This window comes from Pinus tabuliformis, chromosome 2_2 (genome assembly GCF_031772625.1).
Source record: "Pinus tabuliformis cultivar Carrire ecotype Pingquan chromosome 2_2, CPIR1, whole genome shotgun sequence".
NCBI lineage: Eukaryota > Viridiplantae > Streptophyta > Pinopsida > Pinales > Pinaceae > Pinus > Pinus tabuliformis.
Genome location: NC_142300.1, coordinates 485,186,060 through 485,258,148, shown reverse-complemented (window position 1 = coordinate 485,258,148; position 72,089 = coordinate 485,186,060). Strand labels below are relative to the sequence as shown.

At 35.2% G+C, this 72,089-nt stretch overlaps 1 pseudogene; it reads left to right on the top strand.

Moving 5' to 3' along the window:
- The first annotated feature begins 31,585 nt into the window (after nt 1-31,585).
- LOC149193465 (DNA replication licensing factor MCM7-like) lies at nt 31,586-47,265 on the top strand (annotated as a pseudogene).
- The last annotated feature ends 24,824 nt before the right edge of the window (nt 47,266-72,089 follow it).

The window sequence follows — 72,089 nt, the reverse complement described above, 5'->3', positions numbered from 1 at the left end:
CCACGTAAAAGTATTTAGTAAGGGAAGTGACAAGTTTGTATATACATTAGCCGTCTCCAATTGGACAGATTTAGATTCCGGGAATGTTAATTTATGATGAATGAAATAAATAGCTTATAATGTATAGGTAAAGTTAATAAATACAAAATGAGATTTGAATGTAAATTATGATAATTAAATTTCGTTTTACATTTAAAAAAAATAGTTACCAATTGAAAATAAATATAACAAGAATAAATGATTTGAAAATAATTTCAGAAGAAATCACATTTGTAGATTTAGGTTGACCTGTTTTAAACTAATCAGTATGGTTTATCATCAGAACCATCTGAAAAATCAAATTACAGCAATAAGTTAAAAGCTATGATATGATGAATCACATTGGTCGCTCTAAATCTACCAATATAATTTCTTCCAAAATTGTTTTCAAATCAAAATATAAATCAGAAAAGCTTGAATTTGAATAAGAATAAATTAATTAAAAATAAGTTAACTAGAAACACATTTGTATAGCTTGAGTTGTAGATCAGAGTAAGCTTTGAAAAATGGCAACAACAAACAAAACATAGTAGAGCATGGAATAGAACAAAGCAGAGCTCGCATCAATGACGGTAGGAAAAAAGCAAAAGTTTGAAAACTTCAACTGATACATTGGTGAATGAGAAAGATGAATTGGAGGGATTGGATTGCAATGACAATAACCTGGTATGTTATTTGCCAAGGAATTGTAAGTGCAATTGGAATTGTGACAATATGGAATACTCGTTCCTGTTGGGTCATGGTTTCAACTCTAAGTTCGTTGATTTGGTTATAGGAATGGTTTGTTTGGTCACATGACAGGCCCATCAAGATAGTGCTGACATTTATTTTCAAGAATTACATAAAAATAGAGGACCAAGACCACGAAGAAGAAGGAAGTGAAAGTGACGATGAGATTGAGATTGATCTGTTATATGGAAATTTAAGCACATTTGATAAGTGGAGAAAGAGAGATCCAAGCGAACAAGAAGAGCGAAAAATGGTGTGAAATCCATGTTAATGAGGAAAATGAGGGCATAACAATGTTCGTTATATTTTTTGTGGAGTAAACACTATATAGAGTGCACTGTTTCATGTGGAGTGTTGAGGATCTGGTGACTTCAAGATTCAAAAGGATGGTTCCCAATTTCCAAAATGCATCAAGGAGTTTGAATCTAAGGAAATTAATAAGAAGTAGTTTGAATCTAAGGAAATTAGTAGAGATGTTTGTCTTTATGATGATGAGATGAGATAAAAGTAACAGTGCAACAAATTTTTCCAATCTTATTGGGAAAAGCATAATACAGTAGAGTAGAACACGTGGTTAAACTTATGGAGGAAATATAAGAGACATGGGGTAAACATGTCACTTAAATTAGTTAAGAAACATGTTGACCAAAATTTGGGTTAATCTAATGGGAGAGTGTGGGATCGTGGGATCATTCCCAGGGAAGACAAGTTATACTAATATAATTGGGTTAATTAAAAATTTTACCTTAATTTTTTGGTTAAATAACCATAATGCACCAAGGTTAATGAAAACTAAATATGATAAACATGTAAAACCGGGTAAAACTATATTGAGTAGATGTTAAGAAGAAGAGAGTCACAACCATCTTTGCATACATGGAATATGGGAATAGAATTTGAACTACAACAATAAATAAAAACAAAGTTCAAATGGTTTCTCTTATCTTTACTTGCAATTTTTCAATAAAACACAATGAAAATAAGCAATATATAAATTGCTTCTCATTGGGGAGAGAAAAACTAATATAACATGTACCTAAAACCAAAATCCCATGGCCAACTCTAAGAGATACTAACAAAATCCAATTTGTTTCTCTCCGAAGAAATAACTATTGAAATAGAGTAGCCTCTTCCTCTACCCATGACCCACATAATTCAAACACAGACATACAGTTGCCTCTTCCTCTACCCATAACCCACATGATACAAAGACAGACTCAGGTAGGAGACCACACACGGACTCAGTGAGTCAACCCTGAGTCAACCCTACATGCACACTAGGGAATGGATAAAAGAGGAAAAAATAGTGAAATTTTGTATGATGTGATATATATACACTTCTTTGGGATAGATACTTCCGAAACAAAATATCAACGGTTTACCTCATCCATATTTTCAATACTAGACTCGTAATTTTGTTTAAATTCATGTTTTTTCCACTACTTTTTATTGAGTTTTTGAATTTATCATTTATGGGTTAGTGATGAAGATATCACTGGGTGGTTAAAAAGTTTGATTGGTTTATATATGAGCTTTATTATATCTAAAAACACTAATTATAATAATTAAATTTTATTATTATCATAATAACATAAGAATTATATAAAATTATATTTAATTAAAAATAAAATTAAATAAATTATAAATAAATATAATAATAAAATTTATAAATAAATATAATAATAAAATTAGTTAATTTCAATTTGGGTCATTAAAAAAGTTACTCAAATAAATACAATTTATCGAAATTTTAAAATATTAATAATAATAATAAAATAAACATTCAACTAAAAACATTTTCAAAACACATAATACACTCATGTTTAATTAATTAAAAAAAAAAAAAACAGAGGAGAGACGTCTCCAAAAGAAACAAAGCCCTCATTTCCAAAACATCGTAACAGTATAATTACGAAATTATGCTACTTAATATAAATGCATTAAAAAATAAATGAAATAGGTTTCTGATTTAATTTAAAAATTTAATTACTAAATTCCTAAAATGGTAAAACTAATGAAGAACCGGTTAAGCGTGCATAGTAAACCACAGATGCATTAAAGAAAAAACATGTTCAATAGATTAATGTCATGGTAGATAACCGATTGGAGTTAAACTAACACAGGTAGGTTTAAAGAAAAGATAATTAATTATGCAGGATGCAGAAGGGTTAATCAAAGGAGAAATTAGTATAACATGGTTAAATTGCGTTAATGAAAAGTAAACTAAAAATACCGAGAGTAGTAGATTGGAGTAGGGTTTGAAAAGCGGCAACAATAGCCAGAACAGAGCAAAGCCGACGCCCGCAGGTGAAGGTGAAAGAGCAGGACCAAAGTTCCTACTGATATAACAGTAGGGACGAAAGTGGATAACCAGGAATTGGAGTAATTTAATATATGGCCTGCCAATGAATTCTAACAACAGTTGGCAGTGTGTAGATCCGGAATCGTTTGTGTTGGGTCTTAGAATCAAGAAACCCTTTGATTCGGCTCTGAGAAATGTTTGTTTGGTCACATATTGGGCCACTATAAAACCCATGAAGGTAGTGGTGATGCTCATATGGGGAAGAATATTACAGACAAGAAGCTCGATAAGAAGACAAAAAAAGAAGTGAGAGCGATGCTGAGATTGAGATTAATAAGCCAACTGGAGAATGACAAAGAGATTCGAGGGACCAAGGAAATTCAAGCAGATTTGATAAATAAAGACAAAGAGACCAAGAAAAGGGAAAAGTGATATGCAATCCAAGTTAATGAAAAAGAGGGCATGGCAATGTGCCTTGTAATACTTACAGGGGGTGTAAACACCGCTCAGAACCCACCATTCGAAGTTGGGGGCTGAGGATCTTGTATCAGGTAACGAGACACTCTGGGGTTAAACGAGACACTTGATTTAATTATCAGGATGCAATTAAATATTTTAAACATATAAAAACGGAGTCGGCGAAAGGCTATATTTAGTATCTCTGTATACCTAGAGTTGTACATTAAAGCAGGGTTTGAACATTATCAACGAGAAATAGAAGAGATCTCAAATGGCAATTGCGATCTTCATCACTCTAAAGAAATTTCAATATAACAAGAAAGAAAGAAAATGCTTCTCATACCAGAAATCAGATGAAGTAAGAATATCATGTACCTCAAATTCAGGGAAGGAACCAAATTCAGTTACCCTTCCTTTGAAGTTGTTTTTGAAATCTGGTTAAACTACTGATAAGAAGAGAACCAGAGCCATCTCTGCATACCTGGAGTTCGAAATTATAGCAAGATTCGGACATTATGAACAAGAAGAAATAGAAGAGATCTCAAATGGCAGTTGCTATCCTAGAAGAGATCTCGAATGGAAGTTGCTATCCTCATCACTCTTGAAAAACAATTCAATATAACAAAAAATGAAACAAAGAAATTAGGTAATAAAGAAATTGCTTTTCATACCAGAGATCAGATGAAATAATAATATCATGTTCCTGGAGTCAGAAATCCTCACATAAGTGCAGAGGATGAACCAAATCCAGCTACTCTTCCCTTGAAATTGTTTTTTGAGAGAATGGTACCAATCCAACTGCCTCCTCTTCCTCTATCGCATAGCCCAGCGACTCAAACACACACAGACACACAAACCCCAAACCACCAAACACACAGACTGAGCCTCGAACACCAAACCACACACGGACTCAGACAGCCAACCTAACAGACATACGAGGCCATGGATAGAGGAGGGAGGAGCAGCAATATGTTGAAATTGTGTGAGATTTGAGGTATATATACACTCCCTTTCAACGGATAGTTGAACCACCATTACCAACGGATAGTTCATCATTTTTCAGTTTAAATTCGTGCTTTTAGCTTTTTCAATACTTTCCTTTTATTGGCTTTTTAATTTAACTGTGATTTTAACAATAAATCATTTATTCTGTTCTCTGCATTGTGGGTCGAGACTCGAGAGTCTGGCAGAGAGCTCGCCGAAGTGGAAATCAGTTGAAACAGGTTCAATTGAAACTGCTTGAATATAAAATTCGAATTAGCTTTTTGTTTTACGCTTTCACAATGATTGATGGATAGCTCACGTTAGAAAATTTTCAAAATGGATTCCGAGAATAATAAGAAGTTAATAATAAAATAAAATTGAAATGGATAAATCATAAAGGTTAATAAATTTACAAAATATTTTTTAATAGAATGGAAATGAATTTCCAGGTTAATTTCAAACATAAATTTCGTAAAATTAAAATTAATTAAAGTAGGTTATTACTTGTTTTCGGCGGTTATGTAAAATTCTATATATTCTTTTCAATGGAAAATCATATGTATATATAAAAATTATTTGTATATATTAATAAAATAATAATATAAAATATTAAGTTGAGGAAAAATACTTATTCTAAAGATTAATTATATCAATGCTAATGATCCGACTTTTTTCTCTAATGTTTTTGTTTTCTTAAATGCATCTTTAAAGCTTACCAGCACCATTTACCATAAATTTCAACTATGTAACTCTATGTTCCATGTTTTTCAAATATGTAATTTTTTTTCCATAATAGTGTGATATGGCTTTTGGGAAATTTTGAATTTAACATAATTGTTGCTCAAATTTACATAAATTTCAGTTTCATGTTATTTCAACAACGTAATAATGTATATTAATTAATCTTATAAGATAATTTTTTTCACTATTATTTCTAGGAAAATTCACAAATTATTTCTTTGTATTTTTTTTTTAAACATCTTTAAAAAAAACATAATTTTTATAATTTTAACTCATCTTTTATTAAGCCATTATTATTTTAATTATTTTTTAAATATTTATTTTTTAAATATATAAGTTATTTTTCAACTACACCATATTGGTCACAAAATTTTAAATATCTCATTGCCATTATATATATGTATATACACTTTTTTTTTCAATTAGATTTTAATAAAAGATAAAATTTATTTTTGTTAAATTTCTTTTCAGAATAATGATAATTGAAACATTGAAGAGTCTCTCCATCATCACATTTAATGTTTATTTTTGTTTAATATGACCATTGGATTGAAGTCTCACTTTTAGTTTATAAAAATGTTTTGATTTCTTTGTTTTTATGACTATTGAATTGAATTCTTACTTTTAGCTTATAAAAATGTTTTGATTTATGTGTTTTTCAATTTATGAGCAAAGTGAGCAAACTTTTGGTAAAAGAAGTTTCATATGGGTAACTTAATTTTAATAATTCTATGTCAACTCTTGTTGCATTATTATTTTTTTACTAATTATTTTTAAGCAATATATTGTTTATCTCTTGTTCTCCTATTGTATTATTATTTTCTTCATAATTATTTTTCGTTATTGTATTTGCAAGTCATTCATAGGATATATATTCATTTTGATTCCACATATATTTTTTTCTTCGGGACGCTTTATGGTTCCTCACATTTATAATGATGATCGCATTTGCAACTAAACCCTAGTGGGAAAGATAAAAACCATTCCTCCCAAGCAACATGTGAGCATTTTCATAAGGAATATGGTGAGATAGGAAATTAGATGTGCATTAAAAGACAAATGGTAGCCCACATTAAAAGAGAAAAGGCAGCCCCCTCTAGCTCGAAGAAGCATGATATACATCCCCATGCACTCATTGCAGTTAATGGCCTAACAATCAATGAAGTTCGTGAGTTTCATTGGTCTGATGTGACAATTGTACTTCATTCTAGTGAGCATTACTACACCCAAATAAGAATGGAAAGAATAATAGTCATGAATGATATAGAGCACATCATTCTGGATAATGGCTTGCAGGCAAGTTGGAAGATAGAAACATGGGCCTTGCTCAAGAATCATATTGTTCTTCATGTTTGCACACCTCAACTTTTATGAGCTAGTTTTTGTTGGTATTGTCTGTCAATCATTCTTAACCAATTGTATTTTAAACATCATTGTAAGTTCAAGGATGTGGATTTTAAATTGATAAGGGACTCTAGTTTTTTCCAGTCTCTTTTAGTTCCCTACCTTCTCTAGATCACATTTTCATCCATTCCTAGTTATATTTGGCTCACTTTAGTTCATTCCAGGCACACATGAAGCTGAAAGATTTGAGTGAATTTCTCCTTGGTTTAGTGGTTTTTCTGAATAGTTATCATCCCACCCTCCATACTAACAAAGCTTAGTAGGAGTGACCATAATTGTGGCATATATCCCAAGAAATCATTGGATAGAAAAATATTAGATGTGACTAGGCATAAGGGGATACATCACACAAAATATTCTTTGAGTTTTTTCTTTGTATCTCTAGCAAGGTAAATCTTGTTAGAGAAGTACTGCTTTAATCCCTATTTTCTTATTTTCCTAATTCTCGTTGTATGTTCTCTCTATGATTTTGTAGACCTAAATTGAAATCTAAAGAAAATTCTAACTCTATCATGGATTGTCTAATGATCTAGGACTAAACATAGCTTATGGAATTTCTCTTGTTGGTCATGTAATTTAATTGTCATTAGCCAACAATTTTTTAAATATAACTACAAATTCAAAGTAGAGTGATATTAATTGGACTAGGGATTTTGAGCTTCTTTCTAAATTTCTCAGGTCCCTTTTAGGATTTTCTGAGTTTTTTTTCAACCTTTTTGTACATATGATTGGTTAACCTTGGTTCAATTCAGGAACTCTTTTTGTCCTGGCCTCTTGGTTAATTTTCTCTCTTTGGCATCTAGAATTCTTTGGTTCGCTCGAGAATAAAAATATTATCAACTCTTTCTCAGTATCAACCAAGCCCAGCTTAAAATTTCCTAGTTGATTTTCCATGTAAATAAAAAACATCATAAAAGGAAAAAATCAAACCAAGGTCATGGGATATGTATGCCAAGATGAATGGACAAAAAACATCAAAGTGGGTATCACTTGTGGTTAATTAATGGCTATCGAAATTGGCATTGACAAAGGAAAAAATGGCAAAAAGGGCAGTTAATATAAGGAATAAAGGAAAATAGGAGAAAAGGAATATGAAGGGATGAGAATATGCATGCAAAGGAAATTAGAGAGAAAATGGAGGAAAATGAAAGAAAAAGGAAAAGGAAAGGAAGAGACATGAGTCATTGATGATAAAAAGGCACCTGAGAATTAGTTGATAGTTTTTGGCACAACTTTTGATCAGGTTGAGAAAAAGGAGAGAGAACAAGCAAGGGAGCAAGTAAGAAAGGAAGTTTGGACAACAACAAGTAAGCGTAGAAAAGAGTTGTGGATTTGTAGGTAACAGTGTGCTTGTGCAATTTAGCATATTGGGATTTGACGCATGGTGTGTCCATTGGTTTATTATTCATGTTTGTTGTTATTGGCATGGGATTTTCCTAGATTGGCAATGTTTTACAACTTTTCCTTGCCATTTCCTGGATAGCCATGGTGTTGTGGGTTTTTGGTTTTGGTTAAGATTTGGATGGCTAGTACACTTTTGATCTTCGTAAGGTGGTCTTAGGAAAATTCTCAAGGGTTGAGGGTGGAGATGGAATTTCCCTTCGAACTCTTGATGGATGGGTGGAGATAGGAAAATTCCTTTGGGTATGGTGAAGAAAGTCACAGGCATCCTCTGAGTATGAATTTCATTATCTAACAAGGTCGTTAAGGATCATTCTTGTGGAAGAATAATTTATTTATAAAGGTGAATGGCATGTAAAGGTTCATGGTCTTATCAGGAATCAAGTGGGCAGAGTATCCCTGTAAGATCTATGAGGTTAGTATCACGTGGATATGCTTTTGATATTATGTGCTTATAACTATGACTATGTTTATGTTATGCCAAACAACCTTGAAGGATACATCTGCAGAATGAAAGAAGTGTCATATGTGGCATGCTGGGACAAGAATGGATAGTTGAAAGAGCCACAAAACCACGACTTAGGTTGTGGATGCACGCAGTAAGGAGTGGGAAAGACACTAGAGGCAAGAATGCTTGGTAGAGACGATGTGATCTGTGGATGTGTAGTGTTTACGTTGTGTGCATGTCGTACATGTTGTGTTGTGTATATGCTGTACCGTTTCATGTGTATTTTTTAGTGGTATTGTCACATGTGTATTTTTTGTGTTGTACTATGTGTATGTGTATGTGTTGTATTATACACTCTATGTATATGTATATTTTGTGGAGGGGATTGGTTCTCTGGATCCCTAGAGGTTGTAGGTTAGGACATGATCTTTGGAGCCTTGTAACAACTTGGGTTCCCTTGAGGTTGTGGGTTGGAGCCATGTGATAGCTTGGGTTCCTTGGAGGTTGTGGATTGAGATAATAGTCCCTAGAGCCCTAGACATCTTGGGAAGAGAATAGTCTTGAGTTGTTGATATTAAGGGTAGAGGTGGTATAGTCTCTCGATACCCTTATTGGTGATATTGAGGGTAGAGGTGGTATAATCTGTGGATGACCTTGTTGTTGATACTACATTTGGAAGAGAAGGCATTGGGTGCTTGCCAAGTTTGGCAACTCATCTAGCGTGTGTATGTGGTCAAAGAGAAGAGAAGGAGATAGGTGCTTATTGGGCTTGGAAACTGATTCAGTGTGTGTACTACACAAAGAAAGAACAATGGAATAAGCAAAGAAAAGCTCGAAGATAAGTATTAATATTTTATTTCAATTTTTAATTATGCACATAGTTTATGATTATGATTTATGATGGTTGAGTTTTGAGCTAATCTAATGTGATATGTTTATTCACAATGATTTGATCAAGATGCTAATTTGATTTGTTGTGGCAAGAATCAAATAGAATTGTAAATGTGACCTTATTGATAAGATTCGAATGAGGTATGATTTTAATTTATTACAATTCCTTTCGTGTCTAATGGAAATTATGTGCTTGGTACAAGAAAGCATGGAAAATGCCCAATTTGGTTGGTTGGAACTGACCGCAAGATAGTTAGCAACAACAGTAAAAGGAATTGGAGCATGTAACAATATGTTGGCAAGGGATTTTAGGAGGAGGGCCATTATCGGGCACTAATACCCAATAATATCCATTGATTGAAATAAGCATGCTATGATGAGTATGATGGTTTTCAGGCAGGGGTATGTGTTGGTTTTTGGTACTTCCAATGTGAGGAAAACTTACTAAGGGATGGATCACGTGAGGAACTAGAAAGCAAAGAAGGGGGTGTCGAGGAACTTGGAAGGTGAGTGAATGCACTAAAGGGGTGACCATATTTCCCAAGGGACTAGGAAGCAAAGAAGGGAAGGTTGGGGAATATATTTTTTTTGTCAATAGCATTTGTGATTAGAATCAAAAGCACATCGGGAGTGTGCCCATAAACAATAAGTTGATAATTATTCACTGAGAGAACAAGGAGTGTAATGACTATATCGTTGGACATTGGAGGAAGACTTTGATCTTAGCAATAGATTATATGCTTCCTTGGAAGGAGTTGAATTCCTGGTACTACTTTTGAGGGTGGAGGTGTGAGCCTCTAGATTCCCCTGTTGCTGATGTAGGCATTGTGTCCTTTTATTTACTGGTTAAAAGGAATGTGCATATGTATATATGTGTATATCATAGTATATACTATATTGACATATGTATATAAAGCTCCATAAACAATTTGTTTATTTGTTGATTGAAGAAAATATGTATAATTATATGCGTGTTTTCATTGTAAATACTGCATTGAGTTTTTTTATAAAGCTCTATAATCCCTATGTTTTGTTGGCCATAAGCATCATAGAACATTGAGGACGATGTACAACTAATGGGGAGGGGTTTGTAACAACGCCAAGTTGATTTTCCATGTACATAAAGGAACAAGATAAAAGAAAAAAATAAACCAAGGTCATAGAACACATATTCCAAGCTGAATGGAGGGAAAAGCATTACAATCGGTATTAATTATGGTTAATTAATGACTATGGAAATGAGCATTGGTAATGGAAAAAGGGAAATAAGTGGTAATTAATATAAGGAATAAAGGAAAAACGGAGATTAGGAAGATGAAGGGACAAGAATAAGGGAAATTAGAGAGAAAATAAAGGAAATGAAGAGGCATGAGACATCAATGATAGACACCTAAGAATCAATTGATAGTTTTTGGCACAATTTTGATCAAGTTCAGAAAAAGGAGAGACAACAAGCAAGGGAGCAAGAAAGCAAGGAAGTTTTGACAACAAGTAAGGGTGAAAAATAGTTGTGGATTTAGAGGTAAAAATGTACTTTTATGATTTATCATGTTGGTATTTGATGCATGGTGCATGGATTGGTTTATTTTTTATGTTTGTTGTCATTAGCATGGTATTTTCCTGGATTGACAGTGGTTTTCATCCTTTCCTTTCCATTTCCTGGATAGCCATGGTGTTTTGGGTTCTCTGTTTTGGTTAAGCTTTGGATGGTCGATAGAATTTGGATCCCAGTGAGGTGTTCTCAGTAAAATTCCCAAGGGTCAAGGGTAGAGATGGGATTTATCCTAGAACTCTTGATGGATGGGTGGAGACAGGAAAATTCCTCTGAGTATGGTGAAGAAATTCGAAGGCAACCATGTTTGCTTGGTTTTAGTGATTTCTGAACTAGTTTAGGTGAAATTAACGTTGTTGAGAGTTCAGGTGGTTTGGCCTCTTGAATCCTTGGTTGGCTCTATTTTGTTTTATTCCATGTGATCCAATATTCTTACTTGGAATATGGCACAAGGGTGATTGGCTGAAAGAGAGCTTTGGTTCGACCAATCTATGGTCGGGTGGTACATGGAAGTCGCTAACTTGGTTGGCTTATGCATATGTTATTATGTGTTACTTCTTATTAAGATCTATGAGAAAATGTACTTGTTACTATGTTGATTTCATGGTCTATTTATCATGGCTTTATTTTGGTTAAAAGTTGGTTATAGGCATGGATAAATGATGTTCTCTTGTTATGGATCTTGTTCATGATTCGATAAGTTATTGAGTGGTACATTAATGTATAAGCTAACAAGTGTTTGATGTAGCTATCTTGAGAAGGGAAGTGAGCCTTCTTGATGATACTCTAGTTAAATGAATGAGACCATGATCAAATATGCATTCATGACTTCTACCTACTATGTTAACCATATGTTTATCGAAATCTTTATCATGATTTGGCCATGTTTGTGAAAGATCTAAGCCTAAGTATTAGTCATGCATACTTTTTTTGTTTTAGAATTGGCTCTATAAAGTTTTAGGAAACTCTTAGCAGTGGCCTATAGGCTAGCCTTGAAAAAAGTGGCACTGATTTTGCAACCACACCCTCTGAACTAATAGATCTCAGTTGCAACAACATAGAGGAAGGCTTGTGCATGTGGCTGAATTTTTCCAACTACATGGATAACATGGCATGCATGCAATTAGGATGTTAGATCAAGGAAAAATAAAATTTCAGCGTAGGGAAAGCTCATCAATAGAAGTTGTCTAGTATTTGGGTGATGTGATGCTCCTAGGAAGTGTTAGTATGTTTTTTTTAATAGAACCCACTTCCATCACTTGACTTGAATGTTGGGTCATGTCATAGTAACTCTAAACTCATTTTTTCCTTGGAGAGCTTCTAAAAGCGAATAAATGTGGGATGGGGTGGTTACACCCAACAATGGTTTTGGCAATGTCTCCTTTTATGTTATTCAATTGAGCATTTTAATTAGGATCTTAGGAGATAAGTTGTTATTTATGATCCTATAATGTGAAGCTTATGAGTCTAATAATAAAATCATTTTCTAGGCTCTCAATTCTCATGATACCCCATGGTAATCCCTTCTAAGTATGGTCCTATGAAGAAATATATAGAATTTTATTTTTTTCTTCATTGATCCCTTCAATCTTTTTTGGAAGTTAATCATGCCTCAAGGAAGAGGCTCTAATGGGAGAAGAGGACTCCAATGTAGAAATAGCTCGAATTTGCAGTTGCTAGTGAATTCATACTAAAAACAATAGACACAAATTTATTCTACTCAATCTGTGGAAAGGAAAACATATAATAGAAAAACATGCAATCATTCAATCAAATGAACACCATATTTTTACTGGGGAACCCAACTGGAAGAAACCCCTCCTCTTTTTGTATTGAATCAAATGAGAATATAGATTTATTACAATGACAACCTAAATCCTTTAATATCAACTTGCACTCCAATATTGATTGACCGACACTTATGCAAAATAGCCCTTAGCCTTCCTCTTGTTTCCTTGCACAATTTCTAAGGAAATTAGCTCCTAAAAAATAGGAAAATCTCTTATTTCCTTGTGCAAATTCTAGAGGAATTTCTCACCTTCTCCAATGAATTTTTTTTACTCTCAATAATATACATTGATAATTACAATGATGCCTTTTTCCTCCACTCAACTAGACAATTTAGATTCCATGCATGACTAGGCCTATTTTTAGTAAATTGACTGGTTAATTGAGAGAATAGTGAGTTAACAATAGTCACAACTACTCAAATGAACTCCTACTGAATTTATTCATGACTAGAGCTCAGATAATTGAGTTTCATTAATTATAAATCCACTATATTGCTAGATATTAGCAGTCAAATCATGCACAACTATAATTTTTACCCATGAACTCGAATTGACTAACTTCACTAACTGACTTGGCCATGGCACTCTTGCTAACTGCAACTCAAGACACCCTGCTAATGCCGAAATTTAAATTTATCCATTTGACTAAGGCACAAGTCAAATGAAGCCTTTTCTTGCTATAATTTAACAACCAGAGTAGCAGTGGTTCACCATTCTTCTAAGAAAATCAACAACATAGCATTCAACATAGATTTATGACAACAATAGGCATCCATGGATCCAAAGGGGAATTGAGGATACACAGAGGGAATCTAGATTTGAACATAAATTCACTACAAATGAGGAGGTCTTGGAGAATATTGGAAACTGGACACCAGATAAATGTAGTACAAGATCAAGGGATGAAAAATACATGAAAACAGTGGATGCCTACTAGAAACCAAAAATTATAATTGACAAGGCATTGGTGGAACAATCAGAGGATAAAATAGAGATTTTGCTATGCATGGATTAGATGTAGAAGAAAATTAGAAAGATGGACATCAAACTGACAATAATGAAAATGAATCTTTCCAATCTGATATTCACATATTTTGAAGAGGATACGGGCCAAAATGTCATAATCTATGTGGATCCCACCACTGGATAACTATGGTCGATGACAATCTATAATATGTATAGTAGTTTCTCTATAGTGGACTTCTTTATCAATTTTAGACCTTTCATTTGGACAAAAGATATAATATTATGCTTTTGGTCTAGTTTCCCTTCATGTTACCCATTAATACAAATTTATTGACTAGCTTAAAAAATGAACAATAATTCCTCCCAACGAACTTAGTTAAACCCAATTCTCCTTTAAATTACATAAATACAAACATAGAATTATAATTATATTTCTAACATAATTATTAAATCCATAATAACTAAATTTTACAAATAAAAAAATACAATAATCCATTGTACCTCCAAATAAATAATTTTAATATATATTTTAATTATTGTAGGCTTTGACATATTTTTCTGTTAAATAATCTGTCAACTAATTTTTTTATTTTATTTCTTTTGTAGAGTAAACACCCACAGGGGATATGAATCATGAATTTTTCTCATGGAGTACTTCAACATAACACCCATTCACTATAAATCTAAAGCCCAATGGACCTTATCTCAATTATATTAATTTTATATACTATTGAAATTAAATAAACAAATTTCTTTTAATTAAATTTTATAATTGTAATACCAAATAGTAAGTGTATATAAACCTTATACATCAAAAAATTCTAATATGAATAAATGAACAAACAACTTATAACAATTCTAATATTAAACATTAAATACATAAACAAAAAACTTATGCTAAAAATATATAGAAAATTAATTTTAAGGCAAAATATTCAAATGATAATTAATCAATTTAATTCATCATAAAAGAAAAATAAATAATTTTAATAATGATGATGATTATTAACATTCACTAAAGCCAAAAATGGTTTATGCATTAAGGTTGTAGGACATTACCTGGAATTCTTTAGAATTTTGTTTATATCCTTGAAAAGAATTAAGAGTTATTTAAGCATTCTAAGATCACCATAATTTCGTTGATTTAAAAGGCCAAGAAGGTCAGAAGTGAAATAAGTGTTTTGAAAACATCAATCTAATCTCAGTATATATTGGATAATCTAAGAGAGAGTGCATTTCATTTTCAAACCTCTAAGTGTCATAGTAGTGAGAGACATCTTTTTTCTTTTTTTGTAAAGCAAATATTTCTATTCGATATTTGAAAGAAAAATATTAAAGGAATTGGATATTTTTCTTGGTCTACAACATACGAAACTAGAAAAGTGAAATAACCGCAGTTTACAAAATATATACACATAGGGTTTGATAATGTTCAACAAAACAATCGAAAAACTAAATTGGACAAATGAGCCACCCCAGCTATAATTTAAATAGAAAAACGTAATTTGACATAAACAACTAAAAGCACTAGATCGATAAGAAACCATCATTTAGAGTTGGAGTAATTAGAGGTATCCACATCTATAGGTTCGATGTTGTTGCCAAGGAGCAACCTGAGACTAAGGGAAATCCCAAATGAACATCAATTTGACCAATCCATTGATCTAGGTTCCTCATTGTTAGTTGAAACACATCGAACATTAAAAGGATATCCTCCTTGGCCTCATTTCAAGAAGGATATACTAGCTAACAATGATATTTAAGTGCCAGTAGATATCAATAGTGTACATGTATTGATTTTAGCACCGTTAAGTGTGCCCTGTGTCAGGGACCTAGTTAGAAATATGATCGAGCACCTCCAAATCCATTAAACTTCATCTTCTTCCAATGATTTACCATTCATCCCATGTAATTTATTCTTGGATAGCCTAAGGAGTATTTTCCCTATAAGTTGTGTAGAACTCTCCATCCTTTGTTGGGTATGAGAGCCCCCTTCTTCCTTGAAATAAGATGCCTCCCTTCTACTGCAAGCATGCTAGAATGAAAAGATGAGTAGGGACCAAAAACCTATCTCATAATCCAAGTGAGAGAACACTGCCAAATGGAAGGGATAAGCATTTGAAGGATGAAATATGGACATGAATTTGGAAACTAGAGTAGGAGACCAAGAATGATCTAAGACTAGAAGATTTATATTTCACATAATGGATAGGGAAGAGGGAATTTGAATGGAAATAAATTTGTTTAGGGCCTAGTGGTCTAAATATAGAACTAGAGCCAAAGCAAAGAACTAGTATGAAGGAGGTGAACCAAAAGTAGCAGGTGTTTGGGACATGTAGAATAAAGAGGTAGAAAACAAATAAAAAATCTAATAACATAGAGATTTGAATAAGAATCCAAGAAGAGCACTTGTACGAGAGAGAAGCGGATAGAGAAAAACTTAAATCCATACTAAAACTAAGTTGATACTAAAACTAGTGTGGACTCACATTATGGAAACGCTGAATATTAAAATCCTTTGTATTGAGGCATTAAAAACATGATAATTGCCTTGGGGGTGGGTTATGGACCCATCCTCATCCAAGCATACATAGTGGTATGCCGAACATATGCCCCGATCTTATCTTGTCATGGACACTCCATCTAAGGAAAGGTGAGAGGCTCCTTCATCCCAAGGGGTTTTAGGAATTGATAAACTCCTAATTTTACTATTGAGTTCATGATAATTTTTAGTTATTTTAGTAACACTTTTTTTCTTTATACTACTTCATATAAAGAGATACTTTTTATTTTCCAAATTTTCGCTGATCACCTCCTTATAGTATCACAATTTCCTTTCTCCCCATAAATCCTTATCATAATACAATTTATCCTTAAACTTTGAGGTAATAATATTTTTAGTTTTATCATTATTATTCATAATTATCTCTTCCTTACTTTTGAATGGTCTAGCCAAGGTTCGGAATCCTTATGCCATCCTTTCTTGAGCGAAAGGTCGTTTTGACTAGACTTTGAAGAAATTTTAAGAAGCCTCTTGCCTTCCATGTTTATTTAACATCTTCTTATATATTATATATCTTGTTATAACCATTTTCTAAATGGGAAATAAACTTGCTTATATGACGAGGATGGGATAGGGTGCATTTCCTTAAAATTTAAAATTGTAGGTTATAAATTTCTTTTGGACCTATTCCATCCTTCTCCAAAATGCTCTAGATATGCCACATTTTCAACATCCATATACTAGCAATTGTCCCAAAAGGTACAAAGAGAGGCTGATAGGATAATTAAATTGGAATTGTTAAATTTTTTTAGAAGAGTTAATTGGTTTGTGGAAAACCTTGTTTTCTTGGACTGGATCATTGTGCAATTACTTTTCAGGAACACATTGAATGTCTTATTTCATTTTAGAGTAAGTTAATTACCCAAAATCAAGAGTTTAAGTTAATTACCCAAAATCAAGAAACCTCTATAGATGGCCAAGCATATATGAAGAATACATCTCATTCATATGCAATACCAAATCCATCTTTTCTTTTCTCTGAGTAAAATTTCAAAAGCATGAACACATGTCATTTCATATGCACAATAAACCCAACTTCTGAAATTTCAATGCTTGGATGCATCCCATTCAAAAAATATATCAAAAAAAGAGAAGACAAAAACATAGAACATTTAACAACTCCTACATTCAAATGCTCATGTTGCTTTGATGAAGAACTTTACTCACCTGCACATGCATGTTTCTCATGATATCATTTGTAGTAGTGCTTCTGCTTAAAATCTCTTTAACCTCCACATGCTTGTTTCTCATGATATCATTTGCACTAGTGCTTCTACTTCAAATATATCTTTAACAAGATAAAGTGTTATTTCCCTAGTTCAAGCATTTCACATTAGAAAATGTTTGTCCATTATTAATATTCACATTGAAGATGTTTGTTTATGATTATTAATACAAAACATGCGGGTCCACACCAAGAACCTAAGACTATTACATCATTTCACATTAGAAGATGTTTGTCGATGCTTAATAGTACAGAGCATGCAGATCCATACCAAGAACCTAAGACTATTACATCCTTCATTGAAAAGGGTAGATCTTTTTAAAATCAACAAAATTTGGTAACAATTTCCCCAGGTAAGGCGGAAATGATCCAAATTTGTAATTAGCTTTTGTCTGTTTAACTTTTTGTTCTTTTAGTCTAATGCTTTGTGCTTCTTTGATAAGCATCGTGTTACTGATACAAAATTAGAAAGCAGATGATGTTCAGGTGCATTACAAAAATTAAAAGAGCCTTAGAATTTCGCAAGGTTTCCTTTCTGTCAGAGCCTTTACCCTTCACCAAACAAATATTTATGGGAATTGGGGAGGGAGTAGCCTTCTAATGCCTTTAAAAAATTATCTTCAGCTGTCTCTTGATGATAGAAACTGTGGGTATTGCAACAAAGACGACTGATCTGCCACTATTGTTGAGCAGTGACAGCTATAACTGGGGCATAAAGAATTCTGATGTCATCCAGCTCAGCCTTGTTATTGCATTGTGGACACTACTAGAAACTGTGGGTATTGCAACAAAGACGACTGATCTGCCACTATTGTTGAGCAGTGACAACTATAACTGGGGCATAAAGAATTTTGATGTCATCCAGCTCAACTTTGTTATTGCATTGCGGACACTACACATTTACAGAAATAGAAAATTACAATCCCCAAGATTTGGTTGCAACAAAAACATAGAAACTTAATCTTTTTGAAAAAGTTCATAGCCTTACCAACTCACTTAACATCAAGACCATGGAAATCAACAATTGCGAGGTTGAATAATCTTACCTTGCCAATGTTATTCACATGTCGCTGAAGCCACTTTCTAATATAAGACATGCCAAACATATGTCCACAAGCAAGAGAGCTGCATTTTCAGTTTTCAATTGTCAGTCTTTGGACATTTGAAAGCTCTTATAAAATGAATAAAACATTTTGATGCAAGGAAAAAAGATAATTTATATGATTTCTGATAACAAGACATAAACATCAAACTAACAAAAGACTACTCGTCTTGACAGAAGCTGGTCGCTTCACTCTTGAAGAAACAACTGAGGAAAGAGAGAATACAGTTTTCTTCTCGTTTCAGTTCAGTGATAGTTGTCAAAGTAGATTGAACTTGAGCCGTTTCTTTCTCAGCTTCCATCTTGACAAATATTTTTCTCTCTCTCTTTCTTCTCAAAGCTTCCTAACTTTTCTTGCAGAACTTAGACAGTTCCTCGCAAAGAACAAATAATGTTTTCTCTCTGTTTTATTGCTAAGTTCTTCTCCAGTTTCACCTGTTTCAAAGCCCTACCCCTTTCTACAAATGTTTTTGATATGTCAGCGTTTTTCTCTTCTACCTTTTTCTTTTCTTCAGTTACTTTCTTTAAGGCATCTACCGCTTTTTGTAGACAATCCTCCCTTTCTTGCAGCGTCTTTTCCAATTTTTCCTTCTCACAGGCCACGTTATGCAAATCAACGTTCCCCCGATTTAGTTACCTCGCATATTTCATATTGTCATCACTCAGCTTAATAAGTTCCCTCGTATAATTAATGTTGCTATAAGTCTGTATATGATCATTGAAACCCAAGAATACGCTTGACGAGAGTCCGTGATACATTTCAAAAATACCGAAGTTAGCAGCAAGTGGAACTGACTGCGAGAATGAGATGTTTGTTCTTGTAATGGGAAAATGTTGGGCAGTATTACTAATCCCAAGGCATTGAGTATTAAATTAATGCAACTGAGAATTAGAAGTATCAGTTACACTGCTCGGAAACATATTCCAGTTGTTTACAATTCCATGACTCTATGGTGGAATAACCTTGCCCTCTTCGAATTGAGACCGTTGCCAACTGAGTTCCGTTTCCAGGCGAAACAGGAAAATTATTTACAAATTTACGAATACGTGGCACTGATTCCAAACATTCCAAATAAGGCAAGAGATAGGTCTCTAGTTGCCCATGAGAAGCCTGCACATGATATTGGTAGGGAATGGGGCAAATGACATTTCCATCTTGATTTCTAACCCTGGCCACATTTGAAGTATCAATTAAAAGCGTATTTGCACTACCATGTCTCCCAGATCTTCCCACACTCTATTCAAATTCTTATAACATCCATGAACTGCATTGCCCTGTCGGTTGATTCTCATTATGATACAGTCCTCAATGGAATAAGAAAGAATCCTACCAGAACTACTACCTCCTAAAATGTTCTGCAGCACAAAATCATGGACCTCTCTAGGTTTCCTGACCACAGAACCACCTTGAATGCAGAAAAACAAGCCCACAGAAATCTGCAAGCGTGAGGGTGCACAAACACAATATAGGGGTCCACAACCAAATTACCATGGGCAAAAGTACCCTTACTTTTGTGAACAAAATGTGCCAGGAGATACTCTCTACTGATTACCAGCAACTTGTCATATTTCTCCACTCTTATTTCTTTCACCATCTTTCTCTGCTCCGACTCTGCCCGTCCAGAGAATCCCCTTGATAGGCCCTTTGGAATGCCTTGCATCTGCTAAAAATTCTTGGGGATGATGAAGCAGCCAGTGTTGACATGGGAAGGCAACATAAAATCGGATCATCCTTTGTGATTGCAAATTGGAATTATTTATCTGCTCTTTTGAAGGTGGCCACTGCAGTGAATAAAATACTTTTGTTTGGAAAAATAATCAAACATCCATTTGGAAGATGGAACTTTGCAATGCCTGCACATCATTTGTACCAATTGAATATCTTTGTTTATGATCTGTAATTTGTTATGGATCATTGGAAACAAGAGTAGCGGTTTGACACAAGCTACGCCAGAGGTATTATGATTAATACAAATATAAACTAAAATGGTTCAACATAAAAGTAGGGTATAGTTCTCAAGTAAGTTTATTCTAAAAACTATGTATACATATTCCTTTCACAGACAAGAATTCAACATCACATTGTGATGCATTTCCAATCTCCTAAAAAATTTTGGGGCCCAACTCTAGACTATACCTAACTACCCAATACTAAATAGTGGTTGGTTTTCTCTGAGAATGGTCAATTAACTTGCACGAGATGATTGGGAGCACGAAGAAGTATTTACAGATGATGATCATGCAAAGCAAAATATATTCTCTTTAATTTTGATCTGTCATGGCCATAAGCTAGATACATTTGAAGAAACATCTTTGTTAAGCCATGGACAATTAGTATGTAGCTTTGCTTTTCAACTAAAAATACTTAGGCATCCATATGCACACAGTATAGATATCATAACCTACAGCTATCATTAGACAATCTAATTTTCAGACTTGGAACCAGTTATGTTTATCAAAGATGAATGGGGTATTATCAAAAATAATATTCAACAAAATGCATTTTACCAATTTACTGACCTGCAAATCATGTGACAGCATCCAGATGTTTTTTCAACAATTTGTCCACATTTTCCATTCAATTCATCTAATTCCATGGACATTGTCAATTAAAGCTTTTTTGTGATAGCAGGTGCTGGATTAAAGGCTTTTTGATCAGGTGTACTAGTTTATGTTGATGGGTTTATCAATAATGCCATCCAAAATGTGACAAAGCTTTCCTCAAGTTCATATTAGGTTTTGCTTGGAAAAATATATAGATAAATACCTCAGGCTACCAAAACAGTGCCAGAACAAGAAAAATATAACTAATCACATAGTCTAGATATCATTATGTTATTAGAGAACATATCAGGGGAGATGATTGTTGGACCTACCAAGACTCTCTTCATGGACGAGATCTCGACAGGACTTGACAGCTCGACCACGTATCAGATAGTTAAATGCCTACAATAGTTTACCCATCTCATGGATGCAACAATTCTCATGTCTCTGCTGCAGCCAGCGCCAAAAACATTTGATCTCTTTGATGACATAATACTCTTATTAGAGGGCAGATTGTCTACCATGGACCTAGGGAGAATGTGATGGAATTTTTTGAAAGCTGTGGTTTCAAATGTCCTGAAAGAAAAGGCAGGCACCGCAGACTTCCTACAAGAGGTATTCAGGTTATAAAATTTCAAAATATTTGTTTCTTTCATCAAATCGGTGCTTTCTAATTCTAATCGTACATTAGACTTACATTACCTCGCCAATATCCCATGGTTACAGGTTACATCTAAGAAGGATCAAGAGCAATACTGGGCAGCCAAAAGGCAGACTTATCGCTATGTCCCTGTCAAGGAATTTGCATTCAGATTCAAGTAGTTTAATGTAGGTTTGGATTCGCAAAACGAGTTATCAGTCTCGTATGCTAAGAACAGAGGTCACAGAGAAGCGTTGGTGTTCAATAGGAATCCTGTCCCAAAAATAGAGATCTTCAAGGCCTGTTTTGCAAAAGAATGGCTTCTTGTCAAGCGGAATTCCTTTGTTTATATCTTTAAAACTGTACAGGTGAGATGCTTCAGACTATAATTTTGTCTAATTTGAGATAACTGATGTGTTATTTCAAAATGTTAATCTTAGATAAGAATCATCAGCACAAGGTTAGAGGATATCTTACTGGAACCATTTCTCTTTGCAGATTATGATTGTTGCCTTCATTGGAGCCACTGTATTCTTGAGGACTGAAATGCACCATAAAACCTTAAGTGATGCTAATCTGTACCTTGGAGCGCTCTTTTTCAGCCTACCCATTTTCGAGAGCACTAACCTGCAATTTAAACAGAAAAGAGGAATTCTGAGAACATGGGAAACAGAGAGCTATACCTGCATTAAAATTCACATCGAGTCCTGTGTTGGTTATTTGTGGTCTCATTGCCACTGTCAGTTGAAGGAGCCACTACAAAGTTTGTAAATGTTGCGAGATTGTCGTAATGGAAGCCTCCAACAGTTGGAGGAGGCGGTGAATCTAACGGTTTGGTCTATCTGGATTGGAGGTCAAAGGCGGTGTAGAGATGTGAGCTCGGAGTCAGAGAAAGCAGGAAGTTCTCGGCGCGAATAAACAGAAATCACGACAGATGCTACCAAACGGACGGAAACCAGGAAGTTCTCGGCACTGAGAATAAACAGAAGCCCGCCGAATATGGATGCCAGGTGTCAACCTGAGATTGAAAAGGACGACGAAAGTCTATTTCATAGGAAGGCCTATCGGCCTAAAAATAATAAGACATGATTTATTTATTTTTTTAAACATCATTGTCAAATATCAACTCCATAATAAGCATTCCACCATCCATTAATCATTTTCTCAATGATATAATTCTATTTGAGTTTGTGATGGACATCGATTTAGAGATATTTGTGGGAAAGAACTTCTTCCGAGTTGTTGTTGTCAATGTATAAAAAGGTATCATATGTGATCTTTTTGAATTTAATTATCATTACTTCCATTTTGTTAGTATTAACAATCATACCCATATTATAACAAAAGTCTTGGAGGTTTCTTAGTTTCTTTCCAAGATCGTAAGGTCTCGCTACCATGAAAGTCATACCCATCTTGGAAGAAAAAACTTGGAGGACTATTATCTTCTTGCCAAGGCTGTAAGGACCCTTCACCAAAAGAGAAATATGATCAGCATACAAGAAGAAGAGTGATGATTGTACCAACTAGAGTTTGGCTAACACAACTTGCTTTACCTAAACACTCTTCTACCTTATCAATGTATATGTCAAAAAGGGTAAAGTATTAGGGACACTACTTCACTCCCATATCACAATTAATATTGACCATTATGTTTATACATTATTAAAATTATATGTATTTAGATATATAATTTAATATCAAACATTAAATCTACACATTATTTAAGGTGGTGAAATAAAAACAATATTAACCAACCATTTTAATTTTAATTTCAATTTCGAATATAAATATATCGTTTAAGTCACACAAATAAAGTAGATAAAAATATAATTTTATGTTGAAAACATAAAATTCCATTGAAATACAAAACAAAATCTATATTTTTACAACACGATATAAGATAATTTTGCCTAAGAATAAAAATTCTTTGGAAAAAAAAAAGAAAAAGGAAAAAACATGTTAGATGTGAGACCAAATGAAGTTAAAATAAATATGATATTTACCTAACTTCTTCAATCTTTTGGAATGTCATGGAAGGACTCAAGCGAGTCATGCTTTGTTATGAAACCAGCTCAAGAAAAGATAGAAAAGATAGACGAACATCTTAGAATTCAGCCTCTTCGAGGGGGCAACCTCCTTTACATTACATAAATGAACAATTCTTCGATGATACAAATGACAAAACCTCCTTTCTATATATAGGAGTCTAAGGAATCACAATATAATCCAGCCGACCTAACAATAATAATATAAAGCCACAAAAATAACAATAGAGGGATTCTATGGGGCACACAAATAACAACATGGGGGTAATAGGGGCACAACAATATAAATAAGGGGTATAACTACAATAGTAATGGGGTAATCACTAGTATTATAGGGACCCAACATGCCCCTCTCCTTCAAAAAAGTGTTGTCCTCAACGCTTGAGTAGTTCCAGATACTTCTGCATAAAATTCTCATCCTCCCATGTGGAATCTTCAGCTGATAAGTTCTTCCACTTGATAAGATACTCCGAAATTGATCGATTTCTTAGTTGTCGAGTTCTTGTTTCTGTGACTGCTTCCGGTTCCAATATAATTTTTCCTTCCTCGTCAAGTTCTGGCAATATTGTTTGAACTAGGAGCTTGTCGCCTATAACCTTCTTTAAACATGAAACATGGAAAACTGGGTGCAATCGAGAAGCTGCAGGAAGCTCCAATTTGTATGCCATAGTACCAATCTTTTGCAACACCTTGTACAGACCATAATACTTTGGTGATAATTTATTATCCTTCTTAGCTTGCTTTAGGGACATTTTCTTATATGGTTGTAGCCGTAGGAATACCCAATCACCTACATCAAAACTTCTTTCACTGCGATGTTGATCTGCCTGTTGTTTCATTCTATTTTGTGCCAACACGAGGTTATCCTTTAAGAGTTGGAGGACTTGTTGTTGATGTTGGATGTGATGTTCCATTGCCTGAACCTTAGAATTTTATCTTAAATATGATGTGATGGATGGTGGTTGATACTCATAAAGTGCGATAAATGGGGTCATTTTTGTTGCTGTAAGGAAGGAAGTGTTATACCACCATTCAGCCTGAGGCAACCATTTGACCCATTGTGTCTGTTTGTCATATACAAAGCAACGAAGATATCCTTCCAAACATTTGTTTACTATCTCAGTTTACCCATCAGATTGAGGATGATAAGATGAGCTATGAGCTAACTGAGTACCAAGACAAGAAAATAATTTTGTCCAAAAATTTCCAGTGAAAATGGGATCTCTGTCACTTACAATAATCTTTGGGTTTCCATGTAGCTTTTGAATTGTTTCCATAAATGCAGTAGAAACTGTACTGGCTTTAAATGGATGTGATAATGCACAAAAGTGTGCATACTTGGTAAGTCTGTCAACTACCACCATGATGACACTCTTTCCCTCAGACTTGGGTAAACCTGTGATAAAATCCATTGAAAACTCCTCCCAACGTTGGCTTGGAATGGATAAAGGTTGTAATAGACCCGGTGTCTTAATTGTTTCAACTTTATTTTGTTGGCAAACCAAACATTCCGCCACAAACTTTTGAATATCTGATTTAAGGCCATCCCAAAAAATTCCTTCTTAACCCTGTGGTAAGTTTTTAAAAATCCTGAGTGCCCTCCTAAGGGAGAAGTGTGCAATTCCATAAGAATCTTTTGTTTTAGCTGGGAATTCTTACAGAGGTATAAGCGATCTTTGTACCATAATGAATCATTTTGCCAGCTAAATGTATCAGATGTACTGGAATCTTGTTGTAGCTTTCGAATAAGTGCCCACACTTCTTCATCATTCTTCCATTCCTCCCTTGCTTCGTTTATCCAATCTGGTTGGATAATAGAAATGGCGCACAACAATGCTTCCACATCCTCATCCTTTCTTGAGAGTGCATCTGCCACCACATTTTCTTCCCCTTTTTGTAGATGATTTCAAAGTCATAACCCAACATCTTTGTGACCCACTTTTGTTGCTCTTCAGAGGATAATCTTTGTTCTAAAAAGTATTTAAGGCTATCATGATCCGTTTTTACCTTGAAGTGTCTTCCCATTAGGTAGGGTCGCCATTTCTTAAGTGCATGGAGTATTGCCAACATTTCCTTCTCATAAATAGCTTTGCTTAAAAACTTTCCCTTGATTGGACGACTTTCAAAAGCAATGGGTCTTTCATCTTGCATTAGAACAGCACCAATTCCATTTCCTGAAGCATCACATTCCACAATAAAGGTTTTTGTGAAGTCTGGTGTAGCTAAGACCGGTGCTTGGCACATTGCCTCTTTAAGATGTTCAAAGGCCTTTGTTGCTTCCGGAGTCCATGAAAATGCATCTTTCTTCAATAATGTTGTTAGAGGTGCTGCTATTCTCCCATAATTCTTAACAAACTTGTGATAATACCCTGTCAACCCAAGAAATCCTCGCAGATGCTTTATGGATGTGGGGATTTTCCATTCCTTAATGGCTTTAATTTTGCTAGGGTCTACCTTAACTCCTTCATGAGATACAATATGACCCAAATATTCCACCTCCTGGACTCAAAAGAAACATTTGGATCTTTTTGCATATAATTGTTTCTCCTCCAATAGTTGTAGCACCCTGTCAACATGTTCAACATGATCCTTCCAAGACTTGTTGTAGATTAGTATATCATCAAAAAATACTAACACAAATTTTCTAAGGAATGGTTTGAAAATGGAATTCATCAAACCTTGAAATGTTGAAGGTGCATTGGTAAGGCCAAAAGGCATGACCAAAAATTCATAATGACCCTCATGAGTTCTAAATGCCGTTTTCGGAATGTCTTCAATCTTCATTCTGATTTGATGATATCCCGAACGAAGATCCAACTTGGTGAAGTAAATTGATCCATGCAATTCATCCAGTAATTCATCAATGACAGGAATGGGGAACTTATCTTTAATAGTGAGCTTGTTGAGCTCCCTATAATCCGGACACATGCGCCATGATCCATCCTTCTTGTGCACCAATACTACTGGAGCAGAGAAAGAACTTTGACTTGGTTGAATTATACTAGCCTCTAGCATTTCTGCAACCATACGTTCAATTTCACTTTTTTGGACATAGGGATATCTGTACGGCCTGATGTTTGGAGGAACACTTCCTGGAATCAAATGAATAGCATGATCATGATCACGCATAGGTGGGAGACCTTTGGGAGTCTCAAATACCTTGGAATGATTGTCCAGGACTTTTTGGAGATCTGGAGAAATAGATGATTCCGATGTGGAAACATCTAGCGAACATAATTGTGCAATTACACCTCTTTGCTCCTTTTTTAGAAGCTTTGTCATACCATTAGAGCTGATTATCTTTCCTGGTTTCCCTGCAATACCCCTTAATTCAACTTCCTTTCCTTCCATAGAAAATTTGATGAAAAGTTCTTGAAAATTAAAAGCTATTGTACCCAAGGATTGTAGCCATTGGACTCCTAGTACAACATCAGCACCTCCCATTGGAATGGAAAGCATTGGGCTAGTCAATACATATTCTCCCATGGATAGCTTGATATTATGGCACCTTCCAGAGTAATTTATTGTTCCTCCATTTGCAATCATCACTTGACACTCTGGTGCTGGATATAGGAAGCAATTCAATTCTTTTGCTACCCTACAATGAATAAAATTGTGGGTGCTTCCTGAATCAATCAACACTATTACCTTTTTCTTCTTGATTTGTCCTTCTATCTTGATGGTTTGAGGAGTGGTAATTCCCGCCAATGCATTACAAGATATGGTCAGATTTATTTGTTCTTCATCTAGGCTTTGTTCCTGGAGTATATCCTCTTCTTTTGACCTTTCTTGCTCCTTTTCTTCTTCCTCTTCACAATCTATGTAGAATAATTTCTTCTCAGCACACTTATGACCTTTTGTGTATTTGCTATCACAATTGTAACAAAGCCCTTTTGCTCTTTTTTCTTCCAATTGTTGTGGTGTCAACCTTGTAGGTTGTGGAAGACTAGGGGCAACAACACTTCCGTCTTTATAGTTGTGAATGGTATGCTTCCTAGTTGCCATAATTTTGCTTTCCATTTTTCTTGCTAACCTGAATGCCTTCTCTAATGAATCAGGTTCCCAAAGGCGAACATCATGTTGGATATTATCCTTTAAAGACCCTATGAACACATCAATCCTATGCTCCTCTGGAATATCTTTTACCCTTATGTTCAATTTTTGGAACTCCTCAATGTGCTCCATTATTGAACCCTTTTGTTTGAGACTTATCAATTGGCTAAAAAAAGTGTTGCTTTTTGTATCCTCATAATGTGCTATCAATTCTTCCGTAAAAATTGCCCAAGTGATAAATTGTTTACGAGAACAAAGCCATTGATACCATACAAAATGATTTGGTTCCAAATATACAGTTGCCATACGTACCTTTTGTGCGTTTTGCACATTATTGAGATCGAAGAATTGCTCCATCTGTAATATCCATGTGGCAGGATCCTTGCCATCAAACTTCCTCATATCGATTTTTGGAATATGGTAATTCTTCGATCCAACATTAGCGTCTATGGAATCATGATTAACATTTCTTTTGTTCTCATCATGAGTTTCCTTTAGTACCCTTTCACCCTTAGGAACCATTTCTTGTAGCAACTTATTCATATTTATCTTCAATTCATCCATGTCTGTCTTCAAATCTATCTTCAAATCATCCATCTTAGCTTCCACGTCAATCATCTTAGCTTCTACACCTTTATTTAAACAGTCCATCTTAGCTTCTACACCTTTCTTTAAACCATCCATCTTAGATTATGTTCCCTTTTGTGCAAGGGACAGTTGTTGCACTTGGTCTTGTAATTTTGATATATCATGTTGCATTTCTTCCTCTTCTTCATGAGTCATGCTAGAGCTTTCAGGTTCCTTACTAGGTGTTTGCATTTTCTTTCCTCGGGGCATCATTTACTGATAATAATGCTCTACTATGCCCTTTGAATTCCTTCAAAATAAATTTTCAAACCAAGCATAAGCAAAAATTTAAGAAAATCTACACACCTTTTTTCACTTTGTAGAAGCTCGATATTGCCTCTGATTTATTTCTGTACTTTCCAATCATCTAGTTCTGAATTTGTGAGCTGTAGTAGCCCTCTGTGTCCTCTTTCCAATGCCACAAGTCTGACCCAAATTGGATTCTCCAAGAAAGAGTTATGTGAAATCTCCCACAGTGACTTTCTTATAGACTAATTCAGTAGAGCGAACTTGTACGACGTGCCACGAGTCACTGTTTCGACCTTTGGATCTGAAACATGCATACAAGAAACTACAACCCGTCCTCTTTCTGTACCTTCTTAAAAAATTTCAATCCGATCCCCAGAGAGAAAGTTATGAAGATTTTCCCCAGGTCACCTATTTTGAATGTAATTCAGGAGTCTGCAAAAAGACCAACTTCCTTAGATCATATCTCTGCAAATATCGCGCGAAAAGCTCTGAAATTCAGACCCAAGATTCAGTGCGATTTCTTCTCAAATGGGTTTTTTTTGTGACTTCTGAAATGTCACAGAAAAAAGTTATAGCGAAAATGCCACGATGACCTGTTTGGAGCAGCGAAACCCTAGAAGCCAAAGCTCTGATACCAAATGTTATGAAACCAGCTCAAGAAAAGATAGAAAAGATAGATGAATGCCTTAGAATTCAGCCTCTTCAAGGGGGCAACCTCCTTTACATTACATAAATGAACAATTCTTCGATGATACAAATGACAAAACCTCCTTTCTATATATAGGAGTCTAAGGAGTCACAATATAATCCAGCCGACCTAACAATAATAATATAAAGCCACAAAAATAACAATAGAGGGATTCTATGGGGCACAGAAATAACAACATGGGGGTTAATAGGGGCACATCAATATAAATAAGGGGTATAACTACAATAGTAATGGGGTAATCACTAGTATTATAGGGACCCAACATGCTTTTGTACATGTGGCATTATCCCATGGTATCACATGGGATAAAGTCTATAAATATGCTAGATTCCCTCATGTGTAATGGGAAAAAAGGTGAACTCATGTTAAATGAATGGGAGAAGATGAAAGTTTATGTATTTAGCTTTGATAAGGTGAAAATGTGAATGTTAGGTGAATATTGTGTATTTAATTTTGCTAATAAATAAATATACTAACCTTGTTCGAACTATTTTTTTCATTGTTAGGTGTACTATTCTTAACTTTTATCATTTACTCTATTTTATTTTAAGTTTAGTTTTCCCTCTATTTTAACTTTTGACAATTGGTATCAAAGCCATACGTATTGAAACAATTGCAATAATTTATATGTAGAAGTTGAAATAGGTATGTTTTTTTCTATGGAAATTAGAGGTGAAGGATATACTAGGTTTAAAGGATTGATTTTTGTCGATTGATCGAGTGGAAAAATAACCCTTTTCGATGAAAAATGAACCCTAGAAATTGCTAGATAGGAAGGACATTACTACATTCCTATAGTATATAGCAAGGAATGTCTACTTCAATGTGGCTTGTGAGGAGAAAACATAAAGAATATGAATAAGGTTGCATGATTTGTATGAGAAAAACAAAACATCAAACAAAATTGTCTTGATAAAGAAGTTGTAGTGCCTATGGTCTTTTAGCATTGCGATCCTTTTGTTTCTTTCTTCTCGTAATCTGACTGTGTATTAATGCTCATTTAGGAATTTTGTTTTCCTTATTCTAGTGTTGTGTGCATTTGTTACCACTATTCAACAAATTTTCTGGATTTCTTGTGCCCTTGGTCAATATTTATCATGTGTTACCTTGTGAGTTCATCATACACACATATTGTTTGTATATTAGTGGAAGATTCCTTCCAAAAAATATTTTAGAGTAAGAATTTGCAGTGGTTGTGATGTACTACTTGTGTATTATTTTAGTTGAAAATATGCAATGATAATACATATCCCAGTAGGAAATGTTAGGTGCATTAAATTTAAAGACTTCATTTTTATAGATAGATTTGAGTGTAGAAATTATACTAACATTGTCTAATTTCATTGTACATTGCAAGTAATGGCATTCATGATGTTGAAACATCATAATAAAAATAAATGTGACTAGTGAAGTTGTGAGGTGTCATTACCTCTAAAAGAGATTATCAAGTGTATATAATCACCAAGTACCATGTACTTTGAAGTCCTTGAAATGGCTAAAAGGTTTGTCTTCAAGTCATGATATTCAAGAAGCAAATTAAAATATCACAAATGATTTAAAATTGATATTTTGTAATTGGTGAACTATTGACACTTTTGTAATAGTTCTGCTTAGTATTTATGAAATTTATGCATAGTTAATTGTGATTTGAAGCATTGACATCATAGATACATTCATACTGTAATAGAACCTTATGAAAATGTCTGAATAGGTGAATCTTTGTAGGAAATTCATGAAGGGGTGGATTTCTCTATTTATGAAGAACAAATGCTCATTGGGCTTTTTTGCATTAAGTTTTCAACACATGGATGAGAACTTGTTGCTGGTGGCAATAACAAATCTATATATGTTTATGATCTAGAAATGAGCATGTGTTCTTTAAAGATAATTGCTCATGAGGTGTTGTAAACATTTTCTTGATCATACATCAACAAGCCTAGTAATTTCTAATTTTGTCAAAGTTGTTCTTATGTTGGATATCCATTATGGCTTTTGCCAATAACCTTAGAAATGCCACTTTCAAAAATTTTAACAAATGCATCTGGTTTATATATTTAGGGGATTGTAATAATAGAGGGTTTTGTATAGCAAGGGTTTAGTTGATTTGTAGGTCCACTGGCTAATGGAATGTTTCAGTGGCGAGCCACAATTATGGGACCTCCTGATAGTCTATGCAGGGGGTGTATTTGTGGTTACTATTCATTTTCCTCCTGATTATCCATTCAAGCCTCCAAAGGTATGCTAATCAGCCATGAAGTCTCTAGATTTGTGCATTTTTTATTTTGGATTTGACAGGTGATATGTTTATTTTTCCATTACTTATATGTCTGCAAGCTTTCTTTCTGATGTTTCTTGGATTGAAGAGTTCATAAATGAGTTTGAATTTTATAGTAGCCTTAAAATTTATCCTTTCTAATGGGAGCATGTGACAACAAAGTTGGGTATTTTAAAGCATATTGAGGCTCTCCTTTTGACAACAAAGTGTAACATCCCTAGTTCAATGACTTGTCCAGTTTTTGATGGATTTCATTGTTGAGATGACCGATGGTAGAACCTTTTTATTGAACCTAGGAAATAGCAATCATATTAATTACAAAATGGTTCAAAATTATCATGTAATTTTTTACATGAAATAGAACTGATTGTTGCAGTTTGTGTTTCCTAGGTTCTCTAAGAGCTTGTTAGAGAATTAAACACAGTCAAAAGTACCATGCTCTCTTAAAAATCCTGCTAAAATTGTGTGAAAGGAGTAACCTTGATATATTTAAAGTTCATAACTCGGATTTGAACTTCTATTCCTAAATTCTTTTCAAGATCTATCTGGATAGCACGTAATTAATTTATCATTCAATATCATTTCCTTATTTGAGCTAATTTTGAAACCCAAGGAATTATCTTCATGATGGAACACCTTTGCGCTCATGGATTACTATTATTCTTATTGCTAAGCACCCTCTCCCCACTGTTATAGATCATCATGGCTGAATCTCTTAGTTCGAAATTGGAAGTGCATCAAAGATCCAACTCTCTTCCTGGGATAAAAATAGTTCATGCTATAAAAATAATCAATCACTCTCAATTCGCAGATAATACCAATTTATTTGGGGGAGTCTCTCGAATCATTGCCGGCAGGTTTAATTTTATCTTGGATCTTTTCCTCCAAGCTTCTAGAGGGAAAATAAATGAGCAATTGCATGTTGAAAAATGTTCCTCAATCTTCGCTAAATCGTATTGCTTGTGCACTATCATTTCCTTACAAACCCATTTGGAAATATTTCTCCTATCTTGATATGCCTATATGCCTTTCTTCTCTCTCATCTACTTTGTGGTAGAGCATTATAGATAAGTTCAAATTGAAATTAGCTCAATGGGGTGCCCACTAGATAAACGTGGCTGGTAAAATGATTCTTCTCAAGTCTGTCCTCTCAACTTTACCAAAATTTCAATTTATTGGCCTTCTAGCTCCTTTGGGGGTCAAACAACAAATCTCTCATCTCCTCTGCAAGTTTTTATGGAAAGCAGGTACACCACTAGGAAATATCGTCTGGCTAAGTGGGGTACTATTTGTCCCTATAGAAAGAATGGAGATTTAGGAATCAAAGACCTTAGGAGTGGGGTACTATTTGTCCCTTAATGAATCTAGCATTAGGGCCAAAGCTCTTGTTTGGGTGTGAAACAACAAATCTCTCATCTCCTCTGCAAGTAGGTACACCAACAGGAAATATTGTCTGGCTAAGTGGGGTACTATTTGTCCCTATAATAAGAATGGAGATTTAGGAATCAAAGACCCCTCCTTATTGAATCTAGCATTAGGGCCAAAGCCCTTTTGGGAATTGGTCACACAAAGAAAGTTATTCAACATAAATACTTCAGCGTGTCCTCTTCATTCTCAAAATGGATCCCAAATATTGAGATTACTCAAGATAACTCACCCCCTTCTCCTTGAGAAGCTCACTTGGTTACCTAGAAATAGAAGACAAATCTTCTTTGCCATTGATAGTATTTTGGGTAATCCACCTATGCAATTTGATCAGGTTGATTCATGAATTTTGTGATTGGCTATCTCGACACTCTTTGATTACCCTCTATGATATTTCTTCATAGAATGAAGCAGGGTAATGGGTTGAATAGACCTTCATTCTAGTCCTAGTCCACTCTTTTCAGGGATTGACCCTTTTCGGATGTGTTGCTATCTCCAGATCCAAGAGAAACTGTAGGGGCTAGTGGGCACCTTCTTACTCTTTTAAGCAGGGGTATCTCCATCATATTTCCTCCCTTCCTTTCCAGAGGCACCGTTTCCTAAGGTAAATTCATTCTGCTAGCTATTAGTGCATAACAAGCTCCTGAGTCCCTACTGCAAATAATTTAAATATGGGACCACTAGCCCCACTGATTGTGCGTTATGCCAAAAAGCAGAAGAAACAGAGCAACATCTCTTTCTATAATGTGACTTCACAAGGCAAGTTTCGCAGTTCCTTCTACAGAGCATTAGTCATCGATACATTTAGGCCACATCATGCATATAATTGTTTAATAAGTGGGTTTACCAATATGATGGATCCTTCCACCAAAATATAGTCTTTAAAGTTAATATACCATTAGGTATGCATTCTATAGATATGTAAAGTTCAATAAGTAAAGTTCCACATCTGATGCAGGTAGGTTAGAAACTTTTTTTTGGTTGCATATGTCTAGAATATGTAGTTTTTTGAAACATTCCATTTAGTGAATTTTTTATTTGATCTATGTTTTCTCTATATTGATTATTTTATTCATTAATTTCAAACACATGTAGGTACGTTTTACAAGGTGATGAAAAAGAATAAATAGAAGTGTTATGAAACCATCTCACAAAAAGATAGAAAAGATACTAGATGGATGCCTTATAATTCAGCCTCTTCGAGGAGGCAACATCCTTTACATTACACAAATGAAAAATTCTTGGATGATACAAATGAAAAAACCTCCTTTCTATATGTAGGAGTCCAAGGGGTCAGAATATAACCAATCCGACCTAACAATAATAATATAAAGGCACAAAAATAACAATAGAAGGATTCTATGGGGCACAATAATAACAATATGGGGACAATGTGGGCACAACAATATTAATAAGGGATACAACTACAATAGTAACGGGGGAATCACTAGTATTATAGGGACCTAACATGCCCCTCTCCTTCAAAAAAGTGTTGTCCTCAACGCTTGAGTAGTTTTGGATGCTTCTGTATAAAATTATCATCCTCCCATGTGGAATCTTCAGCGGATAAGTTCTTCCACTTGATAAGGTACTCCGAAATTGATCGATTTTGTAGCTATCGAGTTCTTGTTTCTGTGACTGCTTATGGTTCTAATATAATTTTTCCTTCCTCTTCAAGTTCTGGAAATATTGTTTGAACTGGGAGCTTGTTGCCTATAACCTTATTTAAACATGAAACATGGAAAACTGGGTGCACTCGGGAAGCTACAGGAAGCTCTAATTTGTATGCCATAGTACCAATCTTTTGCAACACCTTGTACGGACCATAATACTTTGGTGATAATTTATTATCCTTCTTAGCTTGCTTGAGGGACATTTGTTTATATGGTTGTAGCCGTAGGAATACCCAGTCACCTACATCAAAACTTCTTTCGCTGCAATGTTGATCTACCTATTGTTTCATTCTATTCCGTGCCAACACAAGGTTATCCTTTAAGAGTTGGAGAACTTGTTGTTGATGATCGATTTGATGTTCCACTGCTTGAACCTTATAATTTTCTCTTAAATATGATGTGATGGATGGTGGTTGATATCCATAAAGTACCATAAATGGGGTCACTTTTTTTGCAGTATGGAAGGAAGTGTTATACCACCATTCAACTAGAGGCAACCATTTGACCCATTGTGTCTATTTATCAGATACAAAGCAACGAATATATCCTTCCAAACATTTATTTACTATCTCAGTTTTCCCATCAGATTGAGGATGATAAGATGAGTTATGAGCTAACTGAGTACCACGACAAGAAAATAATTCTATCAAAAAATTTCCATTGAAAATGGGATCTCTGTCACTTACAATAATCTTTGGGTTTCCATGTAGCTTTTGAATTGTTTCCATAAATGCAGTAGAAACTGTACTGGCTTTCAATGGATGTGATAATGCACAAAAGTGTGCATACTTGGTAAGTCTGTCAACTACCACCATGATGACACTCTTTCCCTCAGACTTGGGTAAACCTGTGATAAAATCCATTGAAACCTCGTCCCAACATTGGCTTGGAATGGATAAAGGTTGTAATAGACCTGGGGTCTTAATTGTTTCAACTTTATTTTGTTGGAAAACCAAACATTCTGCCACAAAATTTTGAATATCCGATTTAAGGCCATCCCAAAAAAATTCCTTTTTAACCCTGTGGTAAGTTTTTAAAAATCCTGAGTGCCCTCCTAAGGGAGAAGTGTGCAATTCCATAAGAATCTTTTGTTTGAGTTGGGAATTTTTATAGAGGTATAAGTGATCTTTGTACCATAACGAATCATTTTTCCAACTAAATGTATCAGATGTATTGGAATCTTGTTGTAACTTTCGAATAAGTGCCCACACTTCTTCATCATTCTTCCATTCCTCCCTTGCTTCGTTTATCCAATTTGGTTGGATAATAGAAATGGTGAACAACAATGCTTCCACATCCTCATTCTTTCTTGAGAGTGCATCTGCCACAACATTTTTCTTCCCTTTTTTGTAGATGACTTCAAAGTCATAACCCAACATCTTTGTGACCCATTTTTGTTTCTCTTTAGAGGATAATCTTTGTTCTAAAAAGTATTTAAGGCTATCATGATCCGTTTTTACCTTGAAGTGTCTTCCCATTAGGTAGGGTCGCCATTTCTTAAGTGCATGTAGTATTTCCAACATTTCCTTCTCATAAATAGCTTTGTGTAAATACTTTCCCTTGATTGGACGACTTTTGAAAACAATGGGCCTTTCATCTTGCACTAAAATAACACCAATTCCACTTCCTGAAGCATAACATTCCACAACAAAGGTTTTTGTGAAGTCTGGTGTAGCTAAGACCGGTGCTTGGAACATTGCCTCTTTAAGATGTTCGAAGGCCTTTGTTGCTTCTGGAGTCCATGCAAATGCATCTTTCTTCAATAATGTTGTTAGAGGTGCTGCTATTCTCCCATAATTCTTAACAAACTTGTGATAATACCTTGTCAACCCGAGAAATCCTCACAGATGCTTTATGGATGTGGGGATTTTCCATTCCTTAATGGCTTTAATTTTGCTAGGGTCTACCTTAACTCCTTCATGAGATACAATATGACCCAGATATTCCACCTCTTGTACTCCAAAGAAACATTTGGATCTCTTTCCATATAATTGTTTCTCCTCCAATAGTTGTAGCACCCTGTCAACATTTTCAACATGATCCTTCCAAGGCTTTTTGTAGATTAGTATATCATCAAAAAATACTAACACAAATTTTCTAAGGAAGGGTTTGAAAATGGAATTCATCAAACCTTGAAATGTAGAAGGTGCATTGGTAAGGCCAAAAGGCATGACCAAAAATTTGTAATGACCCTCATGAGTTCTAAATGTTTTTTTTGGAATGTCTTTAGTCTTCATTCTGATTTGATGATATCCTGAATGAAGATCCAACTTGCTGAAGTAAATTGATCCATGCAATTCATCCAATAATTCATCAATGACAGGAATGGGAAACTTGTCTTTGATAGTGAGCTTGTTGAGCTCCCTATAATCCAGAAACACGCACCATGATCCATCCTTCTTGTGCACCAATACTACTGGAGTAGAGAAAGAACTTTGACTAGGCTGAATTATACAAACCTCTAGCATTTCTGCAACCATACGTTCAATTTCACTCTTTTGGAAATAGGGATATCCGTATGGCTTGATGTTCAGAGGAACACTTCCTGGAATCAAATGAATAGCATGATCATGATCACGAATAGGTGGGAGACCTTTGGGAGTCTCAAATACCTTGGTGTTGGAAATAATACTGAGAGGGGGGGTGAATCAGTATTATCACATTAATAAAACTTTTTCATTTCCATAATCAGATTCATATATGCTACTTCCACAACTTCTTATGATTAAGTTAATTGATCTTCAATGAGTGCATTAGAACATTATCAACCATATTATCAGATAACAGATGCAGTAATAGAGAATAGATCATCACACATAAGGCACACACATGAACACCATGATATAAGGTGGAAACCCAATGCGGGAGAAAAACCACCTGCTGCAAGTCATCTCAATCTTCTTCTTAATAAGAAAATCCTTTTACAATATTTGTACTGGTGCAGTCTTATACTAGTACAGGAGCTACAACCCCCTTTGCTCTTGTACTAGCCGATCCATTTACTAGTACTTAGGCTGCTACCTGCTACATTGCTCCAAAGATCTCCCTTAGCTTTTGTACTAGCTTAGATACTAGTACATAGGCGCTGGCCTACAATCTTCTCTCCTCCAGGTACCACGTTTCATCAATTTTCAGACTGGATACACTGAAGCACAACACATAATCTGAAAGGCCACTTTTCATCCAATTTTCATACTGGACCCAACAACAACATTGAAGCTCATAATCAAACAACCTTCTGAATCACCCAATCACCAGATCCACACATATACAATGATATTATGAGAGTTATCAACCAGATCTAGTACATAAAGATAAGTCATTAATCATGCTGTTGTCTGAACTCAATACCAATAACCAAACATCAGTTATGCACCCAAAACCCTGCAGAATAGTCAAAGGCAGTTAAAACAAATTTTAAGCAGGGATTGCAACTTCACTGGTATAGATCTGCGGATATCTGTACTACCTCCGCACCTGCGCCTTCTGTGGCGCCTCCGCACTGCGCCTTCTGTGGCGCCTCTGTGGCGTCTCCGCACTGCGCCTTCTGTGGCGCCTCCGCACTGCGCCTTCTGTGGCGTCTCCGCACTGCGCCTTCTATGGCGCCTCCGCACTACACCCTCTGTGGCATCTCTGCACTGCGCCTTCTGTGGCGCCTCTGCACTGCGCCTTCTGTGGCGCCTCCGCACTGCGCCTTCTGTGGCGCCTCCGCACTGCGCCTTCTGTGGTGCCTCTGTGGCGTCTCCGCACTGCGCCTTCTGTGGCGCCTCCGCACTGCGCCTTCTATGGCGCCTCTGTGGTGTCTCCGCACTGCGCCTTCTGTGACGCCTCTGCACTGCGCCTTCTGTGGCGCCTCTGCACTGTGCCTTCTGTGGCGCCTCCACATTGCGCCTTCTCTGGCGCCTCTGCACTGCGCCTTCTGTGGCGCCTCTTGTGGCGTCTCCGCACTGCGCCTTCTGTGGCGCCTCTGCACTGCGCCTTCTGTGGCGCCTCTGCACTGCGCCTTCTGTGGCGCCTCTGTACTGCACCTTCTGTGGTGCCTCCGCACTTCCGCAGCTGCAGCGCTCGAGAGATCACCCTTCACAGATTCACTTTCAACTTCACTTTCATAGATCAAACTTTCAAAACAATAACCCAATATTTCAGATCTTAAGATATTCAATTGCAAGGATGAATTAGGCAAGTGATCTCCTTTGCTTTATATAGGCTTAGGCCTTTCACAATACCACGGGCCAAAATCATAGGATCAAAAAACTGTTGGACTAATACCATGAACCAACCATGAAAGTACGTGAGATCAACACTTTTGACGAAGTACCATGGTCCAAAACCATAGGTTCAAATACCAAGGACTAACTACCATGGACCAAAGGTAAGTTCTCCAACATATGCGCGCTTTTCCTCATAGGTTCAAATACCAAGGACTAACTACCATGGACCAAAGGTAAGTTCTCCCAACATATACGCGCTTTTCCTCATAGGTTCAAATACCAAGGACTAACTACCATGGACCAAAGGTAAGTTCTCCAACATATACGCGCTTTTCCTTGCATGAAAGTGCGTGAACTTTTTCTCTACGTGAAATAAACTTTTCTCTGCATAAAAGTGCGTGAAATTTTCTCTACATGAAATAAACTTTTCTCTGCATAAAAGTGCGTGAACTTTTCTCTACATGAAATAAACTTTTCTCTGCATAAAAGTGCGTGAACTTTTCTCTACATGAAATAAACTTTTCTCTGCATATAAGTGCGTGAACTTTTCTCTACACTATAATTTATTATCTGAGATGAGTGGGTTGCCATCAAGTACAACATATGTATCATAATGCCAACACTTGGAATGATTTTCCATGAATTTTTGGAGATATGGAGAAATAGTTGATTTCGATGTGGAAACATCTAGCGAACATAATTGTGCAATTACACCTCGTTGTTCCTTTTTTAGAAGCTTTGTCATACCGTTAGAGCTGATTATATTTCTCAATTTTCCCTACAATACCTCTTAATTCAACTTCCTTTCCTTCTACAAAAAATTTCATGAAAATTTCTTGAAAATTAAAAACTATTGTACCCAAGGATTGTAGCCATTGGACTCCTAGTACAACATCAGCACCTCCCATTGCAATGGAAAGCATTGGACTATTCAATACATATTCTCCCATGGATAGCTTGATATTATGGCACTTTCTAGAGAAATTTATGGTTCCTCAACTTGCAACCATCACTTGACACTCTGGTGTTGGATATAGGAAGCAATTCAATTCTTTTGCTATCTTACAATGAATAAAATTGTGGGTACTTCCTGAATCAATCAGCACTATTACCTTTTTCTTCTTGATATGTCCTTCTATCTTGATAGTTTGAGGAGTGGTAATTCCAGCCAATGCATTACAAGATATGGTCGGATTCATTACTTCTTTATCTAGGGTTTGTTCTTGGAGTATATCCTCTTCTTTTAACATTTCTTGTTCCTTTTCTTCCTCCTCTTCACAATCTATGTAGAATAATTTCTTCTCAACCCACTTATGACCTTTAGTGTATTTGCTATCACAACTGTAACAAAGCCCTTTTACTCTTTTTTCTTCCAATTCTTGTGGTGTCAACCTTATAGCTTGTGGAAGGCTAGGGGAAGCAACACTTCCATCTTTATAGTTGTGAGTGGTAGGCTTTCTGGTTGCCATAATTTTGCTTTCCAATTTTTCTTGATAATCTGAATGCCTTCTCCAATGAATCAAGTTCCCAAAGGTGAACCTCATGTTGGATATTATCCTTTAAAGTCCCTAGGAACACATCAATTCTATGCTCCTCTGGAATATCTTTTACCCTTATGTTCAATTTTTGGAAGTCCTCAATGTGCTCCATCATTGAACCCTTTTGTTTGAGACTTATCAATTGGCTAAAAAAAGTGTTGCTTTTTGTATCCTCATAATGTGCTGTCATTTCTTCCGTAAAAATTGCCCAAGTGACAATTTGTTTACGAGAGCAAAGCCATCGATACCATATAAACTGATTTGGTTCCAAATATAAAGTTGCAATACGTACCTTTTGTGTGTTTTGCACATTATGGAGATCGAAAAATTTCTCCATCTGTAGTATCCATGTTGCAGGATCCTTGCCATTAAAATTCCTCATATCGATTTTTGGAATATGGTGGTTCTTCGATCCAATGTTAGAGTCTATGAAATCATGATTAACATTTATTTTGTTCTCATCATGAGTTTCCTTTACTACCCTTTCACCATTAGTAAGCATTTCTTGTAGAAACTTTGTCAAATCTGTCTTCAAATCTTCCATGCCTGTCTTCAAATCTGTCTTCAAATCTATCTTCAAATCATCCATCTTAGCTTCCACATCATTCATCTTAGCTTCCATGCCATACATCTTAGCTTCTACATCTTTCTTTAAACCATCCATCTTAGATTCTGTTACTTTTTGTGCGAGTGACATTTGTTGCATTTGGTCTCGTAATTTTTATATATCATGTTGCATTTCTTCCTCTTCTTCATGAGTCATGCTAGAGCTTTCAGGTTGCTTACTAGGTGTTTGGATTTTCTTTCCTCAGGTCATCAGTTACCGATAATAATGCTTTACTATTCCCTTTGAATTTCTTCAAACTAATTTTTCAAACAAAGCTTATGCAAAAATGAAAAAAAACTACACAACTTTTTTCACTTTGTAGGAGCTCGATATTGAATTTGATGTATCTCTGTACTTTCAGATCTTCCACTTCTAAAATTGTGATCTGAAATAGCTCTCTGCGTCCTCTTTTCCATGCCACCAGTCTGATCAAATTTAGATTCTCCAAGAAAGAGTTATGCACAATCTCCCAAGATGACCTGATTATATACCTTTTCTGAAGAGCGAACTTGTATGAAGTGCCACGTGTCACTGTTTTGACCTTCATATCTAAAATATATATATAGGAAATGATAATCTGTCCTCTTTCTATAACTTCTGACGAAATTTTAATCTGATGCTCAAAACAAAAGTTATGAAGATTTTCCTCAGGTCACCTGTTTGGAATGTAATTTGGGAGTCTGCAAAAAGGCCAACTTCCTCATATCATATCTCCGCAAATACAGTGCAAAAAGCTCTGAAATTCGGACCCAAGGTTCAAAACGACTTCGGCCCAAATGGGCTTTTTTTGTAGCATCTGAAATGTCGCAGACAAAAAGTTATAGTGCAAATTCCATGATGACCTGTTTGGAGCAGTGAAACCCTAAAATCCAAAGCTCTGATACCAAATGTTATGAAACCAGCTCACAAAAAGATAGAAAAGATAGATGAACGCCTTATAATTCAGCCTCTTCGACGAGGCAACCTCCTTTACATTACACAAATGAACAATTCTTGGATGATACAAATGACAAAACCTCCTTTCTATATAGAGGAGTCCAAGGGGTCACAATATAACCAAGCTGACCTAACAATAATAATATAAAGGCACAAAAATAATAATAGAGGGTTTCTGGGGCACAATAATAACAATATGGGGACAATGTGGGCACAACAATATTAATAAGGGATACAACTACAATAGTAATGGGGGAATCACTAGTATTATAGGGACCTAACAAGAACTGCTTGCTAAGTATGGGGACATCTATAACAAGCTTACATGTTCTTTAGCTCCATAAATATTTGGACATGAGGATTTAAAAAAATCTCTACTTCTACTTCTTGTTCGTGCCCCCACTAGAAAACGCAAGGATGGAATGAAGGTACTGTTATTTTACTGAAGAGTTATGTAACATCCTCATCCCAAATCTACCCAAGTAACCGGACAACCAGGGTAAATATGCGATGAGAGGCCACTATAATGGGATTCAACCTCCTAGGTGACCGTAAGGAAGTGGAATTGATGAAAACTCACAACACAAACCTTCTATACCTACTACGGGACTCCCAAAAGCCTTCCTAGTCATCGCCATGACCAATCCCTCGGTTCCATTTTGGTTTTAGACCATTAAACCCTTAGATGCTCCCTTGATATTGACAACGGTGCATCTAGGAGGCTCCAAGTGCTCCCAAAGTAGGCATGGGTGCATCTGGGGACTTTTCTCCTCAGACCTATGCTTGCAACTCTAGGATTTGTGCCACATTTTCAGGCCCAGAGCCCACGTCACTTCCCAAAACTCAATGACACCTTCATAAATGAATTTACACAATCAAACAATGACACATTTACAAAAACATTTAAAAGGATTAGACTGGACACCTACTAGCCATGATAGGAATTTTGTCAAACATATCACAAATATGAAACCTATAGGTCTTACTAGTAGAGTTGAGCATAGGGGTATCATATTTATCTCATATTCACTACGAGGCATTATTTTCTTATCACATTAGCCTCATTATCATCTATTAGGCCATAGATAAATTGTTCATTCATTTACAAATCAAAACATGAGGAGAGGTGTACATCATCATTTTCATAATACATGCTTATAAACAACATAATAACAAAAGAAATATCAAGGATACATTAGCCATAGAATCCACATATAAACCAATACATTTACACATACGATACCAAGTAGTGAACCTCTTATTAATGAATGCAAAAGCCAACCTAGTATGGGATGACGACATTCCACTGGAGCATATATTGGTTGAGCCAAATCTCTCTTCAGTCAATCACCCCCATGCCATATTCCAAGCATGAATGTGGGACTCAAACCAAAAGAACCAACTAGGGCATCCCGAGGCTAAATCACATCACCCTCATCAATAGAAACTAGGCTTTACCACAATCCACACTAGATCACCAGGCCAAAACAATAAACATGTAATGATAGGCTTTACCATGATCTCCACCAGATCACTAGGCCCAAACAAACATGGATGCCACTGGATTTCTCGACCTACACCGTGACGAATATTCTTGTCTCCTAGTCTCTAGGCTTTACAACAATCCACACCGGATCACTAGGCCGTAATTGAGACACCAGTCTCTAAGCTTTACAACAATCCAGACTAGATCAATAGGCCCTAACCAAGACTCAACTCTCTAGGATTCATCGCATATCCCATATTTGGATTACCAGGTTTGATGGAGAGCACCCAACTCTATTATTTACCGTATATCCCGCCATTCACCAATTAAGGATTCCTAGGCCCACCGAGGCAACACAAAATCTAGCTTTACCGTAACCCACAGTCTGGTTCAGGGGTTACTAGGCCATGTGTTCTTTTATCCAAAGATCCACCTCACTCAACTTCAAATCCATATGGCAATCCAGCTCAACAAAAACATGAGAACCCCATCACACCATGGCTATCCGTAAATGGAAAGGCTAGGCTGAAAAACATTTTCACACTTGGAAAAACCCATGCCAATGTTAGAAAGTAAACCACGAACACACATGCAACACCATGCATGCCAAATATAGCAAGGAAACCACACATGCAAATCAATACCTGCAAAGAATCCTACTGTAGTTACTTGATCCTTCTCTTCCTTGTTTTATCCTTCCTTCCTCTTGCCTTCTTTTCCTTTCTTGATCCAATGCCAAACTGATCCAAAAGAACTCTAAGTGTTCAAGGGTGAGAGAGAGAGTAATGAAAGAGCTCCAGAACTGAACTAAAAAAATCTTACAAACTAATCCTCGGAAGCATTTTTATTAATAAGGCCTCTATTTTATTCGTTTTCCATTATTTTCCTTCATTTTCCTCCTCACATGAAACATGTAACCTTTCACCTTCCTTTTCTCCTTATTTCCATTATTTTCATAAATAAAATGCCAATTAATGCCACTTTTCCTTTCCAAATGCCTTATCCATTGCCTTTCCCAATTTCCCTAGCCATAATAAACTAATGAAAACCCACACTAGGATGCCTTGCCCAACATTTAGCTTGGAATAAGTGTCCCATCAACCATAGTTATCATTTTTCCTTTATTAACTTTTATTACATGGAATTTTCACCAAGGTTGTTCCAAGATGTTACAGAGAAACTTGATTATCCTGTTGGTGATTATCTGAGAAAAATTCCTTATTATTCTCGCTTATCTACTCTTTGGAGTCTATCTACAAAGGAAAATTTATATTTATTGCTCACATTTCTATTTTGGTTGGAAATAAGAGGTGACCTGCATGTCTGTTTTATGGGAGATCTTGGAGTTGCAAAGAGTCAGTTGTTGAAACACATGATTAGTGTGGAACCTCGAGGGGTTACACCACAGGTTGAGGAAGCAGTGGTGTTGGTATGACAACTATTTTTTAAAGGGATCCGGTCACTCAATGAAATGTTCCTTGAAGGCAGGTCCTGGTATGTTTTTGAGATTTATTCTTTCCAATGTTTAAAGTTTTGGTTTCTTTGGATTTGGAAATTGTTTTAGCTTAGACATAATGCATTAGAGGTTTCACCAACATATATATTTCGGCACCTTCAGAGTAGTGACATAAATAATGGATCTTTTATGTGATGAATCAGGTGCTATGGATGAGACAGACCATACTGTTATTCATGAAATGATGGAGCAACAAATTGTCAGCATTGCAAAGGTGGGCATAACAACATCTATAAATGCACGGACGATTGTTCTGGTTGTCTCTACTACTATTTTCATTCAGTTTGAAGGTATCTTCATATGAGGTCCTATGATGAATATGAGTTTTTGAATCTCATGAATTCTAGAGATAGATCTCATGGAATTGCATCAACCTAGTGGGACGCACAGAAGGTGTCTTGTATAGAAGTAAAGGCTTTTGTTTTATCAATGTTTTTTATAGAAGAGATATGTAATTGGAATATTGTGCTTATTGGGAGATTCATTCATCTTTCTTTTTAACTAGAGCTTTTGTGTGTCTATTCGTCTCACTTTTCCTTGTTAAACTTGTTATGTGCTCTTCAGTTCTGGATCTTGGATTGAAAGTACAACGTACATTTTCATTTTTTGAGATGTAAACCATTAGGATACATTAGAGGATGGAGAAATTTGAAACACATTTAAACTCATTTATTGACTTGTACAAAGATCCTAGTGCCCTTAATTTTCCTCCTATTCAGGAACTAGAATTGGAAAAAAAAGATTAATCTATTTTTACCGTGATTTTGTTTCCTTGCTCATAGATATTTTTTGTTTTACATTACTTGTTTTAAATTAGTATCTTTTTATTTAAGCTTTAACTATATATAGTTTTCTCAAGTTCCTTTTCGTGCTTTTATTTCCATAGCTAATTAACATTTCCTTATATACTCTTCACTTGAAAGGAGAGTATGGATCATGTTTGCTTTCTGGTATTTTAGTGTACATTGTATCCTACTTCTATGATGGAACTTTAATTTTGAGTTGTGTTTTATACTATGTTGTTCATTACCACGGGGGTCAGTATGATCTACGAAGAACACCTGCAGAGAATATCAAACTTCCTCTGACATTTCTTTCTCGTTTTGATTTCTTGTGGATGATACTTGACAAATTCGATATGGATAGTGATCTGGAAATGGTACGCCATGTGTTATATGTGCATCAAAAGTGTGAGCCAAAATATTTTGGCTTTACTCCTCTTGAGTCTTCCATCCTTAGGTGAATTGTTGTCACCTCTTCTTTAGATATTGATTCTCAAACATTTGTACTCTAATGCTGAACATTTTTTAATATTATGATGGTTAATATTCTCTGGGACTTATATAGTAGCTGCAAGAAGGGTATCACCTTCTATGCCTAAAGACCTTACCGAATATATTTCTATTGCTTATTCTTCCATGAGACAAGAGGAAGAAAAAAGTTATGCACCACATTCTTACACCACTTCCATAACAATTCTAAGAATTTTTCACATCTCAATGGTAATTTACCTATTCCTTTGTGCAATTACCTAGTGTTACATGCGAATTCTAGGAGAAGTGACTTTTCAAGTTCTCATCTCTTCAAGACTAGAGTGGATTTGTGACTAAGAAACAAAATTAATCCAAATTTAGCCTTTTAATATTAGAAACACATTTATTTATAAAATATTATGTATGTTTCTTTCGTCTGGATTTATTGTTCATAGGCCCTACGTTAGCTTAGATTCTCAGAAATAGTGGCTCAAAGTGATGTAAATGAATCCCTCAGGCTTATGAAAATGTATAATTTATCCTTATATGCTGACAAAAGAAATAAAATTGCTTTGGATGCCATATATGACATCTATTCAATCATAAGGGATGAATCTTCGAGAATGAATACTATGGATGTACGCTATGCTAATGCCCTGAACTTGATTTCTTGAAAGGTGCTCTCCACAAACTGTATTGAACATGATAAATATCATTAGTTCAAATTTTGTAATCAAGGTTGGTTTAAATGCATCTAATTGGGTCTCTTGCATGCATTCTTACACTTAAGCTCAACTAAAGGAGTGCTAGGAAGAGTCTACAACATTGAACGTGTGGAAAATTGATCCTAATACATTTGGTATTCATTTTATTGATGCCTAAAATGTCCAAGAAGAGAATAATTTATCATATAGTTGTAAAGTAAATATCCTCATTTTTCAACTCTTTTAGCAAAGAGAGTTTTGTTTTTTAGATGTCTGTGAACTGCTATGAAACTCAAGGTTGAGTTTCCTCTTGGAAAACTCACAAGGTTAGATGTGTCAAGAATTATATTTTGAATAGTGATTGCGTGTGGACTTCCATGAACATGACACTGGGACAACAATCAAGAGTTCTATTATGAAGTGTCATTGTATGCACTTATGTAAAAAATATGTGTTTCCGGATAAAATCTATATGGTTTCTATTGTACATGGTTCCATGTCTTTCTTGCTTTTAAGCTTAACCTTCAACTATTTCTTAAGATTTAGTTTAAGAAAAATTGGTGGCCAAATCCCATCAATTACAACAAAGATCCATATGAAATTTAAGTTTGCAACAAAGCATGGAACTAGGTAGATAGGAAATGTTGAAATAAGGATAGGTATGCTTTGAATTCTTTTTATTTGCAACAATGTTATTGTTAGGTGGAAAGATCTAGAAAACCATCCCTTGTTTCTGAAAATTGATGTGATTTCTTCCTTTATTGAAAATGGTAAAGGAGGAACAAAACTATTACTAACATAGCTTCTTGAACAGTGGCATATTCTAAACTATGAACAAGTTTTCATGGGCATGTCACATGAAAATATTAGGAATGAATTATTGTTTTGTTAATATAGGTAGGCACCCTATGTAAGTTTCACTTTTTTTATTAAGTCAAATGTTGGGAAGTTATGCAGAGATTAAACATGAAAATTTTGCAAGGAAACAAGTCGAACTTTGATAATCCTTACACTAGACATATTTTATTGTCTTGAAAAATCAATATTAGCTAAATTTAATCTTCAAGGATAGGAGAAGTTGACGCTGAGTCTATTTTTAATGTTTAATGAAAACAAATTAGTCTGATAACATAATAAATGGAGTAACTTGATGAAAACAAAATTGTCCTCAACCATTGGATTTTTGTCACTGTTACTTTTTCATAGTAATGTACAATTGGATTTTGTCGTGATTCATTTTGTCATTGGATTGGGCCTTTTTCTCATTTTTGTTTTCATTCTCAAACATTAGATTTTTTTCAATATGTTGGAAAACTTTGTGGGAGTGAAATTTCTAGTTTTTCCACATTTGAAGATAGTTATTTCACCAAAATCTATGTTTTAAGAAAGCAAAAAAAGTCAAAGTTGGAAATTTATTATGATGTGGAAAATTATTGGATGATCATATTACTAAAAAGTTTCACTGAATTTTGGAAATGAAACAAATTAATTGTATGAAAACTTTGCAGGTAATATTTACACAAGGGACAATTAAAGGCTAGAATTCAAGATTAATATTGGATAGGAAAGATGGAGTATAGATATCATCCTTACAATCATGGAGAATAATTTAAATGTTTGAATATCAATGTAGGGAATGAGGAGATAGAATCTAATGAGTAAAAATAAAGTATTGAATCATTATAATTGGTAGAAACGGAGAGGACCTTGAAGTTGGAGGTGTGAGCTAGAAGATTGATAACACAAGTATGCTAAGGACTCAAGAGAGGGAAAATAATTTGAAAACATAACTAATATAAAACTTAAATCAATTCTAGAGGAAAATGAAGAATGATTCACTAATATAAAGTTTAAATCAATTGGAGGCAAATTAAGAATGGATCGAGTTTGTGGAAAGAGGGCGAACATAAAGCATATTCAAATAGGGGGTCTCACAAAAGGCTCTATGCACTTAAGAAGTATTATTAGAGTTTGAAACATCACCACTCACCATATTATTCAAAGAAAATGTCTCACATTTGAAGAATCAAAGACTAGCCTAAAAGTACCTTTTTGAGCATTACATAGGTAAAGATACATAGGTTCTTCAATGGGTTGCTTGCATTCCATAGAGATAAGATTTTATTTGATGGGCCTAAAACCCTTGATAAGAAAATCAAGAAGCAAAAATACTTCTATAATTAGAACATGGGTGAAGTAGAATTATAAAAGAGCCACCAAGATCAAACAATGAATGGAATTAAACTTATTTTCATTCAAGATAATCCTAACACATTGTCAAAGTCAACCAATCTAGAATGGATTCAAGATGGAATAATTTTTGGGGAAATGGGAAGGATTCCAGTCAAATGTTACGGTTCTGAAGGGGATAATTTGTATATATATTATCCTCATAATGAGCACAAAATTAGGAATGTGCACAATATCCAAGAAGAAACTAGAATGGAATATCCAGTGAGATGTAGCTAAGAAATTTGCCCTCAATGCTACACATTTCCCAAATTAGAAATCACCCAAGTTTCCAAGTGTTCTATTCAATTAAAACAATGTTGGATTATTTCCTAAAACATTAGATCGAGAGTATTTTTCATCGTATCAAGCTACAACCATGCATTTTGAGCAAACATCTGTTTGAGTAATGCCATAAATTCAATGTTAGGCAGTTGTTCATAAATTAATTATATTGTGACTGAGGAGAGGAATGGAGTGAAGTTATATGAACATACATTAAAAATTAAACTTCATTTATTAAGTTAACACAATATAATTTTTTATTTGTTGGCCATTAAATATAGGTTTCATTAATTTCTTAAATAATCCTCGATCTTGGCAATAAAAGCAATGAACCAAGCCAACTAGTCTTGACCAAATAGAGCCACTCATTTATCCTTGTCACAAAAGAAGCCTTGAGCTTAACTTGATAGAGAACACATGTTTTTAATTAATTCCATGAAATTTTCCATGTTTATGAGATGGATAGGCCATAGTCACATCATCTACAGATCGACATTAGATGATTAAATGCCATAAATCATAGTGATATGTGCTTGAGTGTGGGTTGAGTAATCACATTATGGGAATACTAATATGCATCTCCAATGTATATCAAAAGAATGGAGGTGCATTGTAGAATGCATGTGGGGTTAAAATAGAGGCATCATGTCACTATGCAAGGGATATAAATATAAAGGGTTATAAAAATGTTAAAGAAAAAATGAATACCTACAATATCTAGTGAAAGTAGGGGTTTTCTAAATTGGGATAATGTATTGGGTTAGTATTGGTAGGGGGTTAAATAAAGTTATTTTTAGAGGTGTTTTCCAATATGTACTAACATTAAGGGTATTTTTTAGTATGCCATGAATGCACGTGCTATGTCAGAGGTTCATTGAATGAAGCCCCTGTGGATGCACCCTGCCATAAGAAATCCACATGCAAAGCTAACTTACAATGGTTCCAAATATCCTTTAAATAAATACAATGGATAAATAAATGTGAGATGTTTTCTTAACCATCTTTACACATCGCACACCAACCAAGGCCTTATGTATGCCTTGTTTGAAGAATATCCCAAATATTTTCAAGCATAATGAGGGCTCATATAAGTTTTAGATTTATGAATTTAATAACCTTCCTAAAACCCAAATTGTTCCTCAAGGAATTGGGTTTTAGGAAGGTTATTAAATTCATGAAGCGATAAGGAAACTTCCTTCTTTTAGATTCTAGAATTATCAGTTGATCTTTGGGTGATTGAGTTGGGTATCCTCCTCCCTTAGACTCGTAGATCACCTAAAGTGCATATTTAGTGTCTTTGAGCTCTTCATCATATTCTCTCCTCTTCAAAGAAACCCATTCTATTATCAGTTTTTTTTGCATTTCTACAATTTTTTGGCAAATCGATTTGCCATTGATATTTCTTAGCAAGAAATTAGCAGTGCCTGGGTAATTTGAATAAGTTTTCTAAAATATTTGTCTAATCACCACGATGAATTGAGATTAAAATGATTGGCTTGTTTTTTCCCTTTTTCCTTCAAATCCATAAAAAATGGAAATTGATATGATTCCCCTCAATTTGCAACCCACTTCCTAGATAAGGAGATAGATTATGTAATAGCCTCGATCACTTTTAGGCATTGCAAGTGTTTTAGAAAAATAAAAGGAAAATAGGCACATGGGTTAAGGCAAAAGTGACACTGACTCAAAGGTTAAGCAGTATTTAGCTCGGGGGATATTTTGAAGATTTACAAATGGAAAGGAAAGGGGAAGGTAGCATTATGGTAGACAAAAAAAATCAATTAGTGATGACAAGGCCAACAAAATAAAAAATATTGAAGGTAATGACAAATGAATTGCATTTCATTTTCCCACACATTTTGGGTCAGGATAGAAAAAGCTATAAGATAGGCTAGAATAAGGGGATTAAAGAGGAAAGGGGAACACTTTGAAGGGGGAATTAGAAGACTGGTTTGGCGCTATTGGTGGTTTTCACTGGAGCATCAACTTTGTAGCCATTGGAGGTTGCACAGAGTTTGGAAGTACCCTAAGAATAATTTCCTTATGCCTTGGAGTCTACCTCAGTGGAAACCATTGCATAATAGATTTGATTGCAATAGTCTTTAATTGGTAGGTGAGTATGGTCCCTATCCTAGCGCCTATCGTTTTTGGAAAGTTGTGACTCTCTGATGTTCACTAAAAAAAATTATACTATTGTTGATATGTTGGCTATATGTCCTATGTACACATCAAATATAGTTTTGTTGGTGGTTATAGTAATTGGGACACGCGAAGTGTTATCCACCCTATGCATGATTTATCAAGAACTGTATGCACATGAGGGGGTGGGGGTGCTGAAATAATTACAAAGTGTTGTGTGAGGTTTATGTAACATGCCCTACTATATGCCTAGCCATCAATAACTAGATGTGGATATATAAATTCTAGCCTAGAATTCCTATAGGAAAAGGGATTTGTTGGAGTGACCAATGTGTGAATTGTGCCTCTGGTTATGTTAGTTTTAACTAAAAGAAGGTTGTAAGTAAGTTGATCTAGAGTCATTTTCACATTGTTTCCTATGGTGAATCTCCCCTTAGCAATGAGTTTGCAGAGGAATTTGTTCCTTGAGTCCCCACAATCATGCTAACACATGTAATGTGTTCTTCTCCTAGTTGCAACCAACATCATCCGTCATATTAACATTGTCAAGTAATCGATGAAAGTGAATCGTGTTCTACTAAACAATGAAGGCTTGTAATGTCTTTGGGTCTGGTCATTCAACAAAGCACATCATAGTTTCCTTATCAAGCCCACCTCTCTGTTACCACACCAAACCCTCAATTATTAGGTTATTTCCAAAAGTATATCATGGAATGCACGTTCCAATATCTATATATGATGTAGTATTGCATGTCACTGTGTATATATTAGTGTATGTTACTATATATAAGAGACACAATGTATGTATAACATTTATCTTCCTATGCAAATGATGTGTCATCAAAGGTCCATCTCAATTCCCTTTTGGAAAGTAGACCAGGAAGTTGACACATAGGTTTAGCATGTTATGAATATCCCAACCTAGTAAGGTTTAGTCTTATCCCTGAATTATATTCTATGATAAAATAAGAACACTTATGTCGTTAAAGGTTCCATTTTCCTAATCCAATGATGGCACTACTTTACTAATTCACCTTTTTAAAATTGAAGTGCAAAATTTATACCATTATTTTTATATTTTCTGGTTGACATTACAAGTTTTTTTTGTTGAGATCTTATAGGCTATTTCTAACTGAGAGTGTAAGTCACGACACATTGACCCAAATGGTGAATTTAAATTTTCTAACACACATTGTCAATGTAATGTTGTTTACCTTATAATTTCCATAGTGGTACTAATGGTTGGGTTAGTTTTATGAGTGATTGTTCATGATGACAGGTGTAACTTTGTTCTAAGTTTTTATACATGGTCTATGTCTTTTAAAGATTGATATGATAAAACGTTCTTACATAGTGTTAATTGAAACTCATGTTTGTTAGTATCCTTAGGAGGGTTGCATTGGCTAATTAGAATATTTTTCAATGTAGCCTTATGATGTGGGTTATCCTTGTGGAATACTTGAACATGTCTCTCTATTTATCTGTTATTTTCATTCAAGGACATGGGGGTTTAACACTAAGCTTGATTATGGATGACAATATCAGTTAATGGGTGTCCTTCAATAGTTCGAAGTGCTCTGTAGTGAGCTAGAATTAGTTCTTATTGCATAATTAATTTTTTGTAATTAGTTGTAAAGTTTCACAAGTTTTCCTTATTGTTTTAGTTACATTCAACAAAGGATAAGATCCATTTTGAGTTGTGTAGAATAAACCTTTTTATTGAATTATGGAATTTATGTTGTCCATTTATCCAGAGTGCTAATGATTGCCTCCATCAATCATGAAAAATCATTTAGAGGATCTTTTTAGTAAATAAGATTATACATAATATAGTATTAGTATTATATACCCCTGTTATTATATACATATATATAGGTATCCATTGTATTCATCTCAGGTTACCACTCATAAGAGGCACATGTCTGAATTGTATTGAATACATTTGAGATGGTACATTGGTACTTTTGACAATATTACTATTTTTTTTTTAGTTTAGCTATGAAGGGTAACTTTTCATGTTGAAACAGTGAAACCAAGACAAAACTAAATGAAAAAGTAAACAAACATAGAGAAGGCTGATGCTTTTCTTCATTGTTTTATCTTCTACGAATGAAGTTTTCTCACCCATATGGCTACCTACGTGAATCTCCCTATCAACTATAATTACAATTTCATCCACAATTTTATTAAATCTTCCAACCCTTAGTTCAATTCATAAGACATAATTCTTGATGTCAATCCACTGCTAGGATCAAATTACCCAGAAAAAAATTATTGTTAGTACGGGAATTGATTAACCTAAAAAGTTGCAAGCTTTGTACCCTTTCCATTGTAAATAAGACCAAACTATTTGCCTTAAATTTCAATTATGTCACTTTGTATGTACTTATCAATAGTACTTATCAATAGTTAGTAGTAGTTGAATGAAGAATATGGAAAAATATAAATGAGGCATGTGCTTGCCAAAAGAAGTTTAGGTTGAGGTGCAACTGATGTAGCATTATGTTGTGTATTAGAAAGCAAAGAAAAAATATTCAATAATAAAGCATTAAGCCTTGAATAACTTATATAGTTTGTTTAATTTCATTATTGTTGGTTAAAAGGGACACACTCAATGCAATATGGATGTTTGAATAATATACCTAGTGTGTTAGCGTTTTCTTTAGAACATGAATATGGAGAGTAAACATAGATCAGATAGAGACACAACATAATACGGAAAAATTTGAATTGAGAGGTTTTAGAATTTCAAAGAATGAGTATTGATAAGGAACCTAGAACAAGTGGAGAGAGTCATTAGGTAATTTTTTTTGTTTTATAAATAATTTAGTGTGAATTGATATATATACCTAAATAGAAGCTCTCATTTTATACTTTTACAATATTGAATTTATCATGAGATATTAACATGGCTTATAACATAACGAGTATTAATTGTTATCCTACATAAGCTAAATATATCCCTAGCCTCTTCTCTAGATGAGAATACCATATCATCTTTGACAGTTGTATATCCCTAAATAGGACTACTTGCATTTGAGAGGAGTGATAGTGATGATTGTTAATGTCCACTGTAAACAACTTAATTCTATTGGATTTTAAGATTAAAAAAAGAAAAAACCACCTCTTGGCATGAGAGGGTGTGTTACAAGTGGTATCAGATCTCTCAACTTTGACACACAAACCTAATGGGCTCTATTACAAAAGGAATGAAAGACTAAGGATGTAACCCTAGAATTTTTGGGACTAGTTCAATTTATGGCTCACTTAGAATAGAGGGTCATTTATTCCAAAAGCCTCACTGACTAAGCTATAGAAAGGAGGTGTTGTGTAAAGGCCCCTAGATTTTGGATTTTTGATGAGCTCTTCTAAGAGACTCAACATATATTACTTCATGGAGAAAATAGTTACAAGAATATGACAAAGAAATTCTTGTCCTAAGGAGACCAAACAAATTAGAACATATTAGCTGCTAGCCGAAAAGAAAGGGAGTCAACATCTTGGTAGGAAAGAGGGAATTTGACTTTAACAAGAAACTCCAATTCTATTTAATGATTTTCAAGTCCCTTAGGTTAAGAGGGGATTGTTCCTCACTAAAAAACAGAAAGGATAAGAAAATTATTTCCACTAGGTTATCTATAGAAATATACTAATGGATAGTGGCATAGGGTGCCATAAATATGTGTAGCAACCTTTAATCATCTAGGTGTCCACTCTAGAAGAGGATGCTTCCTGAAAAAGTGATGCAATAATAAAAAAATTAAATTAGCCTTAGTCAATACATGAAAGTTCTTGGCCAACAAGCATCTCCAAAATACATGTTCAATCATTTCATCCCTACCACAAAATGTGCATGCAATATTTGTAACCCCAAAATTATGAACTCTATTCTTGATAGGTAATCCTTGATGAAGCACATGCCACAATCGCATTCCCTATTTTGAAGTATAATGAGAAATCCAAATGGATTTCAGAGGACTTCATAAACAATTTAACTTTTGAGGTCAACTAAGATCATGCCAAATATGCCATTGTTGGTGCTCATGGTCCCACAAATTCCTCCATTATAAAAAACATTTCCTTGCGAATATTTTTCCAACAATAGGTGAAAGATCAAGTTGACCATTGATACAGTGAGATGTCTCAATAGTTCTTCACACCAAATCCCATGCACCATAGGGCCATAAATATGCCTTCTCCACTATATTTTGTTCATTGTACTCTTAAACCTCTTGTAAAAAAAAGTTCATATAAATTTTTTGGCTCATATAAATCTCTAGGACATGCCTAACATGTTTTAGCAAGATATCATGTCCATCCTTCATCTTGATTTGGAGATAACCTAGTCTAATAATATTACATAAGCGATTGTTTTGAAAATGCACTCTATCATAATCACTAGCTTCATACGCAACAAAATTATTTTTGCATGGATTTACATGGTGAGATGCCCCAGAATCAAATACCCAATCAACTCTACTATTAGAATCATAAAATATGCATCTTTTACGGGAATAGCAAATAAAACATCAACTTATGAAACTACAACAATTATGTTACCTTTGTTTGTTCTACTTGATATTTTATTTGTGTTGGTCAATTTTTATTCCTTCCATGCTTTCTTCTAGACCCAACCATCCCTTTTCTTGTGACCTAGTTTTTCATAGTGAAGAAAACTAATTTTTCTTAAACTAGATTTGGATATGCCTCCTAATATTTGACATCCATATCTATTAGGTTCAATTTTCCTTCAATAATCACCTATTGCTAGAGATTCTCTTCCATGATTTTTTACAATTGATTTATGTAGCAATTCCTCATTCACTAAATTCTGCTAATGTCGTCAAACTTCAGGGTCCCTGCAAGTGTTGAAGTGCTCATAGCTACTATCAAATTCTCCTAGCTATCTAACATGGCACATATTAGTATGATGGCTCTAATTTCATCATCAAGAATAATTTATATGAAGGAAATTTGTTTGGTAATGATATTAAAGTTATTAAATTCTTTGTGAATGGAGTACCCTCCTTCATTTTGAGATTATGAATGTTATTTATCAAGATAATTTTGTTTGTGTTGTGTTTTTCTCATATAAATGATGCAACCGTGTTCATATTATTTATGTTGTCTCCTCACAAGCCACATTAAAGTGCAAATTATTTGCTAAACGCTACGTGATTGTAGTAATTGCCTTCCTATCTACCAATTTCTAAGCTTCATTTTTCATCGACAAGGGTTTCTTTACCACTCCCTCAATTAAAAACTTATCAACCCTTCAAGCCTAGTATATCCTCCATTTCTAATTTCCATCAGGAGAAATATGCCTTGTTCAACTTCTCTATACAAGTCACTGTAGTGGTTTAAATATCTATGGCTTTGATACCAATTTATAAAAATTAAAATAGAGGACAAATTAAACTTAAAATAAAATATAGTAAATGATAAAAGTTACTAGTAGCACACCCAATAATGCGAAAAAAGTTTGAATAAGGTTAATAGCTTTATTTATTAGAAATATTAGATACACAAGCTTCACCTAACCTACACATTTTCACCCAATCACTTCTCACATGTTCACCTTATCAAAGCTAAATACATAAGCTTGCATCTTCCCTCATTCACTTAACACACGTTCACCTTTTTGCCCATTACACATGAGAGCTTCTAGGCAAGTTGTGTTATCCCAACTCTAATTGGTACAATCATCACTCTTCTTCTTGTATGCTAATGATATTTCACATTTACAGTCTTGGCATGAAAGTAATAATCCTCCAATATTTTTGTTCCAATATGGGTATGACTTTTCTGGTAAGGCGTCCTTACGATCTTGGTGAGAAACTAAGAATCTTCCAAGGCTTTTGTTCTAATATGGATATAATTGTTATACTATCAAAATTAAAGTAATGATAATTAATTTCAAAAAGGTCCCATATGATACAATTTTATACATTGACAACAACAACTTGGAAGAAGTGCTTTCTGAAAAATATCTCTAATTTGATGTCCATCACAAACTCAGCTAGAATTATAGTATTGAGAAAATGGTTAATGGGTGGTGGAATTCATATTATGGATTTGAAAACAATTTTAAATGAGTATATATTTGGTTGTGATATTTAAAAAAAAAAAAAAAAAAACTCCTCTCATATTATTTTATATGGATGTTGAAAATGTGGCATATCTAGAGCATTGTGGAGAAGGATGGAATAGATCCAAAAGAAGTTTATAACCTATAATTTCAAAATTAAAGGAAATACACCCTATCCTATCCTTGTTATAAAAGCAAGTTTCTTTCCCATTGAGAACATGGTTATGACAAGATATCTAATATATAAGAAGAGGCTATAGAAACATAGAAGACAAGAGGCTTCTTAAAATTGCTTCAAAGTCTAGTCAAAACCACCTTTCATTCAAGAAAGGATGGCATAAGGATTCCTAACCTTGGCTAGGAAATTCAAGGATAAAGGTAGAGATCATTTTGAATAACAATGATAAAACTAAAAATATTATTACCTCATATTTTAAGGAGGAATCGTGTTATGATAAGGATTTATAGGGAGAAAGGAAATTAAGATACTATAAGGAGGTGATCAACCCAAATTTGGAAAATAAAATGTATCTCTTTAAATGAAGTAGTCTATAGAAAAAAAAGCATTACTAAAATAAGAAAAAATTCTCATAATCTCAATAGTGAAACCAGGAATTGATCAATTCCTAAAACCCCTTGGGATGAAAAATACTCTCACCTTTCCTCGGATGGGGTATCCATGACATGAGAAGAAGGGGGCATATGGTCATTATACCACTGTGTATGCTTGGATGAGGATAGGGCCATAACCCACACCCAAGGAAATTACCATGTTTTGAATGCCTCATTACAAAGGATTAGGATATTCGGTGTTTGCACAATGTGAATTAACACTAGTTTTAGTATCAACTTAATTTTAGTATCGATTTAAGTTTTTCTCTGTCCACTCACTCTTGTAAAATTTCTCTTCTTGGATTCTTCTTCAAATCTCTATGTTATTCTTCTACCTCTTTATTTTGCATGACCCCAAGACCTCCTACTTTTGATTCACCTACTTCATACTGGTTCTTCCCTCTGGTTCTAATTCTGTCTTTGGACCACTAGGGCCTAAAAAAAATATTTCCATTCAAATTCCCTCTCCCATATCCATTATGTCAAATCTAAGCCTTCTAGTCTTAGATCATTCTCCGTCTCCTACTCTAGTTTCCAAATTCACGTCCATATTTGGTCCTTCAAATTCTTATCTCCTCCATTTGGCAATGTTCTCTGACTTGGATTATAATATAGGTTTTTGGCAACTACTCATCTTTTCATGCTAGCACACTTGTAGTAGAAGGGAGACATATTTTTTCAAGGAATAAGTGGGATATCACACCTAATAGAGGATGGAGAGTTCTACACAACGTATAGGGAAAATACTTCTTAGGATTTCGAAGAAGAAATTACATGGGATGAATGGTAAATCATTGGAAAAAGAGGATGCTTAATGGATTTGGAGGTGCTTGGGCAAATTGTTGACTAGGTCCCTGACACAGGGCACATTTAAGGGTGCTACACTAAATACATGTACACTATTGATATCTATTGGCACTTATATATCCTTCTTAGCTAGGCTCTCCTTATTGAAATGAGGCCAATGAGAAAATCCTTTTAATCTTGGATGGGTTACTTGGATCAATGGATTGGTCAAATTCATGTTCATTTGGTATTTCTCCTAGTCTCAAGTTGCTCCTTGGAAACAATAGTGAACCTATAGATGTGGACACCTCTAATTACTCCATGTCTAAATGATGGGTTCTTATAGATATAGTTTTCTTATTTTCTTATGTCAAATTATGTTTTTCTATTTAAATTATAGCCGAGGTGGCTCAATTATCCAATTTAGTTTTCCGATTGTTTTGTTGAAAACTATCAAATTCTATGTGTATATATTTCCTAAACTGCAGTTATTTCACTTTTATAGTTTCATGTATGGTAGACAAGGAGAAATAACCAATTCATTTAATAATTTTCTTTGAAATATCGAATAGAATATTTACTTTACAAAAAATAAAAAGGAGCTCTCTCACCATTGTGACAATTAGAGGGTTGAAAATTAAATGCACTCTCTCTTGAATTATCCAATATATACTAAGATTAGATTGAAGTTTTCAAATATCTTTTTGCACTTCCAACCTTCTTGGCTTTTTAAATCAACGAAATTATGGTGATCTTGGAATGCTTCTCTTAATTGTCTTCAAGCATATAAATAAAATTCTAAAGAATTCCAAGTAATGTCCTACAGTCTTAATGTAATGTATAAACCATTTTTGTTTTTAGTTAATACTAATCATCATCATCATTATTAAAATTGTTTATTTTCCTTTTATGATGAATTAAAATTGATTAATTATCATTTGAATATTTAACCTTAAAATTAAATTTGTTTGTATTTTTATAATAAGTTCTTTATTTATGTATTCAATGTTTAATATTATAATTATTATAATTTGTTTGTTTGTGTATTCATATTATAATTTTTTGTTGTATAAAGTTTATATAGACTTACTATTTCGTATTACAATTAAAAAATTTAATTGAAAGAAAATATTTTTCTTTATTTAATTCTAATAGTATATAAAATTAATATAGTTGAGATATGGTCCATTGGGCTTTAGATTGACCACGAATGGGTGTTTTGTTGAAGTACTCCATGAGAAAAAGTCATCTTTAAATTGACCATGAATGGGTGTTTTGTTGAAGTACTCCATGAGAAAAAGTCATCAATTCAAATCATAAGAAAAAAATAGTTCAAAGATGATTTAACAAAAAGTTATGTCAAAGTCTACAATAATTAACATATATATTAAAATTGTTTGTTTGGAAGCATAGCGGATTATTATATTTATTTTATTTGTTTAATTTAATTATTATGGATTTACTATTTATGTTATAAATAGAATTATAATTCTATGTTTGTATTTATGTAATTTAAAGGCTAATTGCATTTAACTAAGTTCGTTGTCAGGAATTATTGTTCATTTTTTAAGCTAACGAATAAATTTGTATTAATGGGTAACATGAAATAGTTTTTCTATGCTTATTGGCCTACCACAAGGGAATCTAGACCAAAAGCATAATACTATTGCTTTTGTCCAAATGAAAGGTTTGAAATTGATCAAGAAGTCTACTATAGAGAAACTACTATACATATAATATATAGTGTCATCAACTATAGCTATCTAGTGGAGGGATCCACCTAGACTATGACATTTGGGCCTATATCCTCTTCAAAATATGTGAATTTCAGATTGGAAATATTCCTTGTCATTATTCTTAGTTTGATGTCCATATTTCTAATTTTCTACTACGTCTCATCCATGCATAGAAAAATATCTAGTTTATCCTTTGATTGTTCCAACAATGCCTTGTCCATTAAGCTTTTTAGTTTCCAGTAGATGTCCACCATTTTCATGTATTGGGTATTCAATTCTAGCTTCCCTCTCCATATCCTTAATTCCCTTTGGATCCATGGATGGATATTATTGTCATAAACCTATGTTGAATGCTATGTTGATTTTTCTTAAAGATTGATGGACCCCTGCTACTTTGGTTGTCAAATTATAACAAGAGAAGGTTTCATTTGACTTGTGCCTTAGTCAAATGGTGAAATTCAAATTTCCACATTAGCATGATGTCTAGAGTTGCAGTTAGCAAGAGTAACATGGCAAAGTCACTTAGTTAAGTTAGTCAGTTCACGTTTGTGGGAAAGAAGTAGAGTTGTGCATGATTTGATTACTAAGATCTAGCAATATATTGGAGTTATAGTTAGTGAAACTCAATTACCTGAGCTCTACTCATGAATAGATCCAGTAGGAGTTTAGTTGAGTAGTTGTGATTGTTGTTAACTCACAAGTCTCTCAATTAACTAGTCAATTTAATAAAAATAACCCTAGTCATGCATGGAAATCTGAACTGCCTAGTTGAGTGGAGGAATAAGTCATCATTGTAATCATCAATGTATACTATTGAGTGTACACGTTTTGCATTGGAGTAGGTGAGAAATTCTTCTAGGATTTGTGCAAGGAAATAGGAGATTTTCCTATTTTTTAGGAGCTAATTTCCTAAAAAATTGTGCAAGGAAATAGGAGGAAGGCTAAGGCCTATTTTGGCTAAGTGTTGGCCTGAACATGTGGAGATCAATATTTATGTGTAAGTTGAGCTTCAAGGATTGAAGTTGTCATTGTAATAGATCTATATTCTCATTTGATTTAATATAAATAATGTACGGTATTTTTATAGTTGGGTTCCTCAATAAAAATATGGTGTTCATTGTGATTGAATGATTACAAGTGATTGCATGTGTTTCTATTGCATGTTTTTCTTTCTACACATTGAGTAGAAAATATTTGTGTTTATTGTTTTCAATTCGAATTCATTAACAACTGCAAATTTCAAGTTATTTCTACATTGAAGAGCTATTCTCCCTTGAGAGCCTCTTCCTCGAGGCATGGTGAACTTCCAAAAAAGAGCCAAAGGGAGTAATGATGAAAAAAATAAAATTCTATATATATCTTCCTAGGACCATACTAAGAAGGGATTACCATTGGGTATCATAAGAATTGAGAGCCTAGAAAATGATTTTATTATTAGACTCATAAAATTCCCACTATAGTATGATAAACGACAACTTCTTTGCTGAGGTCCTAATTGAAATGATCTATTAAATAACATAAAAGGAGACATTTCCAAAACCATTGTTGGGTGTAATGACCCCATCCCACATTTACTCGCTTTCACAAGATCTCTAGGATAAACATGAGATGAGCGTTACTATGACATGACCCAACATCCAATTCTAGTGATGGAAGTGGGGTCTACTAACCAGAAACATACTAACACCTCCCATAAGCATCATCTCACCAAGATACTAGAAAAATTTTGTAGATGAGCTTACCCTAGGCTGAAAGTTTCTTTTTTGTAGAACTAACATTTGAGCTGCACGCTTTCCAAGTTGTGCATACAATTGGAAAAATCCATCAACACACATTAACCTTCCTCCATGCAATTACATCTAAGATCTATCAGTTCAAAGGGTGCGGTTGCAAAATCAGTGCCACTTTTTTAGGGCTAGCCTACAAGCCACTACTGAGAGTTACCCAAAAATTTCTAGAGTCAAGTCTAAAGCAAACAAACGAATGCATGACTAATACTTAGGCTCATATCTTTCCCAAACATGCTAAAATCATGACAAACATTTTGATAATCATATGGTAAAAATAGTAGTTACAAGTCATGAATCGAGATCTAATCATGGTCTCGTTCATTTCAAAAGAGAATCATCAAGAAGGCTCACTTCCCTTATCAAGCTAGTTGCATCAAACACTTGTCAGCTCATATATTCATTTACCATTTTATAACTTATCGAATCATGAATAAGATCCATAACAAGAGAACATCAAAATAATAACCAATGCATGTGCTCGTAAATCTTAATAAGAAATAACGCATAATAACATATGCATAAGAAACCCAAGTCAAGGACTTCGACGCACCTCTCGGCCATCGATTGGTTGAGCCAAATATCTCTTTTAGCCAATCACTCTTATGCCATATTCCAAGTATGAATGTTGGATCACATGGGATAAACCAAAATAGAACAAACTAGGGCTTCTAGAGGCCAAATCACCTTAACCCTCAACCATAGTAATTTCACCTAAACTAGTCCAGAAATCACTAAAACCAAACAAGCATGGATGTATCTAACTTTATTCACCATAATAAGAGGAATTTTCCTGTCTCCTCTCATCCATCAAGAGTTCCAGGAGAAATCCCATATCTACCATCGACCCTTGTGAATTCTCCTGAGACCACCTCACTAGGATACAAAGTCTACCAACCATCCAAATCCTAACTAAAATCAAGAACCCAGAACACCATGTTTATCTAAGAAATGGCAAGAAAATGATGCAAAACACTATCAATCTAGGTAAATCCCATGCCAATGACAATAAACATAAACAATAAGCCAACGCATGCACCATGCATCAAATCCCATCATGATATATCACAAAAGTACATTATTACCTGCAAATCCACAACTATTTTATGCCCTTACCTACTGTTGTCAAACTTCCTTGATTTCTTTTTCCCTTGCTTGTTATCTCTCTTTTTTATGAACTTGATCAAAATTTGTGCCAAAAACTGTCAATTAATTCTCAGGTGTCTGTCATTGATCTCTCATGCTTCTTTCTTTCCTTTACCTTTTCCTTTAATTCCTCTCTAATTTCCCTTGCATTCATATTCTTATCCCTTCATCTTCCTGTTCTCCTATTTTCCTTTATTCCTTATATTAATTTCCATTTATTTCCTTTTTGCCTTTGCTAATGTTAATTTCCATGTCCATTGATTAACTGCAATTGATACCCACTTTAATGCTTTTCCCTCCATTCAAATTGGAATATGTGTCCCATGACCTTGGTTTGTTTTTTTCGTTTATGATGTTCCTTTATTTACATGGAAAATCAACCTAGGGCTATTACAAACCCCTCCACCTTAAGTTTACATTGTCCTCGGTGTTCTATGATGATTATGAGCAACGAAACATACTGATTATGGAGCTTTATAAACATAGTTTGATGCATCAATTACAATGGAAAATGTTGAAATCATGACAAACATAATGCTTATTGGAGCTTTATAGCATAGCTCGATGTAGTATTTACACTGACAACACACATATACTTATACATATTTTCTTCAACCAACAAATAAACATATTTTTTTTGGAGATTTATATACACAAATCGTTATAGTATTTACCATGATATACACATATATACATATGCACATTTGTTTTAACCAGAAAATAAAAGATGTGATTCCATCATAAGAAACAAAGGGATATAGACGCTCACAGCTCCACCCTAAAAAGTAGTAACAGGAATTCACCTCCTTCTGAGGAAGTCTAGAATCCATTACTAAGATCAAAGTCTTCCTCCAATGTCCAACACTATAATCATTGTGCTCCTTGTTCTCTCAGTGAATAGTTACCGACTTATTGTTTTTGGACACACTCCCAATGTGCTTCTAATTCCAATTAGAGATGTTATTGACCAAAAAAAATTATTCCTTGACCTTCCCTTCTCTATTTCCTAGTCCCTTGGGAAATTCGGTCACCCCCTTCCATGTAGCCACTGACCTTCCAAGTTCCCCGAAACCCCCTTCTCTACATTCTAGTCCCTCGGGCGATCCATCCCTTAGCAAGTTTTCATCACATCAGAGGGTCCAAAAGCCAATGCATACCCCTATCTCAAAACCATCATACTAGTTATAGTATGCTTATGGAAAGCAATGGACGTTATTGGGTACTAGTGTCCCATAATGGCTTTGCTCCTAAAACCATTTACCAACATATTGTTGCATGCTCCAATTCCTTTTATTATTTCTTCTATCTCTCTTACAGTCAGTTCCAACCACCCAAACTAGGAATTTTCCATGATTTATTGTACCAAGCACATAATTTACATTAGTCTTGAAAGAAATTACAATAAATTAAAACCATACCTCATTGGTAGCTCATCAATGACATGACATTTGCAATTCTATTTGATTCTTGTCACAACAAGTCAATGAACTCCTTGATCAAATCATCATGTATAAACACATCACATCGAGTTAGCTCAAAACTCGTCCATCATAAATCAAAATCATAGACTATGTGAATAATTAAAATTTGAAATAAAATATTAATGCTTATCTTCGAGTTATTCTTTGTTATTTATTTTGTTCTTTGTTCTTTCCGTACACACAAAGAATTTGTTTCCAAGTTCGACAAGCACCTAGTGTCTTCTCTTCTCTTTGACCATATACACACACTATATTAGGTGCCAAACCGACAAACACACAGTGCCTTCTCTTCCATATGTAGTGTCAACAACAAGGGCATCCAAAGACTATACCACCTTTATCCTCGATATAAAAAAACAAGGGCATCTAGAGACTATACCGCCTCTACCCTTAATATCAATAACTCCATATTGGTCTCTTCCCAAGATGTCCAGGGATCTAGGGACTACTATCTAAACCCACAACCTCTAGGGAACCCAAGCTATCACAGGGCTCCAACTCTTAGCCTAAATGGAACCCAAGTTGTTACAAGGCTCTAAAGATCGTTTCCCAATCTACATACTCTAGTGATACTAAGAACCAATACCCTCCACAAAACGTACACAAACACAGAGTGTACAGCACAACACATACACATACACATAGTACAACACAACAGATACACATGTCACAATACAATGGTTGCACAATACAAATGACATGGTATAGCATGTACGACATGTACAAAACATCAATACTACACATCCATACACCACACTGTCTCTACCAAGAATTCTTGCCTCTAGTCTCTTTCCCATGCCTTACTACGTGCATCCACAACCCAAGTCCTAGGTCATGGCTCTTTCCACTATCCATGCATGTCCCATCATGCCGCAGATCACACTTCTTTCATTCCGCAAACGTATCCTTCAGGGTTTCCTAACATAATATAAACATAGGAATAGTTATAAGCACATAATATCAAAGTCATATCCACATGATACTAACCTCATAGATCTTCCAAGGGTACTCTGTCCACCTGATTCTTCATAAGACCAAGAACCTTTACATTCCATTCACCTTTATAAAACAATCATTCTTCCACAAAAATGATCATTGACAACCCTGTTAAATAATGACATTCATACACAGAGGATACCTCTGACTTTCTTCACCATACCGAGAGGAATTTTCTTGTCTCCACCCATCCGTCAAGAGTTCGAAGAGAAAGCCCATCTCCACCCTCGAACCTTGGGAAGTTTGTTGAAACCACTTAACGAGGATCCAAAGTTTACAAACCATCCAAAGCTTAACCAAAACTGAAAACCCACAACGCCATGGCTATATAGGAAATGGCAAGGCAAGGTTGTAAACCACCATCAATCAAGGAAAATCCCATGCCAATAACAACAAGAATAAATAATAAACAAATGTGTGCACCATGCATCAAATCCAAGCATTCTAAATCACACAAGCACACTGTTACCTACAAATCCACAACTCGTTTTTACCCTTACTTCTTGTTGTCCAAACTTCCTTCCATGCTTTCTCCCTTCCTCATTCTCTCTCATTTTTTTGAACCTCATCAAAAGTTGTGCCAAAAACTATCAACTAATTCTTAGGTGCCTTTTATCATTGATGTTTCATGCTTCTTCCTTTCCTTTTCCATTTTCTTTCATTTTCCTCTATTTTCTCTCTAATTTCCCTTGCATCCATATTCTCATCCCTTCATCTTCCTTTTCTCCTATTTTCCTTTATTCTTTGTATTAATTGCCATTTATTTCATTTTTTCCTTTGTCAATGTCAATTTCTATAGCCATTAATTAACCACAATTGATACCCACTTTGATGTTTTTCCATCCATTCAACTTAGAATATGTGTCCCATGAGCTGGGTTTGATTTTTTCCTTTCATGATGCTCCTTTATTTACATGGAAAATCGACTAGGGGTTGTTAAATTGGGCTCAGTTGATATAGAGAAAGAGTTGATAATAATTTGATTCTCAAGCGAACTAAAACATTCTAGATGTGAAAGAGAGAAAATGAACCAAGAGGTCCTGAATTGAACCAAGGTTGACAAATTATATGTAGGAAAAGGTTGGAAAATAACTCAGAAAATCCTAAAAGAGACCTGAGCAACTAAAAAAGAAGGTCAAAATCCCTAGTCCAATTAATATCCCTTTGCTTTGAATTTGTAGTTCTATTTAAAAAATTGTTGGCTAATGACAATTAAATTACATGGCCAACACGCTAGAGTCCATAAACTAAGTTTAGTCCTAGATCATTAGATAATTCATGATAGAGTTAGAATTTTCCCTAGATTTCAATTTAGGTGTAGAAAATCATAAAGAGAACATACAAAGAGAATTAGGAAAATAAGAAAATAGGGATTAAAATAATACTTCTCTAATAAGATTTACCTTTCTAGAGTTACAAAGAAAAAATTCAAAGAATATTTTATGTGATGTATCCCCTTATGCCTAGTCACATCTAATATGTTTCTATCCAAGGAGTTCTTGGGATATATGCCACAGTTATGGTCACTGCTATTAACATTTGTTAGTATGGAGAGGGAGATTGTTACACAGTAATTTGTCACTGTCACCCTGTCAGTCTCTCTGTTGTGTCTGGGTTTCCAAATAATCAAGCCCATGCCCTTTGAATTGGCCAAATGACCCACTTTGCCAAAGTTTTTGCTATCAGCGCGACTTTTGTCCAAATAACCGCGCTGATAGGCGCTCCATAATAGACCAAATGCGCTGTCAGCGCGGAAGTACACCTGTTTTCCGCGTTGATCGAATTTCATGAGCCAGCGCATCTGTTATTCATATCTGATCGCGCTGACATGACCTTCCTTGTTGTTCAGCTGCGATGTCAGCGCTCCCGTGCAGTTATAGACCCGCGCTGATCCTATTTGGGCGAGCTTGTTCTAACAGCCGGCCTTCCAGATGACTCCAGACCTGGTTGTTGGCCTTGTGATTGTCGCCCTCCCTTCTATGGCATGTTTGTTCGACATTTGAGCCACCTTCCTTGGAGATGAGCTCATCCTCCCACCATTTGTGGAGACTCTTTCTCCTATTTATACCTCTGCCATTGCCATGAGCAGCTAGTTGGAGTTTTTGGATAGTTTGGATTGTGTGGAGTTTATAATGCTCAGATTGCTGCTACTATAGGTAGTTGGTGTGATAAGTGTGGAATTGCTAGATAGCTTAAGGGAGGTTGTGGAGTGTTGCTTGTGTGAGAGAGAGAGTTTCTTGTCTTGGGAGATCCATTTCTAGAGGTGAATGCTTGAGAGACTTGCTGGCTAGACCCCCTGAGAAGGATATCAACGTCAAAACATTTGGTTGTACTCTTCTCTGTTATTGATTAATAATAGATGACTACTATTATGGTTCCATTCTCATTTGTCTTTGCAATGGTTAATGTGAATTACATCCTTTCTGACTGATGTATAATTGCTTTTATTTAGATTTCACGCTTGTGTTTGTCTTTCCCTTCGTGTGTGCAGGTATCTATTCACAGAGATCGCGAAGGATTGTGACCGGCTAGAGCGAAGGAGCGAGAGCGGCATCTCTTCATCAAACTATAGCGTTGGAATCCAAGTAGGTGTCCATTGCCTATCTTTTAATTGCAATTAGGAACTTGCGTAGTAGCATTGACTGATTGTTGCTAGACCCGTTCTGGGCTAGTAGGGATTGCCTCTATCCGTAGAGGGGATTTACCTCTCCAACAATTTGGCGACTCCACTGGGGAGCTGGCCTTTGTCCCTTTTTGTTCATTCTTGCCTTGAGTGTTGTTTTGGTCTCTTTTGAAATTTTGGGGATTAATTATCAGTCTTTTACGTTTCCTGGGTTGATCTGGGAAATGCCCCTGTTTGATTGAAAGATTGGCTGTTTTGATTTGGGAGTTTTGATTTGCCTGTCACTATTTTTGAGCTCCATCGCGGATTTAATTTTAACAGTCGCACTGACATCACGCTCAACCTTTTGCAACATCCTGTTCATCGCGTAATTACGCCTAACAGTCGCGATGATCCTCGAAATCGGATCAGCGCGGAAAAGACGTGTATAGTCGCGATGTCAGCGCCACTTGCTAGCTTTTTACCCGCGCTGACCTTGGGTTGCTAGCTTAATTCCCGCGACGACTGTGTTTTTCTGAGATCAACTCGGTTTTTTGGACAAAATTCGCGCTGACAGTGCGGGTGGTCTATGTAAAAGTTGCGCTGACATTGTGATCACATTGTGATCATCTCGGGTGGTCTGTGTAAAAATCTCGCTGATTCCTGAAAAGTTGTTTTTATAACTTTATCTCCTGAATTCATCAATCTTTCTTATCCCCTATTGTTTCTTGCCCCTCATTAGCTTGTTTTGATTGCTTTTGGTTAAGGGACACTCTCTCTTTGATTTCATTCGAGTGAGTCTTGTGTTTTTTAGACCATGTGACCTAGCCCTTTAGAAGTTTCATCAAGAAACCATTTGCTTAGGTTACTTGTCTATTCAAGGTTCATCCACAACCCTCTTATTGATTTGCTTGAGGCTTTTTCACTGCTTGTTGCTGGTTGATTTTTAGTGTCGATTATTGAACCACTTTTTATGTTGATTCGATTTCTTCACTACCAAGCATAGATCACAATTGTTTGGATCGATCAGTTCACACTTGCTTGTTTGTCTTCTTGAATTCACAAAAAAAAAAAATTGCATTCATTTAGCATATGAAAGTGAAAGTGCATTTGCATTACGAATTTTCATGTTTGAGAAATTGAAAAGCAAAATTTAAATCTTTCATTAGTAGTATCGATGCATCGTGAGATTAGTGTATTGGTGCATTGTGCCATTTGAAAAGAAATCAAACTAATATCTTTTGCATTCAATAGTTAATGGGAAAAAGAGCATTTCGTTGATTTGTGTTCTCAAAAGAAAAAGTTTCATTTCTTTGCCATTAGCTGCATTAGATTGTTTGATTGATTGAGTTCATTTTGTTTGGTCGAAAACTCTTAACCCTCTCATAGTTAGGATTCATCGAACGAAATGGTATTCTTTGGCATGTAGTTTGCATCTGGGGAATTGCGAGAGTTTTCATACGGTAGGACCTGAAACCTAAACTTAATTCAAGATCAACCATAAAATAAACTAAATAAACCTAAAAACACATTGGAACTTAACGCAAACATCTAGAGGTCTAGGTTAGAGACGTGTTCCGGCGTCGTTAAACCTAGTCACTGTTGTTTCACATTACGGTTGGGTGATTCCTCCTCTTGTGACTTGATAGTGGTCTAGCACGGATTTGAGCTCCCACGTACCGTCGCGTATATAGGGGAGACCCCACTAGGTTATCGACCTTGATCCATAGGAAGCCGAGTCTGCCGCCCTGCAAACCGTAACGCACCGAACACAGCATTCGGGAAGATTGACTGCAGTACGGAAAATCCTTGGTTCTCATACGATTGCCAAGGTGTATAAGCAGTTTTACGGATTGCTTGGTAAACCCTTTGCCTAGAATCTCAAAGCAGTCACTTTTGATCCTTTTCGGACTCCCTAAATGAAAAGGTGCCAGTGAGCTTCTTGTCACTTCGTGCTCATTAAACATTCGAAGGAGACTAGAGTCATCTTTTCATCCTTTTCTCGACTCTTGAAACATGAAAAGGTCAAGTTCAGTTCCTGTGTCTTAAAAATTTATTCGGCCACGTTAACATCACCTAGTTAGATCTTGTGTGCATTAGCTCGAGTAGGTTTCTTTTTGTTTGCCATGGCAACTTTTCCGGGGTTCACCAACCCAAGTTCCCCTCCTGACGGGAATCCTGGTCATTTCCCTCCTCTCGGGAATGTTGGTGCTCCTTATATGGCAACGTTATCCCTTCCGGGGTTAACTGTCGGGTTGCCTGTTTGGTTGTTTTCAACCTCTTTGGTCCCTGCCGTATCGGCTGTTAGTCCATCAGTCCCTCCACCTGAACGACGTCATGTTGATCCTAAGGTGGATCTCTCCCCTTCGACGCCTACTTCTACGTCTTCCTCTTGTACTTCGCCTGGTGACACTCTCGATACGAGTACCCAGGTGGCTAAGAAGAAGAAGAAGAAGACCAAGAAGAAGAAGTCCCCTAAGGGAGAGCCTACACGCGCCGTCCCCTCCTCAAATCCATCTATCCCCTCAAGTCCCGAAACCCCCGCTAGTACAGCTGTAGTCGGGCCACCTTCTGCTCCTCCGCGGAAGGTTAAGTTTCCTTGTCGATTATGCAAGGAGGACCATCTTCTTCGCGATTGTCCTGGCATCCCCAGGGTCTTAGAAGTATGGTCTCATGATACGGCCCGCCCCTCATCGTCCTCTGAGGCTCACGGCGATGTTCCCCTATCGACTCACAAAGGTAAGGGAAAAGGGAAGATTCGAATCCCCTGTAGACTTTGTGAAGGCAATCATCCCCTTCACCTTTGTCCACTAATGGATAAAGCCTCTGTTGTCTTGGAAAGTCTTACAGCTCCTTCACCCCAACTCCCCGTTGGATATCAACGTCTTTCTGCAGCTGCAGATCATCCGCCTCCCGACAATGAGATTGCTTCAGATTCTTCTCTTGTCCAGGCACCTCTTCCCGAACCTGGCTGTGTCCAGCCTGTTCCAGACCAACCATTGGTCGGAAAGAGTGTTGACTCGAGTCCGCCACTCGCTCACTCTGTTTCGGAAGAGAATCACGCCCATGTTCTTCTCGTCTCTTCAGATTCTCCTGAGTCCCCAAATGACTCTCC